Consider the following 63,747-nt stretch of genomic DNA (forward strand, 5'->3'; position numbering starts at 1 on the left):
GTCAAAGGCAATACAGAAGTATTCATTTATCGTCTTTACCCTCTGTACCACATGGCCCCAAGGCATCCATCCACGTGTGTGAGTCCTCTGGGCTTCATGCGTTTATAACAGAAGTATCACCAGCTGCTGCCAGGGCGTTGACATTACCACGCTTTCTCTCCGTGGTAATTCTCTCTCTCTCTCTCTCTCTCTCTCTCTCTCTCTCTCTCTCTCTCTCGTTCACAAAACACTCGTCAGAATATTATTTTGAGTGTGTATGTATCGTCACGGTCAACTATTAGTTTTAAATATCTGTGTAACTATATGCATAAGTCATTACCTTCCTCATCGTCAAAAAGCTGACACACACACAAACATTCCCATTTCGTTGAATATACTTCTAAATCCACAAAATCGATTTTACACGGCCAATAATTAATTGATTAGGGAATCGAATAACCTAATAACTACGACCAAAACTTCCTGATTCTTAAGGTAATTTGGGGGGAATCCAGACCATTTGAACAGTTAATAGTGTCTTAATATTACAGCAGTAGTTAAAAGCCGACGAGTGAACCAGCTACACGTCTTACTGGGCTGAGGTGGCGTGACGTACTGGTGGTGTACTTCCTCACTACTGTCATGATCAGCAGTTATCATGACCAAGATTATCGCTCTTATTACTTATTACCTTTCTACTTTTGTTTGTCCTTTCATATATATATATATATATATATATATATATATATATATATATATATATATATATATATATATATATATATATATATATATATATATATATATATATATATATATATATATATATATATATATATATATATATATTTTTTTTTTTTTTTAAGTTGTAGCCCACCCGGGTACAGGTCACTGACCCACATCGGGGACTGTGGGGCGAAAATGTAATAATAATAATGATAATAATAATAATAATAATAATAATAATAATAATAATAATAATAATAATAATAATAATAATTAGTTCAAAGGAAATAAAATTTATAATAAAAAATAAAAAAATACAAATAAATAATTATAACAATAATAATAATAATAATAATAAAGAACCATACAGAAATACAAAAATTAAAAAAAGATCAATAGTGAGAAACGCTATATGTATGTTGTGTTGTCAAAGTAAGAGTAACAATTGAGACCCTGCAATTGAGTGTAAATGTGGCAAAAAGTCACATCAGCAACCTGGGACTTGGTCACAATTTTCGTGATGCCATATGGCAGCAGGGTCTACCATTAGACAACACATTATGCTTCCAATATCTTCCCAGGCGGTAGTACCTCCCTGTTTGTTAGCTGCTTACTACCTACTACTTAAGTCCATTACACTGCAAATTTAATAACGACATAAACTCTTCTCAAAGTTACTCGAACTTTTATCAACTTTATTAAAAACTTGATTGAAACACTGACGGTCACAACTGCGTGGATATTGATCTCTGACAATACGTAATTTTAAATAATTGTTTGCATTGGTACTGAGGTTGATGGATAGATATTGGTTCAGTATGCATATAGATAATGCAGGTCTATATTTCAGCGACCTGTGGTGTAATGGTCAGCATGTTCGCTTCGCAAGCGAATGGACCCGGGCTCGATCCCCGGGCAGGGTGAAACTATGGGCAAGTTTCTTTTCGCCATTTACCTCTGTCTACCCATTAGTAATTGGGAACATGGATGTAATAGATTTGCGGATCGTGTTCCGGGTAATGGTTAGCCAGTGCAGTTGGCGAGATGTCAGGTCTTCTTTACACTGGGTCATGCAACTCGTTAACTTAGGGTGTAGTTGTTGTGTTGGTGACAGCTTCTACACCTTAAACAAATTCACGCCTAGGTGGTGATCTGGTGGTGGTATTTGGTGTTGGTGTAGTGGTGGTAGTGGTGGTTGATACTGCCCTGTGAGAGCTGTTGTTGTGGGTGATGATAGTGGCGCTGGTGGTGGTTAATGTAGCGCTGTAGGAGTTACTAATGATGATGGTGGTAATAGTTGCATGTGAGGGGGGGTGAAAGGGTGGCTGTTATGGGTGGTACAGTAGTGGTGACACCTTCCACCAGTTGGCAGATGACCCAACACAGCAGGTGGCGGTACACCTGGAGGGCCACGGTGGTGTTAGTGTCATAGCGGCTTCTTTTTTCAACTCTTGCTTGCCTGTTGGTGCCTGCAGGTTACCGGTCTTCCTGAGAATGCTTTCAGTAATAAGAAAATTAATGTGTGTGTGTGTGTGTGTGTGTGTGTGTGTGTGTGTGTGTCAACGGCATTATATCCTCATGACACAATATTTGATCAGGTTTGTTTGGTTTTAATATGTTTCAAATCTCTAGGATCCTGGACAACCCAACGTCTGTCAATCATATCCGTTTCAGTAACATTTTTATTGATATAATTATAAATCATTTGCTACCTCACCCTGGAGATATCTTAATATAAGAACACTTTAAGAGAAACTGCGTATTTATCTAAAATTATCAAATTTTATACGTATAAAAATATCATCGTTTGAAGTGGAAGGAAGACAGGTGAGGTGAACAAAAACTGAATGATCTGGCTGGTCATCACACACACACACACACACACACACACAAACACAAACACACACACACACACACACACACGATGGAAAGAAAGTCACCATATATCTCTCCCCAGCGGCTAATGGCCCGAGCAGGGGTAGACGAGGCTAAGAGGCATGAAGTGCGCCACACCTCATCACATAGATAGAGCAAACACAGGTAAGCATCTCGTGAGAATGAAGCTTGTTATTTGCATTCACGTAACATCGTGAATTGTGTACACCTGCGCGTACACAAAACATCAGTGACCACACATACACAAGTCAACATCATGTATGACGAAGCAGGCGACGGGAAAAGCCTCGGACTTTCACAATTTTCTCGATTACACCTTCCCGCAGGTGACAGCTAGGAGGAGAAACAGCCACGGTGAAAATGAAAGTTAGCGTCACTAATAGAGGTGAACGACTCGGACTTAATAGGGGAAAGCTGCCAGGCGTGATGGTGAGTAGGGAGAGAGAGAGAGGCTAGGGGGAGAAGAGGGGAGAGAGGCAAGGGGGAGAAGAGGGGAGAGAGGCAAGGGGGAGAAGAGGGGAGAAGATGGGAGATGAAGAGAGCAGGAAAATGGACTTGAATCCAAGATAAACATAGGGGAAGGGATTATAATGAAATGAAGGGCGTAGAGAATGTGGAGAACAGAACAGAACACAAAGACGTAAGATGGAAAGTGTGAATATATTGGTAGGCAATAGTTGATAGGCACGCCGCTGATGCAGTTACTTAATAAGCTAGAAAAAAATAAATATTTCAGATATATTTCATGAAGGAGGTTCTCTAAAAAGGAGTTTGACACATAAGCACTAACATAGTAAGGTTCAGCGATATGAGATCTAAGTAAGATGATGAAGGTTGAAAGGTCACTCAGATACACAACTTGACCTTCTACTCATCCAACTCGTTTTAAACAAGAGTGAAATATGAGAGTGAGGAGACCTTCACTGCCCCTCACTTCTCCCCATAGACAAGCACTCGGAAGAAACATCTTGGTAAAGCCAATAATAAAAAAGAAAACATTTAATCTCTCCTTCCTTGACATTTAGAAATCCTGATAATAAAAATAAGGAAATTTTAAATAACTTATGATTATCGTCTAGAAATAAATGACTTTCAAAATACCCTTCCACTTTTCCCCTGCTTATCATATCGATCATTTATATATATCATCATTGCCTACACTTTCTTATATAATATATTATCTATTATATATCATCATTTAACATCATTATATATAATTTCCATGTGTCTCTCCACCTGCCATTAATTCCTGTATATGTTGCGATTTTTCTTTCTACCGTATAATCTATTTCGTGCACTAATTATTCATCACGACCTACATTAGCCTTCAAGCTCAGTATATGATACTGACCTTATATTCATTAAAAACCCAGAGGTAATACGTGACCTGAAATATACTTTACCATTTTCCTGGATTTAACGAGAATCCATAAACTCTTCAAGACAAAATGACATGTTTTCGCTCCCTTATATTCAACTCATATATTTTTTATTGTGTAATCTTTGAAAGGGTCAGGAACTAAATGTATACCTTTTCATTTTTTTTTTGTAGTGGGGAGAGGCTAATTCTCTCCAATCAAGGAATTGTTATAGTTTTAAGGAATTGGGACATTTTGCATGACACAAATTGCTTCTTGGCGGGGGAAAATGTCACAGTAAGATAAACAATCTTTTTCCTCATTCTCTCGTGGGGGGCAGAGAGTAACAGATACTTCTTCAACAAAAACAACAACAAAACAACTAACAGTCATAACACCAAGAACAATAACAACAGGAGAAATAACAGACGTAATGGAAAAAATAACAGCAACTAAAATAAGAGCAAAACAAAGATGATATCAACACAAATTGCAGCAGCTAAACATAACAATACAACGACAGCAGTGAAAACAACATGGGAAAAAATAGCAGTAAGTCATCAAGTAAACAAATAACAATGATAACAGTAACAAACACACTCAACAAACAAGTAAACACAAATGTCAGAGAAAAATGGTCATCGCCAACTAAAAACAGTCATGTCAAGAAACTGTGTCTGTTAGTCTGTCAGGATAAGCCTTCATAGAGATGACTGAAGCACTTATGAAATCCGGGATGCTAGGAATATGTAGACAACTTTAAACGATGATCCTCCCAATACTGGCCAGATATTTTGTAAATAATATTAATTATGTGTTAAAGGAACATCCTTCCTTCCTTAGGCTTTAGTAAGCCCCTTTATAATATTTATACTGTATATACTTTTCACACTTGCCAGATGATTCTGGTGTCATTGTACAGGGGTACCTAGTGACAGCACTAGGATCCCGCTTCCTCTATCAAGGAATAAACAATTGAAATTGAAATTGAATTGACAACTTTAAAGTAAAAGCAAATTGTTAACGTAGATAACTTTCATTGTAAAGACCAAAAGTTACTCCCCGTGGCGATACGTTCAGGCACGCTGTTCGAGTAGACTTTCCCCTCCACCTACAGTGTGTGTGTGTGTGTGTGTGTGTGTGTGTGTGTGTGTGTGTCCCTACTCTATAAATATCATACACGCACAACCACTAATGCTACTACCACTACTACTACCACCATCAGCACCGCAATCAATATCTTTACTACTACTACCACCACCACTACTACTACTACTACAATAGCAACCAACATCCAACATTACTTCTACTACCATAACCACCAACAACTCTATACTACTATCACCATAACCACCACTACTAGTATTTTCCGCCTGTACTATTATTACTTATGTCACCGCTAACACCATCCTCACAAATAGCATCATTATCACTAACATTTCTATCACCACTACCACTATCATCATCGCCATCACCACTAGTACCCCCCCCCCCTACTACTACTACTACTAACACTATTTAAACCATATTTTTTTTAGCACCACCACTACCACCATCACCATCACTACCACCACCACCACCATTTGTCAGCTCTCGTACACCGCCTACAGCAGGTAGAGGAGAAAGCACTTTCCACTAACGACATTTGAGCATTGTTTAGTTCTTGTTATGTGTTTAGATGTTTGAAAATTAGAAATAACTTCTTGAATGAAACATTTTTTTTACCATAAATGAAATAACCTTCCATTGAATTACGAAAAAAAATGTCCTCATACGGACGATGGGACATAGCGCTGTAATATGGCCTGTGGTCGTCACTTTCTCTGTCTGTTGTTGATGTACACTTTCTCCTGCACCTGACGACCACAAGATGGCTGCCTCACCCTGCCCCTCCAGCCCATCCTTACAAGTCCTCCATAAAAAATAGGTCCACCACCAGCACCTGGCCGTTTCCCTCCACAACGTAATGATATATTATACACTATTTGGAAAGTGCATTAGTCCTCTGCACACACACACACACACACACACATATATATATAAATATATATATATATATATATATATATATATATATATATATATATATATATATATATATATATATATATATATATATAAGAATTAAGACGGTCTAGACACTCTCACTATCACAGGCTGTGTACGGAAGATCAACACGACGCCTGTAACCTGGCAGTGGCCGCCACCCTCCAGCCGTGACTTGTATTTTCACCTCCCAGCATCCCCAGCCTACCCAGGGCACAGGTCAACACAGCCCGCGTCCGCCTACCTTCACCATACATCACTCATCAATTTGTGGTCACAATTTGTATTTTGTCTTCTTCTTGGAGTCAGTCAGTGCATCTTGTTACGACAGTCTGTTACAATTTCTCTGCTGTATATAAAGCCATTTTTGTATGCGCTGTGTAAGTGAATCCTTCAGTCTCCAGTTAAGAATAAAGTCTAAAGTGCTAACCTGAGTCTGACTAAACTATTGGAAAAATTTTACTTTTCATGCTGGTAGTATCACTTTCATGCCCCGAGGATTTCCTTACTGTGTCTCCCACAGGGTTGTTCAGTGTGGTTGACACACTCGTTGTCAGCCATGTGGAAATATATTGTAAGAGGGAGAAAGCCTCCTCACCCTTAAGGATAAACAGTTGCCGGACATTAGGCCTACGTTTATAAGCCTTACCCAGATACAAAAAAATAAACTGGGGAAGTGTTGTGGAGGCTCACGGATCTCAGGACAGACGTGACCTATTTCCACCAAGGACGCTGTGGCCAAACCCAGTAGGACCCCCAGGGCGCCTACGGTCGTTAAGGGCAGGTGAGTAGTGGGGATAGGGTAGGGGGAGGGGATACACCTGCCAGTGGGGGGTCACAGGGAACAACAGGATAATCCGGACACAGGCAGATGAGGAGGAGGAGAGGGTAGTGGTTAGCTATGCCTGGGGCGGTGTCTGTCCTACTTACCGTGAATACACCTCGTTCAGGGTGGAGGTCCAGAGCCTAGTGATGGTGTAGGACGGTCAGGTTTTGGGGCTTTGTGGCTCAGCATCCGTGTGTGTCCTGTCCTAGCGGGGGGGGGAGGGGAGAGGGGGGTATAATTTAGATAGGTCGTCCTCCTTCTCTCCCTTCGCTCCTATCACCGAGCCCTAACATTAACTGGGGCCTTCCTCACATAATGATAAGATTAATTTCATATTTTTGGGATGTTGTTTACAATGATGCGAAGTATCAGGAATATTTTCCATTCATTCTTTCTTTCTAATCAACTTATTCTGATATACAGTAAGAGAGCTCGTTATCACAACATGCACAAAGAGAGAGAGAGAGAGAGAATTTAAAAGTAGCAACATACATACATACATACATACATACATACATACATACATACATTACATACATACATACATACATACAGGTTAGGTAGGGAGGGAGAACAAATATTTTATCATGAACAATCCTCAGGTAGAGTTTGTGTCCATGGGCAGGTATGACTCGTGACCCTCGTACCGTCAAGCCGGATATAACACCTCCCTCCCTCTCCCCCTCTAGCGTCGCGTCCCCACCCTCTGCCGCTGCCTCTAGGTACACGGGCAGGGGAAGGGAAGGGAAAGCGGTCGAGAGGGAGAATAAGGAATTTGTAGAACTGATATGAAGTGGAGAAAAGAAAGAAATCACGGGATAGTCTAATAAAGAAAAGAATTTGAGTGATAAGATAAAAGATATGGACAACATAAATAAGATCTAATAATAAAGAAAAGAGAAAAGAAGGGAATAGATTAGGTTAACTGATCCCAAGAAGCTAATATGATACATGAAGACGAAGCCAATAAGAATGAAAGCAGACCAGCATGACGAGGAAAATGTCACCACTCCCCGAGCTAATCAGTAAAAGACTCATAAAAACCTTTCACAAACCCTAAATATAACCATAAACATAAAGACGAATTTTCTCAGCACTTAAACCATTCGATTAGAAAATACTCAACAGTCTTACAGTTCCGCTTCACTGACATATCTGTATTACTGCAATCTGTTTAATTTCACAGCCTGATTTCATTGAGTGTAAAAATGTAAAACGAGAAGCTTTCACCTCTTGAGAATGACATGAAAAGAGAGAAAATTTTTATGCAAGGGAAACATGTCCAGGTGTTTTCAGTCATGGAGAAACAGCTGATGGAAAGACCTTTGCCTGCGAGGCGGCGTAAAGGAGGCAGGTGTTTTCCTTCAGCCTTCAGCTACTAGTTCAAGACAAGCTTTCTAGGTGGTCGTGTTAATATGTAGGCGTCTGGGGACAGGTGCAGTACTGTATGTGTGCCATGAACTTATATGAGAAGCAAAAACAGGGAGAAGAATAATGAGAGAAACCAAAGTAGTGAGATAGAGAGAGAGACAGAGAAAGATAGATAGATTGGTTGATATTCAAAGAGATAGAGAGAATATATCTAGTGTGTAGGAGAGATATGTACACAATAACAAAAAAAAAACACACAACACTACCGACTCTAGAGATTAATTTCCACCAGAAGAGACAATCGTCACTCATCGAACATAATGCAGGAACTCTTGATGTATGAAGCTGAACTGATACCTCGAATTGATGGCAAATGTTCACAAATTCCTCGTGTTAAAAATAATGCTCGGTAATATCAATTAACATTTACAACACTAGAGGTTTAGAGGCACGATTTATTTTATTATTTTCTTTAATTAACACACAACACACACACAGTATATATGCCTTGTTAAAATACACCGGTAAGAGCGTCAGTCTCGGGTGAAGAGGAAGACTGGCCACCAGTTGCTCCACTCGGTAGTCCTGGACCAGATATCTTGTCTGACCTCTCTATGTTTTCGTGGTCTCATTCTTCACTTTTTATGGTATCTTAAAATATTCATTTATTCTATATATTTCAAGAGTATGTTTTTATTTGTAAAATATTCCTGACCTTAATTTAAACAAATATGCATTTTTTAGTATTATCGACACTAATTAATGATTTATTGATCACTAATGTATTCTGATTCACCACGTAAACATTCTGTTATGACACATCTTAATTTCGTTGAGTTTCATGAAAGCCAAGGAACAGTGTTACTGCTTTCCCATCAAGCAGTGTCTTAGGGTCACCACTGTCTACTGTGTTAGATCCTGGGCCAAAAGTAACCCATAAATGAGGATTCCAACACGAGCATAATACTGAAAACTCACAAGTAAACACAACGGTAGAATATTATGCGTTAAATGTGCTCTAACAGTTTATGTCACGTTAGGTTTGTTTAGAATATTTTACATCGGAATTAATTAAGCTTTCAATAGGTTTGGTTGGTTAGGTTAGGTTCTATTTTCCTCATTTTATGTTCTCTACACGGCCTAAGCTCCTTGTCGTGCGTGAGTGGGGCGAGGTTTAGTTATAAATACTCAACACACCAGACTATCACCTTAGTGGCCAGTTGTTATTCATTAACGCGTCGGGTTACGCAATCATTAGCGTGTGGTTAATGACAGCTGCAGGTCATCAGTATTCAGGGCCACCACTGAACTGGCTAGTCATTAATAATTAGCGTCTAGGATGGAGCACGTAACTGCCCGGTTGATAAACCCGATTCCTTAACTTAGTCCAGATTTTCTGAGACTCACTCGTGATTTTCCCCCCAAACTAAGGGAATAATACTGATCGTTAAGTGACGTTGCTTAAATGAACCAATTATATGCTCCGGATCAGAAGCATGTAACAATATATATCACGTAACCCACCAGAGATAAGCTTTATAAGTAAGTGGACCACGAAACAGGTATTATGAATCCAAAGGAGGGATCCGGTGTTCCTTATTCCAAACCTGCACCCTCTACCTTCATCAACCTTCTTTAATTACATATACCTGTACATATACATTACACGACTTCGTAAACTTGTCTTCCTTAATAATTCTCAACCCTTGAATTATTTACACTCCTAAACGTACTTATAAACAGACAAAATGATCATGATATCCTCGTCACGCTGCCAACTCTCCCCTGAGGAAGATTGTGGACGTCATACACCCTTATATTGGGGTCACAGGGGACAGGTATACCGTGGGGGCGGAGGCGACCTTTACCTGCCTCGCATAAAACCATGTGAGAAGGGCATGAAGGTGGAGGGGGGGGTGAGAGGGTGAGAGGGGGAGAAGAGGAGAGTGAGGAGGAGGAGGAGGAGGATGGGGAGGGTTAAAAAGGAAAGGATGAAGAATGAGGAGGTGCTAGATATGGAGAAGAGAATAAAGTGAAGAACAGAGGTGGTTAAAAGGAATGGATGGCAAGGAAGAAGTATTGTAGAGATTGACAAAGTAGAAGAGGAGAGGAGAGGAGAACGGGATGATGACTGGAGCGGAGACAGGCGGAACTAAGCATTGCTGTAACCATCATAACAAGCGTTGCTCCGTCACACACAACCACTACTAACACACAACCTACCAACTGAATAGGCAAAACATACTCAGTGACCCGCACTTACAGTTACTTAGGAATGTCTCGTATAATTTTAATGGTGATTCATTCGTCCATGCAACCTGGTTTACATAAAGAAAAATAGATACATATAAGAGCAACGTCACAAGTGGAGTTCCCCAAGGCTCAGTACTTGGACCATTATTGTTTATTATATACATAAACGACATAGATATCGGCATAGACAGCAACATAAGTAAATTTGCTGATGATACTAAAATAGGACGTGTTATCAAATCTGACGAGGGCTCGGCAAAACTACAGGAAGATCTAAACAAATTTTTCGAATGGTCTGAAAAATGGCAGATGACATTCAACATCGACAAATGTAAAGTACTCAGTATAGGAAATGTAAACAGGGAAACCAGATACCAGATGAACAACGATGCCAAAGAGAAATCCGACTGCGAGAGAGATTTAGGAGTAATGATAAGTAGGAACCTTAAGCCAAGTAAACAATGTGTTTTTGCTCGTAACAAGGCTAATAAAGTACTTGGGTTCATACAAAGGAGTGTTAGTTACAAGACTAGCGAGGTCATCCTAAAACTGTATCTTGCTCTTGTGAGACCACACCTGGATTATGCAGTTCAGTTCTGGTCACCGTATTACAGAATGGATATAGAATCCTTGGAAAGAATTCAGAGGAGAATGACAAGACTAATCCCGGGCATTAGGAACCTTGAGTATAGAGACAGGTTAAAGCATCTTAATCTGCACTCCCTTGAGAGACGTAGAGCGAGGGGCGACCTGATAGAGGTGTATAAGTGGAAGGCAGGGCTAAACAAAGGGGACATTACAAAGGTACTCAAATTATCCAACCAGGAGCGAACTCGTAACAATGGTTTTAAATTGGACAAATTTAGATTTAGGCGTGAAATAGGTAAACACTGGTTTGGAAACAGAGTAGTGGATGAATGGAACAAGTTACCAAATATCATCATTAACTCGAATACGCTGAATTGCTTCAAACATAGGTTGGATGCTCATATGAGCAATAGGGGTTGGGTGTAAACGGGACTGCCCAGTATGGGCCAATAGGCCCGCTGCAGTTTCCTCCATTCTTATGTTCTTATGTAATAGCATAAATTAAATGGAGTTAGTGATTAATTATGTCCAAAAACAGATGATGCTATGAGGTATCTGTCTCTATATGATGCCTATACTCCTATATGGTATCTAATATATAACGTATTATGTCTCTCTGTTAACTTGCTTGTCCATTTGCTATGCACGACTACAGTTTTGATAATAGCAAAGCTGAAATTTGACTTGAAGATACGCATGCACCCTAGATTAAAGGGCGGTTCATGATAACTTCTCCTGGGTGGATCGTGGGATGTTATTGGAGTTCTTTGGTTGAACTCATTCTGGTTAACTAAACTTCGTGACAAAAGGGCAACTCTGACAACCTCAGCTGGTCTCCTGTTTTATACGTGGTGATGTCTGGACCTGACGAAGTGCATGGTGATGAGATGTGATGAATAAAGCCAACAGTTGACGTGTGTGGAATAATATAACTAAGAGGTGTGTGTCGTGGTTAGTTATCTGAGGCAGACAGACAGACAATAGGTAGGTAGGTAGGTTGATAACTAGCGCGCGCGCGCGAGAGAGAGAGAGAGAGAGAGAGAGAGTTAAAAATAAGAGCTAGCGAGCGAGAGAGACAGAAAAATCGAGAAATGTGTAGATACATTGCTAGAGAGAGTGGGAGAGAAATAGACAGACAACTAGAGAGAGAGAGAGAGAGAGAGAGAGAGAGAGAGAGAGAGAGAGAGAGAGAGAGAGAGATACAAAAAGGAAAGAGAGAGAGAGAGAGAGAGAGATAGATAATCACTAAAGAGAGGGATGTCGGGAACGGTATTTGAAGACGATTATTATCATGTAATATAATTGTAATCGTGTGTTGTAATGGTAATTGTGTTTAATAGCCCAATTACACTGTTACACATCCGGAATAGTTCTCAACCGGGTCTGTTGCTGTTATCATAGATTTGGGTGATATGCTGGTACATGGTGTGGTAGGGGGTGCTCCAGCTGGTACATGGTGTGGTAGGGGGTGCTCCAGCTGGTACATGGTGTGGTAGGGGGTGCTCCAGCTGGTACATGGTGTGGGGTGTGCTGGTGCCCATCTGGTACATGGTGTGGTAGGGGTGCCCAGCTGGTACACATGGTGTAGTAGGGGGGTGCCCAGGCGGTGCGGCGGTGTGGTAGCGGTGCTCCAGCTGGTACATGGTGTGGTAGTTGGTGCCCAGCGTACATGGTGTGTGGTGGTGGTGCTCCAGCTGGTACATGGTGTGGTAGGTGGTACCCAGCTGGTACATGGTGTGGTAGGTGGTGCCCAGCTGGTACATGGTGTGGCTGGTGGTGCTCCAGCTGGTACATGGTGTGGTAGGTGGTGCTCCAGCTGGTACATGGTGTGGTAGGTGGTGCTCCAGCTGGTACATGGTGTGGTAGGTGGTGCTCCAGCTGGTACATGGTGTCGTCTAGGCTGGGTTACGCCGTCAAACACAATGTGCGGAAGTTTGGGGGTCACATGAGACGGCACTGCCTACCACCGTGTGTGTGTGTGTGTGTGTGTGTGTGTATGAGCTTGTATGTTTGTGTGCGTTTGTATTTGTCCGTGAGGGAGAGGTGTTTGTGTATGTATGTAAGGTATGGCTCTGTATCACATGCTGATTTTTTTTAACCTTTTTTTGTTATTTACTGTCAGATAATGTTTCACAAAATATTGGTGGTTTATGTCATAAGCCTCCATCCTTGTTCATATCGTCCAGATCAGCATTGAAAGTAAAATTGTCATTAAATAATCACGTTTTACTCTCCTATAAACCTGGTTAGGTAAGTCAGGGGTAGTCAACAACCGCCTATCATATTACAGGGTGATTAATATGGATGACAATCATTGGCTGGGAGCACTGTACTCTTATGTAAACAAGGACCTCTCATATTCATACCGAGTGCAACGCTGCCAGCAAATGAATGGATCTTTGGTACTCAGTCACCCAGAGATATGATAAACGGTACTGAGCAACACTTGGTTTATCTGTGAGGACTGTAAATAGTTATTCCCCTATATACATTTTTTTTATCATTATGTGAACTATATAAGGGTTTTATTTCTCTAGTTAACAGATCTTATGTTTCTCATCCACGTATTGTCTTGTGATATCTTGTGTGGGTGTAAATGAGGTTCTGTTATATTTGTGTCAACTGCCAGGGTAATCAAGTACCGGTTGCTATAGTGTTAGTTGATACAAAGAAAAATCAAATAAAAAGTCAGGAAATAAAAGATTTATTAACATAATAACAATCTCCCGCCCTGTCTTCTTGCCTCAGTCTCATCAGGCCACGTCTTCCACTTATCCTACAATCTTCTCCCACTCACCTAATTCCTCCATACTTGTTATTCAAATGTGTTGCATAATGCTCATCAATATTTACATTCTGAATTTCATTTTTCTATTCGATATATCTAAATGGCCCTTGTGTGTGCGTGTTGTTAGAGGAGATAATTTCTGTTATCTTACAACACAGGCTTGTGATCACTTCCCGCAATATGGCTTTTTTTCAGAACCGCAGTTGTCTTGGTGGAAAACTTTCGTCAGTAATATAAAAAATTACAGTTTACTTCTTAGAGCAAAATTTGAAAGCCTCTGGTTTGTTTGCACAAACTAAAACGTACAGTCATCACCAGGGTGTGAACCGTGGCTACACGTAATGGGTGCTACACAAACTGTAACACTAGACAATTGTACAAGAAGTTTACGTTAGTTGTTAAAAGTACTATATACATATTCCTTTTATACCAGAAAATATCATAGCTCCCAACGTCCACTGTAACCAAGTGTGGTCTTAGGTACATTTCTAGTACTGAAGTTTGTTGACAGTTTTGTGATACTGTCGTCGCCTAGAAATCGCTGTCCGTAATTTGTTATTAAATCTACAGGTGTGTTGAAATTTTAAATTCACCTCTAAGTCTGGATGTGAGTGGCCCTGTGAGGAGGAGGAGGAGGAGGAGGAGGGGGAGGAGGAGGTCGTAACACTGTCAGCATGGTAGATGACGTAACGTCCCTCAACGGCGGCGCCCGGCACGGATCGTCTGGGTCCTGGTGAGCCCCGCTTCCCCTCCCTCACGGCCCTCAGTGGTGGAGGCGGTGAGCGCTGCCCTCTCGTTTAAGCCTGCTGTTTGGACTCCCAGGCTATAACCACAGTTACAGTGACACGGTCTTCGATAACGATGGTCTCTCGTTATATATCTATCACTAGAGATCTATGTTTCTTTGATCATAGATTTTAAGATATATATTGATGGCAAGTGAGTAATAAATTATCTTCCCCGAGTTCCCGTCTATAGACCTTAACCCTTACATAACCGTCATCACCACTAGTGTCTGTGACTGTATCAGGTTCAAGTGCTTGCTTTAATAGTCATCACTTCCGGCCTGAGTTGCTGTATCTACCAGGAAGGGAGCGCCACGTTGCATGCACTAGTCGATCGCTACACCGAACACAGTAGTTGTTATTAGAGAGAAATTGACGTATATCCAATGGTACTTTTCCTTCCGTTCATCATTATATCCATCAGACAGGGAAAATGTCGAATGTGGGATTGAAAATAACAGTATAATACAGTAAAGTGTATAACAGTATTTTCTCTCCTGGCCTGTTATCCCCGTTGATATTAGTGCAATAAACAGAACAACTTCTTCATCCGTGTTATGAGACCTGTACCTTACTGTAACCTGAAGCTAATATACGTTAGATAAGTTAATATCTTAGCATTAGGATCTGATTTAAAGAATAGTAGTAAAGACGACAATAATTAAGATAAACAAATGGCCTCTCGCTTTGAGTGATTTGGGATCTCATACAGTACAGTGTATCAGAGGTTCCCCAAGATGGCTGTACTGTAGCGTGTGATGATCTAAGGAACGGGAGATAAAAACGAGGATACGGAAGAGGAAAGAAGGAGAGGGAAGTGGAAGGAAAATGAAGAGAGGAACGGATTGAGAGGAGGGAGGGTGCTGAAAGCTATAGGTGCCACAAGTTATAGGTGCAACAAGCTTAGGTGCCATGAGCTTAGGTACCACAATCTATAGGTACCACAAGCTATAAGTGCCACAAGCTATAGGTGCCACACGCTATAAGTACCACAAGCTATAGGTGTCACAAGTTATAGGTGCCACAATCTATAGGTGCCACACGCTGTGGGTGCCACAAGCTATAGATGCCATACGTTACTGGTGTCACACGCTATAGGTGCCACACGATATACTCGTAGGTACCACAGGATATAGGCACCGCAAGCTACAGGTGCCTGGATTTATAGGCACTATTAGCTATAGTAGCAACAAGCTGTTGGTGTCACAAGCTATTGGTGCCTCACGCTATAGGTGCCACACGATATAGGTGTCACAAGCTATAGGAGAAACCTGGGAAAGAATGGTGGATTGAGAGAAGAGAAGAGGGGCAGTCTAGAGAAGGAACGCAAGATATTAGAGTAAAAGGAATAAAGTATATCCAAAAAGTAAAGAAAAAAATAGTTAACAGTTTTTCAGAAATTTATATGAAAATCTAAAGGGAAAAACCTGTTTAATAAATATAATTTCAATAACAAACAAAGCAAACACAATACAAACACTCAAATATAATATCTAAATCAACAATTACAAAGCTTTCGTTAATAGAAAATCACTGAATTTAGCCAAGTGTTGCGGATCAAAAAGAAAACGCTGCTTCAAACATAATGTAACAAAATCGACCCCTGCTTCACTCAGTCTCTGCAACTCTCTTCTAATGTACTGAGCAGTCAAATTCCTTAGTGTATTTTGTGTTCTCGCTCCAGAAACTGTCAACAGAGAGAAACACTCATGCATCAAGTAAATTAAAGGTATTGTTATTTAGGTAAAGCAATGTGTAATTATTATCGTCAGCAGAACTGAACCGAAATCTATGCTTTCGTTAATAGAAAATCACTGAATTTAGCCAAGTGTTGCGGATCAAAAAGAAAACGCTGCTTCAAACATAATGTAACAAAATCGACCCCTGCTTCACTCAGTCTCTGCAACTCTCTTCTAATGTACTGAGCAGTCAAATTCCTTAGTGTATTTTGTGTTCTCGCTCCAGAAACTGTCAACAGAGAGAAACACTCATGCATCAAGTAAATTAAAGGTATTGTTATTTAGGTAAAGCAATGTGTAATTATTATCGTAAGCAGTGACTGTGAACTGTGGACAAACCGAAACACCTCTCCGCATTCTTTTCGGGTTATTATTGTATCATTTATCATTTGTCATATCCATTTTATCGGGTCCTTTTTGACGGGTACAGACTTGTCCTACATATTGTTCCATCATGGAGGTCCAAGGTATTTGACGTTTTAAATACAGATGACTATAAATTATATCCTATATAATGATCTTAAGTTCGAGTAATCAATATGACTATAGACGTGAGGAGTCATACATCTAGTGAGTCAAGGCACACAGCACACTTTCTAACACGACTATCAAAGCGAAAGCATCATACAGTGAATCAGAGGATGAAGTTTGCTTACAGAAAAAGTAAACATCCTTCTCTGTTGTTCACTTACCGAGCTTATTTTTTAGATGTTGTGGGATGTTCCTCATATCTTGCTGATTTTCTCTCTCTCTTCTGTTTTCTTCTGTTTGGAGGTGTTAAACTTGATATGAGATAATTTGTGTCACGACTTGGTGCTGTTGGAGAGGGTACGGTACGAGGCACCTTTGTCACTGTGAGTTTATTCCGTTGGGCACTACAGGTATTCGATGTCACTACTTAACTAAGGGTAAGTTTAGCCCAGTTCCTTGTTTGTACAATCGCCAAGTAAAACCCTGCCGCCTCTTCTCCTGAACTACGAACCCCGAGATTCAGACTCATGAACCCGAAGCAGTAGACAATGATGCATTATTCTGCCCACAAATGCTTTATGTAAGAGAGAAACAGCTCCTGCACATATCGCCTTGATTATAATACGGATCGTCGTATAAGATGAACCCGTGACTCCCTGAATGACTTCTCTGACATAACTTTCCCTGGTGTGCGGGCGTGGCCGGGTTGTCTGGACGGAGGCTGAAAAACTTGTTCTTCACGCTGATTTAATCTGGCACGGCTCCAGGCTGTTAACCCACACGTCCGTGGCGCCTGTTTTTGTTGTTGTCATCACAGACACTCCCGCATGGCTGCTCTTCATCTCTTACGTCACCTGTACACTGTCTGCCTAAGTAGCTTTTATCTTCAGTCTCTGCCGTCTAGCCTTTGTACATGTTCACTTTCTGACTGAATACTTATCATCTATAGTCTCTACTTAAACAGGAGTTTCTTACCAAAACATTTTAATTTAATTGATACATTTTACCCAATAGCTATATCAACACTTTTTTCCTCAATAGTTTTTCAATCATGTAATCATTATCCGTAACTAGTTTAGAGAGTTTTCTTCACCCTTCAATAATCACATTGTAAGATGCTAATGTTAGGAATCGTCCGGGATTACCATCTGTTGCCTCACTCACCTGAACAAAGATGAAAATCGTGACCGCCATGACTCAGTGATGACTCGTGAGATGGACCCCACTCTTAATGGGACCAGATGCGAATGGTGCCCGATGATAATAATAATATTAATAATAATAATAATAATAATAATAATAATAATAATAATAATAATAATAATAATAATAATAATAATAATAATAATAATAATAATAATAATAATAATAATAATAATAATAATAATAATAATAATAATAATAATAATAATAATAATAATAATAATAATAATAATAATAATAATAATAATAATAATAATAATAATAATAAAGAATAATAATAATAATAATAATAATAATAATAATAATAATAATAATAATAATAATAATAATAATAATAATAATAATAATAATAATAATAATAATAATAATAATAATAATAATAATTAATAATAATAATTAATAATAATAATAATAATAATAATAATAATAATAATAATAATAATAATAATAATAATAATAATAATAATAATAATAAATAATAATAAATAATAATAATAATAATAATAATAATAATAATAATAATAATAATAATAATAATAATAATAATAATAATAAACAGGTCTCAAACATTTACGAACAGCAAAATAACTGAACACATTCTCCGACACAAGGTGAGGAGTGTTAATAGAAGAATATGCTCAGACAACTAAGATTACATGTCTGTGTTGATGAAGCTCCGTAAGTGAGGAATTAAGTACGTACATATGTGTGTGTGTGTGTGTGTGTGTGTGTGTGTGTGTGTGTGTGTGTGTGTGTGTGTGTGTGTGTGTTTGTGTGTGCGTGTGTGTGTTATCACAGACCAGGGCGAGGTATGTTCTGTTCTGCTCTGTTGTTATATTTGCCCTTAGCAGAATTGAAGCATAAAATTGGTTGTAAAAGTTAATTGAAGTTCATGTTCTTGTATTTGACTGTCTGTCTGTCTGTCTGACTGTCAGTCCTCTTTCACCCTCTCACCCCTCCTTCACCCATCCTGGGAGGTGGGGAAAGGTGCCATCCATCAGGCAACAACGGAAAGTACCAAGAACCACCGTCTGGGGAGGGCGAAGACTCCCCCCTCCCATCACACTACCCTCCCTAACCCATCAACCCCTCCCATCACTCCCCCTCCTTCCATCACCCTCAACACTCAATTCCAGAAGACATCTGACATCATACTTGTTCTCCCTATCTCCTGAATGTTGACACGTGGACAGTTTGGAAAGAATCTCTGAAAACCCTCATACAGAAGGCCATATTCCCTTCATTCTTGGAACTGAATCCAAGTCTTAACGTATTAATATTACTCATACATACTCATATATAGCACATAAATTTTCGTGGCACCTTCAATTATGACAAAAACATGGATAAAAAATTTGCGACACACTTGAAGGCCTTCCCTACCTTCTCTCTCCTTCCACACCATCAATTCCGCTGTCACCACCACCTCCACCGCCTCTATCACCACCGCTATCACCACCCCCACCACCACCCTCACCACCAACACCACCACCACCATAAACCCCAGTCATCTCTGCTCCAAGCACTGACCCTTTCCATACAAATCTTCATAGCCGGCCCCTCCCACATCCACACCTCACAGCTGCCTCCTTTCCAGATTACACAAACACCTTTTAGAACATCAACACATCACCCAACCTTCCCCTACACGATACACAGACACTCTTTACCTTCCCACTCTCACACTACCAGAGACGTGGTCTTCACACCCCACACTTGACAGACTTTAAGATCCCATTTCCACGGAGGCCATACACCTGGGCCCCAAATCTGATACACCTGGGCGCCACATCTAACACACCTTAGCCCCCCACATCTAACACACTTGGGTCTCACACCTGACATACCTGGGCCCCACACCTAACATACCTGGACCCCCATATCTGACACACCTGGGCCCCACATTTAATATACTTGGGCTCCAAATGCTACTGCTCTACATCTCACACTCCAGTAAGTAGCGACGAGAGTGTCCAGATGTTATGGTGTTGACTCCATGTAGGCGGAATCACTGGAAGCTGCTCGAGTAACGTAAGGTAACTCATGACACGTTTCGTTAACTCACATAAGTATGACCACTCCTGTACGGTCACCGAATATGCACTTATATATGTATTTTTGAATTATGTGACTGGATAGAAAAATACCTGAGAGAAAAAACTATGATAGAACGACAGAGAAGTGAAGTAAAGGAATCCTTAATAAGTATTATATAAGAGGTGTGCTAGTCTACCGCACCTCAAGTAGTGCACATACCGCTACTAGTGACTGAGCAAAATCAGACTCGGGAATCTTATTTTCCACATATATCCCAAAGCCACGCGCCTCAGATACTGCCAAGATTCACACCGATGTTATTGTACCTTAAAAATTTCCCTCGTAAATAACTCAGTAAGAGCGTGTCTAAATGGCAGCTCAATTGACGGCGAAATTAGTCGAGTTTTCCCATCCCTGTCACGGATAAAAAAAGACATACGAGTTAATATGAATCAGTGAGTACGGTGAGAATTATATCACTCTTACCACTACCATTCAAGACAGTGTACTGAGGTCTTCTTAACCGTGGGGGAATGAGGGAAGGTAGAAAGGGATGATAATAGGAAACTGGAGGAGACAATAGAGTGAGGAGGTAATAAGAGAGGAAGACAGAAATAGTGGCACACATGTACACAATGTAAACAATGTTCTCATGGTACCTGCTGGAGTCATGGTTAAATTGATAAGTAAGGAGGGTAATATTATATCCAAGTTCAGTATTGTCGTGACCTGTGTGCTGGGGAATGTGTATGTCAAGCATATAATATTGACTGGAAGATTAGATGTTATATGTAATGTTAAGTAATTATTATACTGAGAAGTGTAAACCCAGGAACGTCCTATATGCTATATTAATTTACCAAAGAAAAACAATATTTCCAAGTATAAGGTTTTGCAGTAATTAGCAGTGAAATAACCTAAAAACTGTGAACTATGTGTAATAACATTGCCTTAGAACATTTTTCTACCTATAATACAATAGAATAGAATAAATATTGACTTCAAATCTGTGAAACAAAAAGAAATGCAAAAAAGATAAAGATAATAATATTGAAAGACACTCCAATAAGGTCACTTCCTCAACCTGTACAAAGATAATAAAATAAACAGATACACTGACCGAATTAAATCTGAATACGAAATATTTTATGGATTATAAACGAATTTAACACCAAATCAGTTTAAACACATGAGAAAAAAGCTCATAATAGTCGTCACAATCAAGAAACAGCTGTGACCCATCTACCCTCATCCGTGATGGAGCAAAACACCGACACTACTTCTTCATGAGTGGTAATTACTGCCGGAACCTGATAATGATGACACAGTGAGGACAGGTGTGACAGTGGGTGTCTTGTGAAAGCTGAGGAGGTGAAGGAGGAAGGGGAAAAAGAAAGGAAGGTGGTTGGGTGAGGAAGAGAGAGAGAGGTATTAAGATAAATTGATGGAGAGAGAAAGAGTGAGATTGTGATCCATACATAAATATATATACAATTGATAGAGGAACAGGGACACTGAATAATACAAGACATAAAAATAGATACAAGATAGAAAATAGAGAAAAGAGGAAACGAGGAAAAACATACACTTAGACTGAGACGAAACACATGCAAGCAAGCAGACGTAAAACACATAACTGCTGCCAGTCACATAATACGTGAGCCGCAAAGAGACCAACTTATTGTCTTCAACTCCATATGTCACACCGGCTGATATCACAGTGAATTTCCAGCCTCCAGAAAATAGGTTAATGAAGCTGTAATTACAAGAGAAAGTTCTGGCGACACATACACTGTAATTATCATAGTCTTGTTCTTAAGATGACGCCAGAGAGAAATCTTGTTATCCAGTAGTGCGTTAACAGCGTTCACATACACACACATACAGTCATATACAGTACAGTACATACAAACAGATGCAAATCCACACACACACACACACACACACTTTTACCCTTCCACACAATCTCACGTGTACAAGGTCCGTGGAAGAAACCCGGATAAAGAATAATTGGTTCTAAGGTCCTCCACTGCGTGCTTCCTTAAGTCCGTATTGTAAGCTAGAACAGTGTTTGTTATCGTTTAAATAATTCATCAAACATTGTACCATAACCCAGCAGGCAAGAAGTCGATAAGTAAACACTGGGAAATGACACTGACAACGTAATTACTCTATTTTAACATCAGATATTGGGTCACAACACGGTGAATCACAGCAGTGTAAATTATACCCTCAGATAGATAACCACCATAATTCCTTAATCCCGGAAGGAGGCATTTTCATAGGAGGAAACAAGTTCATATTGAGCTTTCTAGTCAATAAACACCTATCCTGTTATTGTGGTAATATTCGGCTGCTTTGTAATGACGTATCAAGCAATGACACACACACACACACAGACACACACACACACACACACACACACACACACACATATCACTACCAAATCCTGTAAAGATGAAAAAATATCCAGGTCACACTGGGTACAAAAGGCGGTGACGTACAGTGCAGACACGTTAGTTGAGTTTTTTTTTTAGATATTCTTCAAGTTTCATGCAAAAACTTGACTGGCACATGCAGAAGGTCACGGATAACCAGTTCTTAGGTCACTTGCCAGACTAAAACCAAAAGTGACCAGTCCGGTTTTTTTTTAAGGTTGTCTACGTCATTGTGTTTCCTCCTTTTTTTTCATTTTTCTTTTGTTTATGTATTTAATTGTTGTTTTTATGGTATCCTTTTTCATTTTATTAGGTTTTCTTGTTTCTTCTTTTATATTCTTGTTTTCTTTGTTTTCTGGGTTTCCTTTCGTTTCTTTTCTTTGTTTTCCTCCATATCTCATTTCCATATTTCTTTCTGGTTTTCTTATTTTATACACATTTTTTTTTCAATTTTTTCTTCTATAATATAATTTAATTTTCTTTCCCCTATTTATTTTCTCTTGATAATTCTCGTTCGTTCTTTTTCTTTTCATTTTATAAATTTCACTTTCATTTTTGTCTCCTCCTCATTTACGATATTTTTTAATCCTATACACTGCTAACGACCTCATGGAGTAGTGAAAGGTTTGTTGGTTCGGCCAAATAATTACTGAAAGGAGAATAGATGTTACTTATTTATTCCATTGTTTAATCATCTGTAATAGCTTGTTGTTTGGTTTCTTGTTCTTCTCTTGGTTACTTAAACACCTATTGTCCTTGTCTTGGTGGATATCGCTATAGATTATTATTCCAATCCTTTTTCTCTAATAAAGAAATTCTGTTTTCATTTCTGTCGTAAGTTCAAATTCAGTTCATATGATCTTTTACTATTCAGCTATAACAGTGCAGACATGGATGAGTACAGGTATATAGATATAAGTACAGGTATAGAGTAAAGGTATAATTATATGGACACGTGGTTTTTAATGGTAACAGTAAATAATAATTATTTCAGATTAATATGTTTAATTGGTGTTTTTATTTTTTACCCTTTTCAGTATAAACTTTTCATTCATTCATTAACCTTCATTTATTATATTTTTTGTGTCTTTCTTCTTTACTCTTCATTCTCCTATCCTTTGTCTTTACTATTTTTAACTCTTATCTCTTCCATCTCTCTTCCACTCCAGATACCAATTCTCAAAGCTTTATATTTATTTAATGTCGCCAAAATAGAGATTCGAGGATTTATCTCATCAGCTCAATTAAGCTATAAATCCAGGAGTTAGCTGTGTCAAAACTTACGGACAGTACGCTTTTATAACCAGAGTTTAATGGAGAAAATATTTCAAGGCATCAAACTGTGAGCGTGGACACTGTCGCCCAGCCTGAATGATTCCCAGTTACCTGACCTCCACTACCACACCTCCACCACACACACACACACACACACACACACACACACACACACACACACACACACACACACACTATTAAGTAAACAGTAGGAGGAATGGAATGGTGGAGGGAGGGATAGAAGACGAGGCATGCTGACCCATATCATGTTAACTCCTTTCTCCTCCTCCTTTCCTTATCCCCTGTTCCACCTCCCCCTTCCTCATCGTTCATACACTCCTCCTCCCCTCCTCCTTCCCAGCCCCTCCACGCATATTACCCTCCTCTGGAACTTCTCTTCTGTGTCTATCTTCACTTCTCCTTTCCTCATCCCCCTTATCCTCTACGGTTACTCCCTTCCTATTTATCATCCTCCATTATCGGTTCTTCCTTCCTATTCCTCCCTTTCACTATACCACTCTTCTTCCTCCTTTCCTCCTTACGCCTCTTTCCCTATTATTTCCTTCCCTCCTCTTCTATCCCCATTCCTTCCTACTTAGTCCACCCTCTTCTTTCTCTCTAACTCATGTCTATCTTCAATTACCGTCGACCGAAATCCCTAGACACCCCTCCCTTCCCCCCATCACTTCCTCTATCACGCTCCTCCACCCCCGCCTCTCTACCCCCTTCCTCTCACCTACCCCCCCCCACCCCCCCCTCTATCTTTCTCCCTTCCACCCCGTGTCCTCAGTCCGCTCGGTGTCCACGTCAGGGGGGAAGACCACACTGTAAACCAACCACCTTGAGGCCGGTGTTACCTGCCCTGTCTGTCTCTCACCCCCTTCCCCCTCCATCATCCTGTGTCTCCCTCCTTCCTCCCACTCTTCCTTCCCTCCCTCCTCCCTCCTTCCCCTTCCCTCTCCCCCTCCCTCCTTCCTTGTTTGTTTTCCTCCTCTTGCTTCACTTACCTATCATTCTTCTCTCGTTTGTCTTACTTATCTTGTAGTAATTTTTCCTTTTCTGAATATCTTATCTACGTTTTGGATTTTTTCTCGTCTCTTTCTTATTCGTGTTTCAGGTTTATTCTCCTAGCTCTTATTTATTTATATTTTTTTTTACTTTGCTTCGGAATCAGTTTTATGTTTACTTATTATTTAACAACTTATCGGTTTACTAGGCCGTTCGGGTTGTTGGTCTGTTCTTTGTTACTGTGTTTGAAGTTTACTGTCAAGTGTTGGTACAGGAGGAAACTGAAGTACCTGGAGAAATTCGGCCAATGTTTGATAGATGTACAGTATATTTCTTTTCTATTTCACCCTTGTTTTTCACCTTATTTTCCTCTAATACAATTTTATATATTACCTTAACTTCCATCATAAAAAATTAAATATTCCCAAATATATACTTTAAGTGAATGAATGTCAATGATAGCTAAAATCCAGTTTGTCTTTTGGAATCAATGTGCAAAACTAGACAACTGACTAATTTCCTCAGTTACATTCTATTTAGGATAATACAATAACGAATCCCTTCCATAAATAGTGTCACAGAAAGTATAAGGGCGGGATGTGTACTTGTCTACTTAGGAGCCGCCTTAGTACACAATGACTAGGGGTGTCTCTGGGTTAGTTAGCTGGTGTTAAGGATAGAGTGAGAAGGAGTGGTGTAAATCCCCTTGGCTGCGTTCTGGTGCTATTTTTTGAAGGGGGCTTTCTGTCATAAAGTGTTACTGTAGAATCCCCCTTACTCTCTCTCCCTCTCTCTCTCTCGGCCCTATTGTGGCACCAAGGTATCCCCCTGGCACCATATCACGCTCCAATAACCTCACTCTTCTCCATCAAGCACTCGACAACTTTCCCTCCCGTAATTATCCCATTCTCAGCACCTCCCTTTTGATCACCGGATGTTTTCTTCCTCTCTCTCTCTCTCTCTCTCTCTCTCTCTCTCTCTCTCTCTCTCTCTCCTATATTGTCTGCCATCATTCCTCCATATGCTCTCCTCTTTTTCCATTATATGCAAAAGTGGCACTAAATTAATTCGAAATTTACCTTCACCAAGTACGATCCCTTTTGTATTAGTTAGAAAGATCGAGTAGAGTACATTGATTTTCTTACCTAATTAATTCAGTATATATGCCGAGCTATTGTTTAGATTTTTTTTTATGCTTTAGTTTATATTGAAGCATCAGATAAAATCCTTTTCTAAATATATATTAAAAGAATTTACTTTCACAAACGTAATTCCAAGAAAATTTTCCCAAATCTTCAATAATCTAAAAAAAAAAAAATATCGCGCTATTATTACATGACTATGAATCGCCTCGACTGATCCTTCACTTTCTGATGAACTAATAGGAAACAGAATGAATAATTAACAACTTTACATCTTAAGTAATGGGTGATCTCATATCCCGCGTATTAATACTCCATTCAGATAAATACTGTACATGCACATAAGTATATAATATATGAAGCTCTGTTACCAGGTTTAAGGTCAAGAGGAAAAACAAAAGAATATGATAAATAATTTCAGGCTGTGTTTTACCCTAAAATATACCTATACATAACTGTGTGTGTGTGTGTGTGTGTGTTCTGGTTTCGTACGTATTTCAGTCATTATTGTATCAGTTTAGTTCAGTTGCAAAATTGTATCAACGTCCAGACACAAACTTTACTATAAAACAATATGCAAACATTAATACATTCCTTTTTACCTTAGATTTCACTTTTGTACTTTGCGGTGTAGCTCTCTAGTTACCCTTAATTACTGCTCGTTGTTCTCTCTGTCTCTCTCTTCACCCTTCTTAATTGACTCATAAAACAGTATCATCTTCACTCTACTTTCTCATATACGATCCTTTGTCGATCACCGTCATCCAAATCTACCCAAGCCATCCACTCTGTAAACTGGAGGATAGTGGGGGATAGTAGTTAGATACTATTCTAGTTAATATAAGTCAATACATATCAATGCAGGTCACTAAAGGTCAATACAGGTCAATACTGGTCAAGACAGGTCACTACAGGTGCACGTACAAGATGCATACACAGGTAATAGAACTTTCCACAATGAAAACAGTAAATTAACATCACACTTGATTATTGTATATTACCACATCACACCATCTGACTCACGTAGAAAGTAAACTCAGACATGTGGCATTTTCTCAACCAACATCACCTGTCGTCCCTCTTAGTTAGATTATTTAGTCTTTTACCTGGAACTACCTTAGCGTTTGGCCATTATGTACTGAAGTGGAGATGATATAGCAATATATGTATGTCAGTCATTAGGTTATTTCTTACAAGTTATTTGTTGTAGAAAATATATGAGCTATTGAATGGCTGTAGATAACCATAGGAGATGAATTATGGGAAATATATTTGTATCCGATTATTTACATATGGATTTACATATGGTATAAGGTTACACACTAGAGAAATATCTCCATGACCGTCCTGGACCATTGGCTCACTTAACCAGGTCATGAAGATCTTTCTGTTTCTAATACATGTTTTGACTACCAGGTGTATGGACCCCTGGCTGCTGGTCCTGGTCTAACTTTCTCTTCCTTTGGTAAACTGTCTCTTTTTATCCCTGTCTCTTTTATCCCTGCCCCTTTGTGTTATTTCTGGTATCAGGTTTTAGTAGAAAGACGAGGAATTATTGCCGTGCATAGAGCGCTCACACACACACACTCACACACACACACACACACAAACCATGGATTATATACCGTATCCAAGTGTAGACACAACTAGTTATCATGATCTCCTAATATTTAGACACCTATTGTTTAACATAGAATAGAATTGACAGTTATATAGAATTTATTAAAACTTTGCTTGAATAGGTTTTATAATTTCATCCTCACGCTGTCATCACTGGTTACAATAGTGGGATTATAAAATGACAGTCTAATGAACTTATGCTGGTATTTTTACATTAAGATAAAAGTACCCGACATAATTGTATTACTTAAAATTTTCACTCCGAGATCTGTCCTTCAACATACGTAGGCATGAATGTATACAAGTATATATGTGTCTAACAGTTTATCTGCCTATATGTCCGTCTGTTTATCTATTTATATCCATTACACGGTGACCCACTCTTTGGTACTGTGGAATATGGAGTTTCCTTTCAATATTCCTTATCCTTACGTAACTCCTCACATTCCTTTCACCCATATGTTCCCGCACAACGCCCGTCAAACTCGTGTTTACTCCTCTTTCATTTTTTCTTTATTTACCTATACTCCTCTTAGGATGATGTTCTCCTCCGCCTCCAACATACATTCATGCCTTGTGAGATCTCTATCCCTTATTTTATCTTTTAAGTACTGTTCCTTTCCTCTAGTTCGTATGTTCTTCGTATACTTTCTCGTCTGCACCTTTCTTCCCTCCCCTCGGTCTCACTTGATGTTACATCTCACCCAGATTGTGAGTGACCATCTCCCATATATATATATATATATATATATATATATATATATATATATATATATATATATATATATATATATATATATATATATATATATATATATATATATATATATATATATATATATATATATATATATATATATATATATATATTTCACATGACTGGACCAACACGCCAGCAGGTGGGTCTCCCCAACACCCGGAAAAACAAGCATTTTGTGTTGTTTGTTGCCTGGTCTGGTCTCACATGTGACTGATTTTCTTACTAAAATTTCTGAAATGTAATGCTAATGAGGAGTGCACGAAAGCGCTTGCGTTCTTTTATAAATTAAGTTCATGTTCAACTTTCCAATGAGAAACTTAATAGGTTTACATTAATTAAAAAAATAATAATAATAAATTTGTAATCGCAGTAGAATTTCCTCTGGAAATTAAATCCTCACGTCCAGGAGTAAACCACTACCAGTACTCACATGCAAAAGAAGCATTTAATCACACTCGACACACAAGCACTACAAGCTCCGAATAGAGGGCAGAGTCGTAACTCCCAGTCAGATCTACATAATTAATGTTTATATTTTAATATGCACCTGTGGTGAGAGACATATGGAGAGGTCCTGCGGTAATACTCACCACACACTTGTGCCAAGAGGCCATAGAGGCGCTCACTGACAGATTCCTCCACTGTAACACATTTGGGCCAATTTTTCCCTCCGTGTGGTGGCCGGACGTTGGACTAGATCTTAGGAAATGACCGCGGCAATACTTGTAAGTACAGGACTCAAGCGCTACTGTGTATATCTTACTCTCTGGGGAAACTTTATGCTTTTATCAGGACCAATACGACCATTACCTCGTGTATGTCATGATGATTATTTGTATATATAACATAAATATGAATATATATGTTGCCAGGAGGATAATTAGATCGGCAGCAGCTGGTTAAGGGAAAAACACTGGCGTCTACCACCGTTCATCATTACGGACTGTTCTGCTAATTTCTTTTATTTATTCTATTTTCCTACAGGTCTCAGCTCTTAAAGGTTCAACAGTGTTTCTATATTATTGTCAATTAACTTTCCAAAAACACACAGTTGAAAAATTATTACAAAAACGCGTGTATTTACGGAAGGTTTTAATCCTTGTAATTTCCGACTTAGCAACTGCTGAGAAACCATAACAGAGATATGACGTCACAGCTTAGGCTCCTCCCACCGCCGGCGACTGACTATATAGCGAGACATGCCATTGAAAAAACTTACATTCAAGTGCAATATCAGCCACTGACAAGCGGTAGCATTACAAAACAAACAAGCCAAGGTGAGGACTAGTACTCTGGCCGAGCAAGGTGTAGTGTCATATACCTGTACATTGTGTTTATCGACGTAGATGTTCGGAGATTTCAAGACGACATACGCAAGTGATCCACGAGGTGAACACTGGACTTTACTCGCCGTATACCTGTGCCAAGGACTTACTCAAAGTGTTGTGTGTAATATATAGAAGTCGTCGATTTGGGGGTCGCAGTGAGGAGGAACAGTTAGCGTGGTGTTAAGAGGAGGACAGTGCGTTGCTTGCCTCTAAAATGCCGTGAAGAATCATTTTTTGCAACACCCCCTTTTTTTTTCTCAAATATCCCCTCAGGCGGTCCTCCCGATCAACAGGAACGTTTACGTATATAATAAATGGAGCTGCTACCTTCTTATGACGTCTGTGCATAATATCCATCCTCTTGAATCCCTCGTAAAATCTTTGTCTTTTGCTGGGATACAACATTAACTTCCCCTCAATCAGTAATGATAGCTGATCTATTTGACAATATTAATCACTGTCATAGCAATGCCTTCTCTCAGTCAACCAGAATTGTCATTACGCTCCCCTCTAGTGTCAACAGTTCACAGCCTTTATGGAGAATGCACCTTGTCAGTTAAAGTAGTTTTCATTTTTTTTCATCTAATATTCCTCATAAATCTTTTCAAATATCTCCTAATAAGTGTATGTTATTTTAAAACAGTTTGACTCTCCATTATATGTATGATGCCTCCGTTGTCTGCATGATATTTCACTTATATCGCATATTTTAGAGTTGTAGAATATCCCCATTAACTATGGAATATCCCAAATCCGTCATACTATAAAGCTCCATAACGCGGTTCGATTACAGTTTGCCCTTCTTAAGTGGCAACAATAACAACGGGTTCGTTTTAGTGGGTGCCGCTGGCAGTCTGGCGTCCGGGATGTTATGATTCAGCGCGACAAGCGGGAGTCACGCCAGAGCAGCACCTGGCCCTAAATCGACCCGTTAACGCTGTGCCATGTGTCTTCTGCTTACAGTGCCGGTTTGGGCCATCCGTCCGTCTTGTGTACTGTACAATTAAGCGTCAATCTAGGCTGTATACACTACCATGCGTACACATACGGTTTCATGTGTCCGTTTACGGTTTCATTTTCACGTTCATGGTACTGTATATAAGTTTGTTGCGTCATGTAGCAGCCTATGATGCCATATGGTTGCCCGCGGCGTCTTGCGTCTGTTTATGGTATCTTGTGACTGTTCACTGTATCATATAATTGGTTTTCTTACCGTGTGGGTCCGCTTACAAGGGTTTGTTACTGTGTAAAATGTCATTTGTCTCCTGTCCCTAGTTATAGCGCCGTGTGACCAAGTGCTGTACAAGGTCACTTACTAGATTACCAGAGTCCCAAGCAATGTCTCCGAGTCGTGGGTTGTGTATCCAGGTATCCAAGGACGGGTAGAGGTTGTCACTATCATCCCTCATGACAATTAATTGTAGCTGCTATTATAACGTAGATTGTCAATGAGTAGATAAAGGTACGAGGTAGACTTAAGCCGGGTAGATGAGAGAGAGCCTTTTTGGTGTCAGTCAGGTGGTGTGGAAGTCTGCCCAGGCGTCGCTCTCTCCTACGTGTAATGCATAACGTCTATCAGAGGAGTTGACCTGCATGTTGTCTCTAGTAATATACGTTTTCTTTTCGTATAGAGAAAGTAATGTTGACAAATAACATATATTGTACACGTAAGACAAAAAGTATTAAAATCACAAAACACCAATCACCCCCTCCATCACACACACACACACACACACACACACACACACACATAGGTATAGGTATTTCCTTTCAATTTCTAGTGGCGATTTTAAAACTAATGGTGGGAATCAATCACAATGGTTATGGCAGGAGGAACTTGCTCTAATAGTTAATGGGAAGAATAAGTAAAATTTCGATGGGGTGGTGTTGGCACGGGAGGGCTCACACACCTGGTGTTTTGGCGAGAAGATAATATCTGTACTCACGACCAACCAATGGCTGGCGACACAGGTAGAACTAACACCGTAATCATCTTTGGTATTATTGTGAAACTATAACATGATCTATCTCTGTGTTATGGGAGTGCTCATAATCAGTCAGTTGGCGGTGACACGAGTGAAACTAACATCGCCGGTGTCACTGGTATTATGAGAATACTAACTACCTCTCACTGTAATGATTACTTTAGCTTGTGTCCGTGGAGATTAATATGACTCGGGAGGTACCATAGGAACCTACGGTATTTATGCCATACGTTTGACCTATATATCTATCTATCAGTTTTCCCTTTTAAGAAGTTTCTTGGTAAGTCAGGTGAAATTTTCCTTCCCATACTTCTTCCATAGCGTCTTCCTGTGCCTGATAGGGGTGGTATATAAGGCATGCAGGCAGTAACATTCGAGGCAGTTTAGTGTAGGACGTCACCGTGGGAGGACCGGCTCGCTCTGTTCCCATTATCTTTCGACATTATTCCCTCAATGTTAGTGAAGTTGGTGGGAAATTTAAGTGTTATTTACAATTCGTTTGTGTGAATAATTATGATCAATTTTAAATGATACACATTTATAAATAACAGTGTCTGAAAACACATGGCTATATTTTCTATTGAGTTTAATATTACTTAACAATTTGTACATATTTTTTACTTTGCGATTCACTTATATAAACCACGACTGAGTGAAGCTTTCAATAACCTTAAGCGTGATGGATCACTTACATGGTAATTATATTCCCTGACAAAGTGCTTTGGTGAGCAGTAGGTCGTGAGGGTGGACAGTGATTAACATCCTGGAAATGGTGCCCAGACAGTCACTGTAGTGACTCAGTGTGGTGATATTAACTGATCGGTCACCACTGGCTGGTAGCAGCGAGCGAGCAGTGTGGTGGTGTTTGCCGGTGGGTCACCCTCACTGGTAATAGTGAATCAGCGTTGTGATGGTGGCAGGTTATCCACCCTCCTAAGAACCAGTAAAACCTGTTTCTTCAATTTTCTAACTTTAGGCATCTTAGAAGGACGAGTTTATTGAAGCTTACTTTTGTGGATTAGAATTGAATATTCATTTAGATTATCCTTTTGAATTATTGTAGATCTTTTTGTAAAGCTTAGTTTTATATGATTTTTGTTTATTGATTACACATTATGTCGAGTGAACAGTCACATATATGATATGTAATGTCTTGACCAATACTTATTGTACGTCTCCCACAGATGATGAGCAAGATCTTTTTCCTGGCCCTGGTGGGCGTGGCGTGCGCGGCCTCAGTGGAGGATCGGGAGGGTGTTCCAGTAGCCCAGGCCCGGGACACTGGGTCTTCTTCGTATGCGGCGCCCGCCCCAGCCCCAACCTACGACGAAGGCTCCCAGGGTAACCTCTATTACTACTACTACCCTGTCTCAGAGTACGGACCTACTGAGGCTGAAGATGTCGACTTCGACATCTTTACCGCCATCATCCTACCACTGTTGATCCTGGGTGGGCTCCTGCTGTTGCTCTCCTCCCTCACCTTCACCCTCACAGGTAATACCGGCAGAGAAGCCACTGACTCTGATATTATGGGTCAACTCCACGATGAGATCGAACGCGTCTTCTACGTCTACCTCAACGCCTTCGAGAACGAGCAGTGCCTGCAGAGGACCATCTGCGAAATGGGCGCCTACTCCAAGGACATCAAGGGCAAGGACTTTGTCCTCAGGTATGATACATAAAGCTTTTGTTGGTGCCTGACTCTACCCTGACTTTTGCTCATGACCTGTGACTCACAATTCCTCGCTTAGCCATGACTTCAGCTTAATTAACTTTTTCTTAAAAATCAACATTAATTCACGTGAGTCGTCACTAACTCTTATTCACGCACCTATGATGAGCTTTTATACTCTACACTAACTATTACTCACCATTCTACCAAGACCCACAGCCATGACTCAGCGCTGAATCTTAATTGTACACATCTTAGTCACGACTCTACTGCGACTGTACAATAACTCTTATTTATGACTTAAAGCTGAATTAACTTATCACTTAAGGTTATCTCATGTCTCCCACCAAATATTTAAACAGGAATGATGTATCGTAATGACTCAACACTGCCTCTTAATCATGATAGGATTTTACTCATGATTATATTTTCGTGAATGTTTTCAAAGCAGTTGTTTCTCATTAGTACCTACTGACTCACACTCTTGACTCCACGAATGACTGTTATGACTCAACTCCCTCTGTCTCAAGAATGACCCACACTTATGAATTAACACTGACTCAATTGTGACTCTCCGTTACCGCATCCCCTTGATCCTGACTCATCGCTGGTTCATTCTTGACTCTCCATTGCCCTCACTGACATTCATTAGTGACAACACAAAATTTCACACATACCTTTACACTGAACCTCGTACACTCGTGACTCACAAATCCTCATGAGTCAAGCAAACGCATGGCATATTATTTCTCATGACTTAACGCGGCCTGTTATGACTCTAATGACTCTCACTCATGAATCTATATCATGCCCTCCCCCAGACTCGCTCATAGTCATGACTCATATGACATTCACTCATGATATTACTTTAATTCTTTCTCATGACATTTTACACCGACTCATTCATTAATATTAAATTTATTCACTCTCATGACTTGACATTAATTCTCACTCATGACATTACATTGACTCCCACCATGGCTCCCTGACTCACTCACTCATGACAACACATGGATCACTACCCCACGTCTCCAACATAAAGAAATGTTATCTAGTTCACATGACACAAATCTCGTGTTCCCTGAAACCACCTTCGCTTTCTCACGTTTTCATTCGTCACATATCATACATTAAAAGGAACCCTATGTAGAGACACGGAAACATATTTCATGATATTTTTTTTTATTGTACGTCTGTTTGCTAATATTGATATCCAAGTTACTGCCACTATTTCCAGGTTTCATAAGTTTATAACGTTGATGTGTATTTTTTCATTCATTCAGAGGTATTACGTACAAGTACATAACGGCATTACATGGCTGGCGGGTGATGGTCATACTCACTTTGTTGACCTGTTAACAGACTGCCGTAGGTTATATTATGAGAGTCGTTCACGTCTTCCTGTATTTACGGGAGGGGTGTTGTATCATTCTGATTTTATTTATTTACTGGGGATCGATAATTGTTACTTCCTTACCGCCCACACCGCCTCACTTCCTTGCCATGTCAACCTTGTCATGACATTCCCTACAACCCACACTGACTCAAAGATTTTTCACGTCCTTCCAAACTCTCTACTCTGAGTCATAATATTATCACGACCTTCTTAATTGTCTATTTTGATTACAATTTTGTTATGTCATTCTCAATTGTCCTTCCTTAAGTCTATGCTGACTCCCAACTTTTTACTGTCCTTACTAACTGTCTATGTTTACTCACAACTTTTTCCTTACTGACTCTAAATTATTCATATTCTTACCTTTCCACCCATCGTCCTCACTTCTATCCTTCCTTTATCCTGATCCTAATGTACACTGTGACTGACAACCCCGATGTGCAATGCAATATACCTGCCCAGACAGTGGCCCACTCCACAGCTGTGCCCGTTACCCACATTGTGACTCAGGTCAGGTGCACCACAGCAGCCGGCTGTTGTGTCAGGGGGCCATCCCACTCTCTGACCATCAGCTGGAGACTCTGACCTGCTTCTCTTGGAAGGAGGTCTTATCCTGCATGATTCATGTCTCTTATATCAATGATTGTTGTTCTTCTACACTAATATCGCACTCTCGTTTCTCTGATAACTACAATATGTCTGCGTTATTCTTATCTCAAATCAATCATTTCTTGTGATTTATTCACACAAAAAATAGAAAGTTATCGTGGATCTCATTACTGAATTATCATAATGATATATCACCGAGTTTCATATTAAGAACGTATCACGAATAACTAGAACGTCTCTGTTATACCAGTTCTTGTTCCCGCACTAGTGACACAGTGTCTGGCTATGAGTGTTCCCATCTATGTATTAACTCCCACCTGAGCTAGTGTTAATTGTAACATATTTCCTTATGTTTACGTTCATTGTTTTTTAATGGTAATAATTAACACGAACAGGGATGAAATTCTCACTGGGACAGATGACTTAAGCTGTTATTTCATATTTTTTCCTTTATTATGACGACTAATTACAGTATCTGTTATAGTATACACACACACACACACACACACACACACACACACACACACACACACGAGTATCATATATCACATGAGAAACACCCAACTTTCACAAGCCAAAGTCAATGATTATTCCCACACTTTCTTGAAGTTTCCCTCCAATATTTAGGTCTCTCCAGTCTCGTTCGTTCCTGACACAGATGATGACTTTCATTGGTGGAAGTAATGGGAGCGTGTCACACGCACCTCACACCCGCCACCAAAACCTCCTGGCCTCCGGGTTCTGTAGACATCGCTTCAACTACAAAGTTTCATTTAACAACAAAAAACGGTCTGAATATTATTAAACGGATTACTATATTATTACTGATTGGAAACAAATAATCACATTTTTGCACGATTAGTTTTATTTTTTTACGATAAATGAAAGTCTGAGATATATCACTGTGAAAGTTCATATCTCCTTCCGTGACTGATGACTCGGTAATCACTGCCACATCTCACCAGGCCAGGCTGAGTCATGAGCTGTGGTATTGATTTTTTTTTCAGCCGTATATAAATCACTTTCCTTTGCACCATTCTACACTAACAATTACCGTACTCAATCAGTGTGAAATCAATTGTGATTCATGAGTCGTTAGGCAATCGACTCAAACATGCGAGAATATTAGATTTTTTTTAATGATAAATGATTTAGCTGCTTCATCAATAATGGTTAATAATTGTTTGTGTTGGTGTTATAACATCATAATTATCAAAGGGGAATGTTGACTAATTTGACCGTCGACGAGCTATAATTAACTGATACACATTTTACCTATAACAATACCTATAATTAACATATATACACATTCTAGTTCAGGTGACTCTCACATGATATTTATTATCGTCGTAAATAATTAATGTGTATAGATTAATATGATATGACATTAATATTTTCTTTGGCATAAATCAACCAGTTAAAACTCTAATATTCATCATCACTTGGGTTAATTGTCAGTCAATATACAAAAGCCATTACCATTCGGCATTAACTGTTGTATGTTAGAACCGAAGACGAATAAAACTCAAGGAAGTTCAAGCTTTGAAAATGCTACTTTTTAAAAGTTACCGTTCATCAACCACATGCGTGACTGATCAATTTTTATAACATGGTAAAGCAATTTTGTCAAGCTTAAATTAAGAAGACAAACGACTTAAGTATTCCCTCATGGATGACAAGATTTTGCATAGGATAGATAACAAAATCCTATATTTACTTGAGTATTTCTAGAAAAAATCAAATCTATTCACAAGATACTGGTGACAGGATATTGCTGGGCTGCGAAAATTGGTGATTCTTCAAATTCCATCCCACATGGAGCGTGACGTGACTCTCAAACCCCAGGCAGTGAATCATATGTAGTGATATACAACCTCTCTCACTATCATTAAATACTTCTTTCAAATTTTTAAACCTGTCCTTGGCATTACTTTCATATATCAAATGTTACTTCAGGATATTTTAGTGACCGAATGTATAGTGAATCATCGTTAGTGAATTAACTGTAACATTAGATCTGGATAAAGTCACTCTCTAAAATCTCAGACTTTAACTGGTGGTCAAGGGGCCGTTCACACTCGCCGACGGGAAACATTATGCTGACTTAAGTGTGTTTAGTCCATCATATTAATTCTGCTCTCGATGATAATAATAATTTTGAGCTCGTGCTGTTCATAACCTTATGATGCAAATTGAACGATGTCTTCCTTATGGTGACCAACGTGCAGGAGTTAAACGTCACCTCTTTGTCCAATGAAACACTATTAACGATATAATTTTGGCCAAGGGCTAATAACTAATTATACTTCTTTGACCAAGGGCAAGGAAATGATTGCTCCATGTGTCCAATTATCGATAACTAATCATCATCAGTCGACTTATACAAATCATTACCTATCTTACAATGACCGATATGGGATAAAGTGCTAAATTTTGTTTAATTGATGATACAATTTTCTGTACATATTGACTTCGGTAAAAATTTTATGAGTGATGGTTCAGGTGGCGATCTTAAGTATGTGTTGACTCAGCTGTGTACAGTCTTCATGCACACAGCCTCAGCGACCTCCTTCACTCGACCATGAGATGATCCAGTTTATCTCTGTGTACAAACGAGAGCAGTTCCTGTGACCTTAATCACCGTCTTATCGCCTAACCACGCTTCTCTCTCTCTCTCTCTCTCTCTCTCTCAGCTTCCATTTCCTCGTCGCCTCACAGCAAAACCACGTCATTAAATCCCGTTATCGTTTATTTCAAGCCAGTGCATTGTTAAAGTCTCCACAAAAATATTTATCTTATTTTTTGGACCCAATTATTATATAGTGAAATAAGTCGGAACTGTGAGTGACAGGACCTCAAGTAGAGTAATTAATTTTTGTGTTTACTTCGTCATATTAGCAGCTGTCGAGAGGAACTGAGTCTGTACCTTGTGTCATAGTTTTGGTCTAGTCTGTTGTTTCATATTAACGGGACCCATTTACCTTACAACAGGAAAAGCAAATTGTTCCTGACATTACCTTTGTTTTACCGACTGGATAACTGAGACACTGCTGACGACGCCGTGACCTAGATGATTCATTGAGACATCATGAAGAATAAATTGCTAGAGACGAAAACACTCAAACTCTATATGATTTGTCAGTATTATAAATCACTTCATAAAATTTATATATGCTCAACACTGGCCTCTCTGGGTGCCTCTACGCCGCTTTAGATTATGTCTTCAGTACAGTACATCCTTCTGACTAGTCGATACGGCCAGTCAAGTTTCATAATAAGTCGTAATGATGAATGAAGGCTGAATCTTTATATTTCCAGACTAACAAATCAGTATTTTGCGTTTGTTTCCTTTTTCCAAGTTGCTGTTTGTTTTGTTTTTTAAGTGACACGAGGCTGAGGCGGTAAAACATTCATCTCAATACTTAACTCACCCTGAGCACGATGAATAAGCCCATTGAGTAAGATAATCTTAGCAATAACTTAATCGGTGATTACGACAACTTAACAAACTTAGAATAAAAACTTAATCCCTAGAGTACGAGGTCTTAATCCTTTGAATTCGATGACTTAATCTCTTGAATAAAATGAGCGGGTTAAGTCATTGTACTCAAGTGGTTAAAAGAAAGTTAACCAAATGACATATAAAAACAATCGTAGTAGAGAGCAGGTGTGCGTATCATGGCCTGCCAGGTGTGCGTATCATGGCCTGCCAGGTGTGTGTGTACAGTATCATACACTGACATCTTTATTCGTCTGTTCAGGTAAAGTCCACATTACCGATCCGTTATGTCATTATGTTGTTGGTGTCAGGGAAGCGTGGTAAAGCTACTGTGGTGAGGGAGTCTGGTGTGGTGAGGCTGGCGAGGTGAGGGAGTCTGCGGGTTGATGGGGTGACTGCTGACTTAACACTGACTCAAGATAGATTACTTTAAGCGACAAGTTTGTTATGGTTATTGTAATTTAATAATAACACTTTACAGTTATTTTTTACGTTAGACTCTTTTTTGTTAAATGTTTTCACTTAATATTTATAAACGGTTTATGAATACACAGTTTCTAAGGTCTAAATTTATATTCCCACATGTTTGAACGTTAACTTAGGCCTTGTAACTAATGATGAGAGAACGTATCCACCGAGGGTAGAATCAGTGTAATTTCATCGTCATTTTTCCTATCATCCACCTTTAGTAATATATGTTCCCAGGATAGCAGTTACGAAGGATATTACAGTAGATATAATATTATTTAAGTATCTAAATTTTATCCTGTGAATATACCACCGTACGACGCCCGGCAACCCCCTACCAATCACTGCTTCACCAACAAGACCCAACTTAAACAATAAAGACGTAAGCCAAGTTTACCACCGTCAGGCTGCCAACAGTTACCCGACCCCATCCAGGCCTCGCTTTGAGGTGGAGGGGGGAGGTGGAGACACGAGGAGACAGACAAACAAACAAACGTGTTCTCGTGCTCCTCTTCCTCCCTCTCTCACCAGCTGGAGGGGTGGGCGTGTACCTTCCCCACAATCCCGTAGTGTGGCTGAGGGTGTAGGTAGGTACCCCTCCTGCCTCCCCCCCACCAACATCCCAGTCTTACCGAGGCGACCGTCAGGTACCGCTGTGGCCTGAGTGTTTACGTTTCCAGTTGGACCTCATTATGTTGTTGACGTTACCCGCTGCCCCCTAGTACTCACCAAGGTCCTCAAGCTACTTTATGTTCCCAATATTTTCCTGTTTTAGTGGCCATAAGTTAGTCTCCTTCTCGGTAAATATTACCTTCAATCTACAGGTTTAAGATTAATCTAGAAGTGTATTAATGTCATTTAGTTATATACAAGCTTTTGATGACGCACAATATATGGGAGGACCAACAATAATATCGGCGACTCTTTTACGTTCAAAGTTGGCGTCGAGGGCTGAGAGAACACAAGTCATCTGGGTAAATAAGTGAGTTACCTCTAGCACATTCTTGCTACGATAACTCTAAAAGTTAATTAATTTCTATGTCATCACCGTCGGTAAGTTATGCAAGTGAATAGAATTTACATTTTTATCTCTGTATCAGCTGACAGAATTTCACTTAACTTATTGAGTCTGCTGAGAAGAAGAGTTATTGAGCTCTATGACCCGGAAACCCCCGTCATGCTGGAGATAGTCGTTGACTTGCCTCGCGTGATCAGTTAAAATGTGAGGTGCCTTCCTTCAGGGAGGACTTGACTGGCGGAGAAATGTCGTCTGTGGTTGTCTTTATTACAGGTTTCCTGTTTGTCCACAGAGGGAGCCCCTTGTTTAAGAGAGGGAAACCTCCTGTTGAGCTTAAAGTATTGTAGTTATTGCTGTTGTCACGAGTAAGAAAATATCAATATTATTACCAGGCTTCTCGTAAATTTGTCTTTAAAAATAAGTCATTTACCTCATGACACCCCAAAACGATGACAATTTCAAGGTCTGAAACATAGAGAGTTTACACTACGGCGTCCACGAGAAACTTCTGTGTCAGTTATAACTGTAAATAATTCCAAGGGTGTGAGACAAGTTCTTCTCCAGTGAAGAGCTACAATCATTTCCGTTTCGGTTATTAAGCAACAGATGATCAGTAGGTGAGGAAAATGGACATTATTCGGCCGATTAACACTATTCCTCAACCGTTTATCTCTGGAGACTCCGACAAAATGTTCTTGTGCATTCCTCCGCTTGGCCGATCGTTCAACCGTTGAGAGATTTATGACTGAGGAAATATTAATTTTCTTAAGTTGAGTTTTGTTTTTCCTCGGCGTGTTGTTAAAGTTAATGACTAGTGGGTGAGTGAGATGGCGGGCAACTGTTCCCTCTGTCAACCTAAATGTGTGGTGGAGCCAAGTTCAAGCCAGTTTCTGGAATAACCACAGGACTCCAGCCAGGCTCGTTTGTCATATCTTTACGCTCCAGTAACGATGCACGAGCTGTCACCAAAGGAGACGTATGGGAAATTTGGCTCTCTCCCCTCCATGTTTCTAACCGCGCCTGCTGACAGAACTAGGGCACACCACTGACCACTGCCATTATTTTGTCATGCCGTTATTGCTACAGCTTTCTTGGCTACGGAGAGAGCCGGGAAGTGTGAATGTCACCCCTTTTCTCTCCGTTTATTCAAAATCTACCATATTTCGGTTACCCGAGTGCTTGCTACATACGATCAGCTCATTAGTAGAACGCTGCGTTGCCCTAAGAATAGATGACTGTGAAGATATTCCTTCCGTTTGGTCGTAATTTACCTGGCGGGACTCGGCTCGACGGCACAGTTCCCCGGTTGATGACGTGACACACATTCTTAGCGGGAACCAACACGAGTGTCAGCTGATGGCGGTCGTGTTTACATGTGTTCTGCTTGAATAACCGTAGAGTCGACTCGAGCACACGCCAAAAGGCACCTGCGGGCATAAACGGTACACCAGCACCTGTAAAGTGCATTTGTAGTGTTGATGGATCAACGACCTTACAGTTGTAAATTGACTTAGATGACGCCTTACTGAACACAGATATGTGCACATGTGCACAATATTATTTTTTTAAGATTGACTAATCTACATTGTCCTTGGTAATATGTTAAGATAAGAAAACATTACATCAGAAAATCATTGATGGCATTAGCCTTCTTGGCCATGATGAACGGTGAAGTCACTCCAAGAATAAAATTATCAACCGATAATAGAAATTTAAACATAATTATTAATCATAAGTATAATCGGCTATAAATAATACTCAGGTGATTGGTATTACTTTGGCACCCACAGCAGGCGACGACCTCACTCACCTTGACCTTCGTTACCACACACTCACGTAACATCCTCAACCTCACATAACTGAAGAGCACTTTTCTTTCACGGAAGAAGTGCCGCTATATGCAATAACCGGTTTGTCAAGACAGGAAAGACTGGAACAAAAAGACACTTGCCTCCCGCGGACGCACCAAGCACACCTAACGTTATCTGGTATGACCAGTTTGTCTGGACAGGAAATCAACATTAGCAAAAAAACTTACCTTTCAACTTTACATTTAACTTTTACTCTCCGTGAACTTAAGAACTTTATGATCACGCTGAGTTAGTTGTTATCTTCTCTCTTTTTTTCTCTACTTCGTCGCACGACTCAGCCACCGTGACCGAGCCCCCTATAACAACTACCTCACAGAAGATGATAGCTGCAGTTACCGAGTAATGGTTTTGACATAGATTCCTGGTGTGTGTGTGTGTTTTTTTTCCTCCTACATCCAAGTCATTACTTCCGTCATGGCCTCTGGCTGGCATAACGATGAATAAGACTCAGTCCATTATCCAGGCAACTGGTGTATAGTCCAACAGTGATGGAGTTCCGCTATGACTCTCATTATAAATGACTGATGTTTTCTTTTATTGTTAAGTCTTCGCTAACTTATAATTATTTTGTTATTAACTAAAACGTTTAAGGAAACTTAATATGAGTATTTATGAAGGTCACTGTGACCCACGCCACCTCCCGTAACCTCTGACTTGTTACATCCTGTATCTTGACTGACCACTCACTGATTGACGTTCTTACACGTATCTGTCTTCTTGTTTTCTAGCTTGGTCGAGCCTCTGATTCCTGAAGGCATGAAGAACAACATGGCTATCTTCAAGAAGGCTGCTCAGTCTGGCTATGAGACTGGCAAGTGCAAGAAATTCAGGTGCATCGCCCCAAAGCTACTCTAAACAGCGTCGCCAGAGAAAACTGATGGATTCGGCAGATCTACAAAGAAAACGGACCTACATTAATCGACGTTCATAGAGAAAATGAGAAATACAGGTCACCACATTCACGTCTTTTAGACGCATTGAATGTGGGAGTCTGTGTGTGAATATGTTGTAAGTTCCTTATATGGAACATCAGCTGTTAAGATTCAACTAAACAACTTTGAGACTGTCACTATCTACTGCTAGCCAGCACTTGGTGTACAGCATCATGTCTTAAAGTAATTAACATCTTTTAATTTATTCTTTTGTATAATGTTATGAATGATATTTATTTATTGTTGTTGTATGTCCGAGTGGCCAATCCTATGAGTTATCACTACTGATTGTTCATTTCTCAGGGCTCTCCGTATCTTACTAAATTTAATTAATCAAAATTGAACGCACTTAATATCAAAAGCATAACCTTCCCTTGTTCTGTATGTAGTTTGCACCCATTCATCACCTTTGTCTTGTTTCTCGCGAACACAGTAATAGGCCCAACTCCCCGGATTAAAAGCACAGCCCAGCTTCTACTCTCGAGTGCCATGATTCTCTTCGTCGACAGTAAATAATTTGTCAACAACTGTCTCTGTCTGCATATTCAACAAATTATCCTTTTGACGCACCGCTGTCTTAAGATGTGACATAATTTATATTTTCCAGGTGAGGACAAAAATATTTCTGAAGGTTGACAAAACAAAGTCTTGCAATATGACAGGACGAGAAAATTTTCGTAAAAAGAAACAAAAAATATTGACTCAGCTGAAAAATACATAATTTAGTCATGTTAACTGTCGCTGCCTTGTCTCCATATCACAGCTCACATATGTACATAGTTACATATCCTAAGTCTTTCATCCCAGCTTGTTTTTCCATTTTTTTATTTCTATTTTCGGTTTTTTTTTTTGTATAATCAAAACATTTCACGTTGATTTGTTATTTTTATATTACTGCACCCATGGTGAATTAAGTGTTCTATGTTTTGTATGCGGGAAATTGATTTTTTTTTTGATGAATGAGTTTTAAGAATAATGACTTGTGAAATTACAAAAGATTTACCCCCGTGTCTACCAGAGCTTTGTAAATACAGTGGCCTTCCAATGTTCCTTGTTGTTTTATTTAATATATCCTGGTGGTCTAGCGGAACCGGTCTTCATACTAGATACTGTATAACCTATTACGGAATATTCTTATACAATTTCAATGATTAGCGCATTACATTCAGATTTGTTCAGAATTAGGTAATACTTTATAAACAATGATGATTATTTATGATATATTGTCAGAGCATAAACTGATTATAATTTGGACAAATAGATCCATTTAACCAACAAACACTAAGAACTGTTACTTTTAGTGATCACCATTATAATAAATTCGTTATATTTGTACTTTTAGTCCTTAAACCCACTGAACACTTACATGTATAAACAACATCTATGAAATAAAATGAACCAAATATTATTATTGTATTTTATATATCATAGGTAAAAATATCTTATTTTACTGACAAGAATAAGAGGATTTTTATTATTATTATTATTATCAGGTAAGTCAGTTCGAGTTGCTACTACATCTTCCTTCTATATGAGTCAAGTCCACGGGATTGTGTTCCTTCTACATGTAAACACAAATCTGGTGGTCAAAACCTCAGATCAATCCATACTCTTGACTGCCATGATCCTCTTCGTTAGTAATAAAGCCTCTATTGTATGTAGGAAATCATAAAGTACTGTAACGCGTCCATACTCAGTGTTACTTCAAGTTCCTCTCCATCACGATTGTCCAGTTACAACTCTGATTTCGTAAAACTGACTGCTAACTGTTTTACATAATGACTGTTCATTGACTGCATCTACCCGTCTATACAATTCCCACTGATTCCTGAAGACAATAGATGTACTGTATATTAGCTCTTGTACACTCGGCAGTGACTAGGTGTTCGCTCAAAACAGGTAATATTCTGATAAGGCTTTAAAAGGTAACTGATGTTTTTGTCAGTAGAGGATACATTTTATTTTTTATTACTAAAACAACGGAAATTGTGTGATACAGAGTAAAAAAATTCTGTTTCATTTAAAACTACTTTTTCGTAACAAAATAACCAAACTACACCTAACTAAGGTTACGTCAGCATCTATTTCAGTCTTCGTCGTCATCTTCAATACCATTATCATACTCATCATTAACCGCCGCCTACAGTTCACCGAAGGAGAGACTTACGGAGTTTGCGTTAGTTTTATCTACAATCTGTTGTGTCTTATGGAGTTTATTGTTTCTCTCTTCAATTAATTTTCTGTCTGCTCTGGTGTCTCTCTGGTCTGGTGTCTCTCTGCTCTGGTGTCTCTCTGCTCTGGTGTCTGTCTGGTGTGTGTGCTCTGTCTCTCTGGGTGTCTCTCTGCTCTGCTCTGTGTCTCTCTCTGTCTGGTGGTGCTCTGTCTGTCTGGTCTGTGTCTCTCTGGTCTGTGCTCTCTCTGGTCCAGTGGTGTCTCTCTCTCTGGTGCTCTGGTGTCTCTCTGTCTCTGGTCTGTCTCTCTCTCTGGTCTGGTGTCTCTCTGCTCTGGTGTCTCTCTGGTCTGTGTGTCTCTGCTCTGGTGTCTCTGCTCTGGTGTCTCTCTGGTGTCTCTGGTCTGGTGTCTCTCTCTGGTGTCTGGTGTCTCTCTCTGGTCTGGTGTCTCTCTGCTCTGGTGTCTCCTCTCTGGTGGTCTCTCTGCTCTGTCTGGTGGTCTCTCTGTCTCTCTGGTGTCTCTCTGCTCTGGTGTCTCTCTGGTGTCTCTCTGTCTCTGTCTCTGTCTCTCTGCTCTGGTGTCTCTCTGTCTGGTGTCTCTCTGCTCTGGTGTCTCTCTGCTCTGGTGTCTCTCTCTCTGGTGTCTCTCTGGTGTCTCTGGTGTCTGTCTCTCTGTCTCTCTCTCTGGTGTCTGTCTCTCTGCTCTGGGTGTCTCTCTCTGGTCTGGTGTCTCTCTGCTCTGGTGTGTCTCTCTCTGCTCTGGTGTCTCTCTGCTCTGGTGTCTCTGCTCTGTCTCTGTCTGGTGTCTCTCTGGTCTCTCTCTGTGTGTCTCTCTGGTGTGTCTCTGCTCTGCTCTGTGTCTCTCTGGTCTGGTGTCTCTCTCTGGTCTCTCTGGTGTCTCTCTGCTCTGGTGTCTCTGGTCTGGCTCTGGTGCTCTCTCTGTCTGTCTCTGGTCTGTGTCTCTCTCTCTGCTCTGGTGTCTCTCTCTGGTCTGAGGTCTCTGTCTGGTATCTCTGCTCTGGTGTCTCTCTGGGTCTTGTGTCTCTCTCTGGTCTGGTGTCTCTGCTCTGGTGTCTCTCTGGTCTGGTGTCTCTGGTCTGTGTCTGGTGTCTCTGCTCTGGTGTCTGGTGTCTCTCTCTGGTCTCTGGTGTCTCTCTCTCTCTGGTGTCTCTCTTCTGTGCCTCTGGGTCTGTGTCTCTCTGTCTCTGTGTGTCTCTGCTCTGGTGTCTCTCTGCTCTGGTGTCTCTCTGGTCTGGTGTCTCTCTCTGTGTCTCTCTGGTCTGGTGTGTCTGGTGTCTCTGCTCTGGTGTCTCTCTGGTGTGCTCTGGTCTGGTGTCTCTCTCTGGTCTCTTCTCTGTGTCTCTCTGGGTGTCTCTCTGCTCTGGTGTCTCTCTGCTCTGGTGTCTCTCTCTGTGCTCTGGTGTCTCTCTCTCTGTCTGGTGTCTCTGGTCTGGTGTCTCTGGTCTGGTGTCTCTGCTCTGGGTGTCTCTCTGGTCTGGTGTCTCTCTCTGGTCTGGTGTCTCTCTGGTCTGGTCTCTCTCTGTCTCTCTGGTCTGGTGTCTCTGTCTGTCTCTCTGTCTGGTGTCTCTCTGGTCTGTGTGTCTCTGCTGGTCTGGTGTCTCTCTGCTCTGGTGTCTCTGGTGTCTTGGTGTCTCTCTCTGCTCTGGTGTCTCTCTCTGGTGTCTCTCTCTGTTCTGGTGTCTCTCTCTGGTGTCTCTCTGCTCTGGTGTCTCTCTGGTCTGGTGTCCTCTGTCTCTCTGGTCTCTCTGGTCTGGTGTCTGGTCTCTGGTGTCTCTCTGTCTGTGTCTCTCTCTCTGTGTCTGGTGTCTCTCTCTGGTGCTCTGGTGTCTCTGGTCTGGTGTCTCTCTGGTCTGGTGTCTCTCTCTGGTGTCTCTGGTGTCTCTCTGTCTTGCTGCTCTGGTGTCTCTTCTGCTCTGGTGTCTCTCTGGTCTGGTGTCTCTGCTCTGGTGTCTCTCTGCTCTGGTGTCTCTCTGGTCTGGTGTCTCTGCTCTGGTGTCTCTGCTCTGGTGTCTCTCTGTGTCTGGGTGTCTCTCTGGTCTGTGTCTCTGGTGTCTCTCTGGTCTGGTGTCTCTCTGCTCTGGTGTCTCTCTGGTCTGGTGTCTCTCTGTGTCTCTCTCTCTGCTCTGGTGTCTCTCTGGTCTGGTGTCTGTCTGCTCTGGTGTCTCTCTGCTCTGGTGTCTCTCTGCTCTGGTGTCTCTCTGGTCTGGTGTCTCTCTGCTCTGGTGTCTCTCTGGTCTGGTGTCTCTCTGGTCTGGTGTCTCTCTGGTCTGGTGTCTCTCTGCTCTGGTGTCTCTCTGGTCTGGTGTCTGTCTAGCCTAATGTTTGTTTAGCATGATGTTTGTTTTGCTTAGTGTCTATCTGGAATAGTATCTGTTTGTTTAGTCTTGTGTCTGTCTAGCTTAGTGTCTGTCTGTCTGTCTAGTCAGGTGTCGGGATCCTAACCACACGGCCGCTCTTCTTTCACGCGCTGTGGCCACCTGTTGCCAGCTGTCACTGTTGAGTATCTTCTTCACAGTCATTTCTTTATCTTCCTTAATTGCATCATTATGATATACGGCACGTTTCTGTCTCCTTCTCATTAACTCTCGGAACACATCTCTCGGGGTCACGATCATTGGAGTTCTGAGGCTTTCATACATTTTCTGGGCGAGTCTTCGTTTCTTCCACATAGATCTTACGAGTAACTGGTAAATGACATTGTATTATTAATATCATCTTCACATATTTTGGTTTCTCACTCCCAATACGATTTTGTTTTCTTAATACTGTTCGCTCTTATAGCATGCTCGTGATTGTACTTCTCACATATTAGATTTTTCCAGGTAAATAGGTAAACTTTTTTTTTTTGTTTCTGGGGTATCACTCTAGGTAGAGATAGTTTATCAACCTTGGTTACGGTGGTCTCTCTGTGTTGAATAAAGTCGTCTCTTGCCAACCAAATAAAATTTTAAAAGTGGTGTCCAATAGTGAAGGGGTTAATGCTTCACCTCTCCTTAAGAACATCAATGTCGGCCTCTGGGTCTTTTCTCTAAAGTCATAAGTGGATTATTCAGCACCATCGTCCTCGGCTGGTATTATATTATCTATCACCACTTATGAGAATGTGTTCATTATAAACTTCTCAGAACACTTGATGATTCGGTCTTGGTTTTATAGGTTATTTCCACACCTTCACCTCTTTTGGGACCAATTCATGGTCTTGAAGCCTTTGTGTTTGTATACGAGACATTATCTTTGTATCTACGGCCTCAAACAGCGCCTCAAGCATCAATGTCACGTCTTGTTTAAAGGCGTAGTATAGCATCTAGAATTCAGGTGTCACTTAACATTTTAAAGTTTGCTTGACAGTGACTATCATTCACTCATACAATGCAATTACCCATTAAGGAACACTAATAATAACAGTTGTAATAATAATAATAACCATAGCATTAGAAAATAATCCAGAGGAAATTCCAATGTTACAGTTAACTCGTATCAGGGAAACCGCGACACACACACACACACAATCATATTAATCGACATAATAAAACGAAAAACCTTTATAAAAGTCATGATGTTTTAAGTTTCGTAAAATTTCATCGCTTAAAAAAGTTATCGTTTTCCCTCATTCATTATTTTATACTTGTCATATATAACGATCATGATACAAATTACACACACAATGGAAATATTAATTTGATACGCAGAAGAGGAGAGACGCCATTTGTAGTCAATGAGGAATAACCATTACTATTGATATACCCATAATAATGAGTTGTATGAATTTAATGTATGGTGAACTTCCGTGTGTGAATTTGCCCTGCCATCACGCGAGACCCAAGAGGAAATAGTAGCGTGAGTTCTATAGCTTTGCCTTATTGATTTTTATGAATCCAATATTATCGTAAATCTTGTAGTGATGAATGATTTTTTTTTCTCACTGAATCTACTTCTAATCTTCGTCTACTTTATCTCTGATGTTGCCTGAGTATTTACGTTTTCTCTTAAATTGATTCAGAATTACAGGAATAAAAATAGTCATCATTCACAAGATCGTATAATATTTATTGTTAAGAATTTGTATTTTATCTTCGGAGTCACCAGTTTTCCACAGACAGTTAACTCATCGCTTACAGTCTATTCCTCTGGCTCAGTGTCTCAATATCGTTAGAATATTTCAATTTTTTTGCAGGTAGTTTACTTTTCTTGTTATCTTTCCCGAGTTATATTATCTGTCCTCTGAAAAATATATTAGTTCATTATTACTACATCAGTTGTGCTCTATCCTTTACCTGGGGAATCATGAAGCTCTCCTCCCCGTGTATTGCTCACTGTTTACCAAATTATAACTGAAGTTCAGGTTATGTTAGGTATGAAGCTGTTCATTAATATATCTACACGATCATCTACAGTCGGTCAGAAGTTTCCAAAAATAAGAAATCAAAGAAGTTATCGCTAATCAGTAATTATTTATTTTTACTGATTTAGTGTAACACATATTTTATATATATATATATATATATATATATATATATATATATATATATATATATATATATATATATATATATATATATATATATATATATATATATATATATACTGTATATATATATATTATGTATGCAGTTCATGTGGGTGTTTGACGGTCCTAACAGGAAAATGAGTGTTGGCTTACCCGTATCTAATTTAATATTTGATTCTTCATATATATAAAAGAATTTCTTACTTCTTTTACAAAAAAAAAACACAAAATTTGTTCTTACAGGTAACACCGCACATCAACCAACCCCCTCTCCCACTCACCTCTGGATGCAGCTGTCAGCGAGAGTAGCGGTGTGTCGTGGGGTGAGATAGCAGAGCGGTAAACAGGCAGCACTTAGTTCGTATTCACTGATTTTAATAGTCCCATGTTGGCGGAGCAGTTACTGGCCAAGACCAATTTACTCTCTCTCTCTCTCTCTCTCTCTCTCTCTCTCTCTCTCTCTCTCTCGTTTTAATCTTTTAGTAGTTTCTCGCTATCCTGATTTATTTTTTTTATATCACCCGCCTACAGTATGTTCTCGCTTTTTTCTTGAGAAATTTATAAGAGAAAATGTAAAATGGTGTTCGTCTGGTTCCTGTGGTAGAATAGTGTCAGTAAATGACTGTCAATCCTTATGATTTAGTAATGAAATGTGTCTGTGGTGCTCTCAAACATATGCTGTATTCCTTATGAAACCTGGAAATATATGAGTGAATTCCATAGACTTTGTGTTAAGGCTCGCAAGATTGTGACGAATATTCGCACGATTCTTAAATATTCGTAGTATGATGCACTTTTTTCCCCATAGCCAAAGATAGAAGAACTTATTTGGCCAGAGCAGAGACTCCGTGCGTTTTTGACATCATGCTGGTAGCTTTAGTTAGGGTTAAGTGAGTCAGGTTTATGCGGCTGTCGCGGCTGATACCATTCCGAGAATAAAAAAACCATGTGCAATTTTCTGAGAATCCGTTACTAGAAGTATAATTTCTACGTTTTGGTCTCATGAATTTTGTATTGATATCATCAGTCTGCAATGAATTATTATTTAGCACGGCTTACTGGGAGAAAAAACAGAGACGACGTACTGTATGTAGCAGCTGTTGTTAACTAGATCTATTTAACGCGAGTTGGGTACTGCCTGGCAAAGACACAGTAAATAGTATCAGAATAGAAATTATACTCATAAATATTTGTAATAGCACAAATTTACATATAAAGAACAGGTGAATTTGATTTCCACGTGGGAATAATATGATAATGGTGGTGCTGTAATCCAGGTTTTGGTGAAGAGTAACATGGCGAAAAGTTTGATTAATGAAGTGAAGAGTTGAGAGAACTTATTTATATATATTTTTTTAGGTTTTCATTTGTAATTTTGGTTTCACTTTAATCACTGATTTTATGTCGTGTCTCAGGTAAATATTTCAGGTACGTTTTTACATACCTAGTCATTATAGAATACTCTAACGTAATTCAGTAGCTCATTATCGTTTACTGTTGTTACTGTTGTGATTAGTTTCGACAGCTCTTACAATTACTGTTGTCTTAATGTTGCTGTTACTGTTATCGACCTTAATATCATTGCTTTAGTTTTGTTGCTGTTACTATTCTATTACTACTCTCATTGATGCTGAATGCTGTCAAATTTACCTTTTCTATTACTGTTTCTCCTTCTGGTTCCGTAATTACAACAACTTCCGCTGTTACCATCAGTGACGATGTCGTTATAACGGTAGCCTTTTTATGTTAGTTTTGTTGCGGCGTCTGTTTCATATATTATGATGGTCCTATTAACAGTAAGTTTTTTTTTTTTAACACTTGTTACCGTTAACTCTCCTCATTACTTCGACTCATAGTGTTTTATATTTTTTCTTTCATACTACTGTTAACTTTTGCTGTTACTGCCACAACCTCCACTGATGTCACATTAACTCCTTTTACAATTTATGATGCATCTATTATTTCTCTGGTTAGTTTTGCTAGTACTGACTATTGTTAATTCCGATGTCACTACTATTGGGTGTACCGTTAAAACCTGCCAACATAACTCAATCAAGGTGCCACTCTATAGCCCTGTCACTATAGGGAAGGTTATCTATCTCTTTTTGCTGGTGATAAATATACCTGTGCTTTACACCTGTACCTGAACTTTACTTATTCTAAATAATTCCACTGAATCTGGTAATTATCCTGTATCCCAATAAGTGTCTTCATCTTTGCTTTGGTAGTTCTTTGCTCTTCTGATCTCGATGATGTCTTGTGTTTTAGAGTGCTGTTGGGATTAGTGGTGTGGCTGTTGTTACTAATGTTGCTGTTCCTGATGAAGTAGCTATTGTTCGTGTTAGAGTTGTAATGTTATTGTATTATTTTGCCTATGCCACTGCTGTCAGACTACTGGTGAAGATTTGGGTTAGAGAGAGAGAACAAGGGAGAGAAAAGTAGAAGGTAAGGGAAAAGAACGTGAAGTGAGTTGCCTCAGTCTGTGTTGAATAAAAAGAAAACGGTGCCAAGAGTTTCCCAGTTTCTGTTACTCCAGTGAATCTTCCTAATGAACATAGAAAATGGCAGGAGATGTTTGTGCTCTTAGCCGTGGTAATGACTGACTTCCGTAGCATGAGGAACGAGCGCTGGTAGTATCATTGATGTTTATTCTAATTTTTATCTCCACCAAAACAATACTATGCTTTATTAACCCTATAGATTTTGGGGAATTTATTTTTTCCATGTTTGCAGGGGACTAATCATATTCTCTTCCATTCTTTTGTGCTGTTCCACGTGTCATCCTTATTCTTCAATTTCTCCTTTCATCTTATCTAGTTACTATTCCATCTTCCATTCATATCCACTTCTCCTTCTTTCAAAACCTTTCCCCCACATTTTTCATTTACTTTTTTGCATTATTTCAACATCACTATAATCTTTTCTTTCCTTCTAATCTTTCTATACTTCTATATTTTGCCATCACTCTTTGCTTGCAACTAAAATTCATGGGTTCAACCTTTCAAACAATCATTAGCCTATTTTCTCTGTCTCTCTTATTTTCTTGTACCCCACAAACACCAGCTGCACTTGTTAAGGACGACAATGATGAACTGTTCCCATTCTTCTTCACCCTTCCACACACCCTTCCATCAAGCATCTCTCTGTTTTCTTCTTACTCTTTCAGACACTTGACATTACTCCTTTCACTTCTCCCTAACTAACATCCCCTTCCCCTTCGGCTTAGTTTCGTACAAGACAAGAATAATCAGATTCTGTTCATTCATATTTTTATTTATATGTTTCTTATTACTGTGATTTGCGCCATGTTTACTCTAACATCCTGATCTTCTACGGTTTTGCTATATCTTAGTAACTGAATACATGGTGAGATTACTATCCTCGCCCCTCTGGACCAGGAGAGGAAAGCGTCAAGCAACGAGCAGTTAATATATCCCATGCTTATAATATGTGCAGTGTGGGTGTGTGTGTGTGTGTGTGTGTGTGTGTGTGTGTGATGGCTTGAATTTGAATTTTTAATTTTGTCAACAACAGCAGATAGTTTACTGTATCCACATTTTTGCACTCATTAAGTAAGTCAATTCCCAGGTATAGAACGAAACACACAAATGTGCTTGAATGTCCCTCACGCAGGTGTGAATAACAAAGTGTGCGGCCAGGTGTATTGCCTCACACTGCTGTACTCACGCAGGTTTGAATAAGTTGACCTGTATGTACAGTCGCGGTCAAAAGAAATCATGCACCCCTCTTACTATCATATCGGCGAGCTCCAGGCGTTTCTACACGACGGGTCATAAGAGGGTGGGAGGGGGGATGTATTGATGGGGGGAGAGCTAGGGGTGGCGGAGCCGGGTAAGGTAGGAGGGCGCAAGTTAATGGCCACATACTGTATATAGTGAGAGTGAATGTGGTCTTAGAATCATACTTAATACCTGAAGGTGTTTAGGTTGGTGGATGTAGCTTGACGTTGACGGCCTTAATGACAGTTGATAGGCCTAAAGCCCAAACAACCAACCAGGAGGGCGGGTGTCCGGAGAAATGACATGTGGACTTGACGTTCCCTAAGTTATCTTAGCCTTTACATGAGATTCTGGGGAGGAGTGGGAGTGATCTTTTGGCAGGTAATGTGTCATAGGGTTGATAAGGCGACTGGCTTCAGTGAGGGAAAGACTCTGATATGATAACATAAGAGAGGAGGGGGCGTGGCTTGCTCACCACCAGTAACACTAAATTACAGTTCTTGAAAAAAAATATTATTAATTGAAAAAAAAGTGATTTGTTACTTGATCACTTCCACCTCTCGCCATTACCGTTCATGGAAAAAAAATATTAATTGATAAAAAAATTCTGAATGAATTGTTGGATTGAATGTGACTTGTCCACCCTGTAATATATTTATTGAGGTTGCGATTATCAATGGGAGGTGATGAAGTGACAATGGCAATAGTACTTGGCCACTGTTCCACACCCAGCCCAGGAACATGGTTTGGCGAGTCGCGGCTGGCTACAATATTTATCTTATATTAATGTTTTTATAATTATCTAATTATCGTTGTGTAAAACCTAAAGCACAACCTGATAATAGTTACATCCATCCTTCCCTTCATTCTTTCATGATTTACTCTACTTTCTTCAACCCCTTCCTTCTCTGATGAGCATCCTGAACTGCATACTTACCCTCCCACACCTCCCCCACAAGTAAACCATTCCTCCTCTCCACCCCGCGTAACTTACCGTGCAGAAAAGACCCGACCAGACGCCGGGGTTTGCTGGTGGTGTGCATGATTACTTTTGACCGTGACTGTACAGAGCTAAACAAATAATGTATTAGAAATACTTTTTTAACATTCATTGCCATAATATCCTGACCCCTGGGTCTGTCAGACACACCGTTTGTAACCTCTACTTTTTATCTTTAATCATTTTGCACTACTGCTCACAGGTTGAGTATTGGGTGTACAACAAACTAGACGCTAAAGGTGGCAAGACTCAAAAGCGTATCCCCGCCATCTTGACTACACACAACACTACACTACACTACACCACACCACACACACACCACACCACACACACACCACACTTATAGGTGATCAGTACGGATGAGCCTCGACCTGAGCCCTGACAGAACATTACAGTTATATTATTCGTCAGGCCGCGGTGAGGAAGTATATGAGAGTGGTTTTGGAAGTTATATTTATGTTCTATATAACATATTTATGGTTCATTCACCTTTATAATGGCTAGTGTGTGTGTGTGTGTGTGTGTGTGTGTCAAATCCCACCTAAAAACATATAGTTCGTACAGTACATACAGGAAATTCTAAAAAAAAATATTTTACACCTTAACCTTTTTTTCCTATCCTATTCCACTTCCCGTTTTCTCTAACTTTCGGCCAACGTCATTTCCTGCCGTGTGCGTAAAGGTCACGGAGTCAGTGAACCTGAAACTGTGTGTTGTGATGATGGTCGTCCATCTCTTACAACATCACGTCTTCGTAAGCGTCATTTGCGTCCATTCCACCTTTTTGGGCTGCAATCCATGAATTCTTATTAATATGTACACCAAGCTGATTTCTTTATACAGTGTCTTATTGGTAGCAACTAATAATCTATATATGGTCAACAAAATCATTGTTTACAGTGAATTGATCAATCAATTAATCAATCATAGTACCGTCCTCATAAATGAATCTTGGTGACCACAGTCCTCCACTCTTAACTTTTTCGGGCTGTTTTTACCAATTCAACAAAGTTTTGCATCTGTCCGAGGACCCAGTTTTTAATATCAATTGAATACATACAAACATATATAATTTGAGGTCTGACTCTGCTGGCCGAAAACTTCTCATAAGGACTCTGTAATATTACTTTGCTCAGAAAGTATTTTATTCGGGTAATTTGATTCTGAATTTTACGAAAATCTGAGATATATTGCCACATAACACACGTGTCTAATTGCATATGATGAATGAACGTGTTTTACATAATTTAGGGGATGGGTATAATGGTGATAGGTTACAGCTGGCGGGTGTAGCCGGGGGAGGGGGTCACCAGGAGAGTATAGAGACGTTTCATAAAGGATTATTTCCTCTATATAACCAACTTTCTCCTGACGATGGTTGACTTTCCACTACTGTATTTACACCGACAAACCTCCCTGAGTGCTGAAGCGAGGATTTTTTTTAATGTATTATGGATTAATACAACTCAAACCCTCATAAAAAAGAAATATATTAAAACAATAGTATGGCTTCGGTACACACGAACATCCTCAGCTGTTATTAGTAGCAGAGCGAGTGAGAAGCAGAAGAAGATGTCGAAACAGTATTAATATAAGTTTCAATCTTTCATTGATGGATCGTTATCAAGTTGAAATTCACGTTAATATAAACACTTTCAATTACTAAAACACAGGTTTCTCCTCCTCCTTTCTATGGCAGTAATGATATTGTCTTTGCTTATTATTAGTCTTCTTTTCAACAACTACAGACATACTGTGCGTCAATCACTCGTATTTGGTTCGGTGGCAGTGAAACGTGGTGTTTATCTTCCTTGATTCAGTGCACTAAAAGGCGAAAGATTTATGCGTTTAAAAAAAGCGCCTTTGTGTTACTTTTTTTACCAATAAATATGAAATTTAGTACATGATTACCTTACTATGATCTCCAGCCACCGAATTGAAATTTTAAGAAAAAATCTCGTCATATTTTTTTTTGTATCTGGCCAAGTTTATTGTACACATAGAGTATATCGCCGGCTGGAAATTTATAACAAAATAAAAATGAGATACTGTGTTTTGTTCACGTAATTAGTAAAGAAGGAAATAACGATGGAAATACTATTGGGTAATGTTAAGAGCAAAAGGCGTTGTGGGAGGAAAAGACTGAGAGGAGTGATAATGACGGTCTGAAAATATTTGGAGTAGAGGACCGTGATCACCAGCCCTCAGTAGCTCAACCAGATCTCAAAAAATGAAAGAATCGTTCGTATTAATTTCATCTTCCTCATCCCCAACTACTCCTGCCTCGCCCCACTTTATCACGCCATGATATATTGTAATCTATTGTACTTTTTAATTCCTTCATGTAATTATATACTGATGTAAAATGTCCGCAAAAAGAGATAGAGTTAAATGTAATGTTAAAGATGGAGATGAAGGTAGAGATAGAGATAGAGTAGAGCAATAGATCGAGGTATTGTTAGAGTTTCAACATTTGTCTCTCCTCTTCTCGTCTTTGCTGAGGAACATCTGTGTACGGGGGGAGGGGTGAGGGGACCTGTTGTTGGGAAGGCGACAGACATGGATTGTCAACTTGTTTAATGCAATAACAAAAAACAAGGAACGTCCAGGGTTCTCGGTACACACCCACATCACATGAATCACACACACACACACACACACACACACACACACACACACACACACACATAACTCCAATGAATTTTTACTTTTGTATATCTGTTGCTGGAGATTTTGTTTACATGACAGGCAGAAGTATCTTTCAATATCGTTGTTCACAGTTACAGATAACGTGGTTGGTTAAGATTACCCGTTTTTTTTATTAATTTGGAAATGTTTCAAAGAAGTACGTTTTTCTTGTATAAAATGTCGGTATTTTTCATATTCTGAAATTTTGACCAAGTGGGGTCAGCCATAAGATGGTAAGGAGTCAGTTCATATCCAAGGAGGTATTAATGATTTCATTGTTTTTCTCTTCAGTTTGATCAATTTAAATCAAATTCCCAGTTTTCTGAAAGATATTTACTACTTATAGGATGTCAAATACGCCAACATGAACCAAATAAGATCTAACTGGTAACACTGACAATCACCTGACACAAATACTTCTGTGAATCTCTGAAATATACTTAATTATCCATATTATAGCCAAAGCAAGATAGATCAAACGTCCCACGAAAAAGATGTGAATTAAACAGCGAAACAAAACATAAAATCCTCTTGGAAACAAACTCAACCAAAACACAAGTCTTTAGCTAACAACACCACGAGAATAAAACGCTGCTGGGAGAACTGGGTGGTAAAACAGTCAGCACGTGGACGTGTTGACAATAAACAAGACATCTTCACGAACAATGGAGTATGTCAACAGTAAAAGTAACAAAGATTGATCCTCCACTAAGAAGGTGCTACGTCACCTCACAACCTGGGATCACATAATGAAAAGTGTATTCATTACCGCTACCCTAATCTACACACAGCCCGCATGTTGATTGTGTCAATACTCGGGTGACTCCCATACAACGTAGTTTTTCTTTTAGTCTGTTTATTATCACAAGGAATTTGAAATAGTAATCAGTTAATATATAAAAGGTATACAGTTCATGACAATGTTTAAAATAATATATTTAGACTAGTGAGCAGTTACGTTTCTTGTACAAAACAGGTACAGTCCCCTTCACTTGTGTGTTTACAGGCGCTCGTCATATAAACATTCCACATATCATTATCTTTGGGATATTTGTTTTAATATTGTTTGAATTTGAATCTATAGTATGTTTACTATTACGAGTTTCCTTCTGTCGAATGTAAACAAACACCGGGCTGTCACACTGCACAAAACGACGAGCCCCTATTGAAGGGGACTGTACATCTTTCCACGGGAGTAAGCACAGGAATCTGTGTGTTTGTCCGCGTATCTATACTATAATACAGTATCCGTGTACTAGCTTTAATGTACATGTATCTAAGAAACGACAGTATAGGTACAGAGTAAAGGCTTCGGTGCACGTCGGGTCCTTCTATATAACGGGAGGGGCGTAAATATGGTGCTTTAATACAGATGAGATATGAATTGTGTATATACCTTATCTATACGTGTCCTTATAAACAGTTAGAATACAAACGATAAATAATCATGTTTTATAAAAAGACATCTAGACTTCGCGAAAAGTTTCATTATTATTATTCTTGCCATTATTTTTAACGAACTGAAAAATAAAGCTTCGTTGTTAAATATCCTTTCAAGTATTGTATACCCAAATTCATAGCCTAAGATATAATATTTATATATGAATGTGAATACTCATTTACAGTTCTTATTACAACACACTAAGGCAGGGAGAAAGTTTTCATCTCCACAGAACATCTATCCATTGTGGTCCAGTTAAGACCCCCTGCTGTGACCCACACGCTGAGGTGACATCACAGTACTTCCTCCCGGAGCAAGAAATGACATCTGAATTCAGATCACTTTTTACCTCGAAATAATTAGAAGAGGTATTCCTGAACATGCTGATTCCGAAACTATCGTCAACAATTCGATTAGTGGTTGTAATGACACTTGAAAAAATTTAATGGCATTTTTCAATGCTAATGTGTTCGGGGGTAAGCGATAACTTCATACCTTGGCTCACCACCTATTATAGTTAAGTGCCGGTTAGGAATTTCGAGGAAGCTAGTCTGTGTGGCTTATAAGTGGCGTGGACTGTGCCTCAAAATATGAGATACTGCATACATGATACAGTACTGACAAAAAATTACGCTTCCCATCTTATTTGGGCCACTTTCCAGTTCTGCTATAATTTCCTTGATGGAACAAGTGACTCACATAATGAACCAATTTCTCACTGAGGCGGGCAGTTGAGTCCATAATTCATGAGCACATCAACACAATAACCCGCCTTCTGAGGAGACTACCAGTGTTCTACTTGCGTCAGTGGGTCACGAGTCAGTGTCCATCACATACTTACCTTGGTCACGCTTTTGTTTACATCCGGTTGCCGGAGTATGATAATGACCGTTTGTATTGAGGGTTGGAACCGGCTTATGGGTGAGGGTGGGTTGTTGCTGCTGTGGTAACTGGTGGTGCTTGGCGCGATGGCTGTGTGGCCGTAAGTGTTATTCGTGGTTGCACAGCCTGCTGTAAATTGTGGTTAGGAACCGTACTGTTAGCATCAAGAGGTTTAGTTGTGCGTATATCTGTTATTGATAGAATGATTGTTTGGTTTTCAGAAGTATGTTACCATATAATTTTTCAATTTGATAATACCGAAAGACTTTATACACAGTAGTCGAGTTTACTGTGATATAAAAGCTTGTTTGTGTCTGCAAGTATATAATAATTCGTTGTAAAATTGTAGGATTTATTTCCCATCCCAGAGAGCATCAACGCCATTCATATTCCTGATAATGCAACACTTATTGAATTAATATCCAGTCATCTTTACTAGCTAATAGTAAAACAAATGAACAGTATGAGAAGCAGAGGGCACTGACGTTATGACTATGTACTGACAGCTCCTCAACACCTCCAGGTGGTCCCTATTTATCCCGTCCACCAAACGTTACCAAAATAAGACACTTATATTTGAAGCAGAATTGCCAGTAATTGCTATTATATACTACTTCTACTTCTGCTAATAATAATAATAATAATAATAATAATAATAATAATAATAATAATAATAATAATAATAATAATAATAATAATAATAATAATAATAATAATAATAATAATAATAATAATAATAATAATAATAATAATAATAATAATAATAATAATAATAATAATAATAACGCCGGAGAAAAAAATATGTTCAGTAACAGTTAGAGAAAATTTTAAAGTGTGTGAAAACTTCTCTCGCAATGGCTCAGGATTTCTCTCTCAGACGTGACAATATTTTTTCCGTCGATCAGAATAACTAATTGTGTTAGAAAAGTAAACCCCTTGAGTATTAATCCCAAAATCTTGAGTACCATGAGTTATCCCACTGAGTACGATGACTTAATCCCTTGAATACACGATAGTCACGATATCTTACGCAATGGATTCGATAACCAACTACCTTGAGTGTAGGTTTATTTTGCCTTTTCTAGTTATTACATACAATGTCTTGTTTCACTCCATGATATTTAACAGCTATACCATCATGAAATTTTGAAAAGTAAAGCATCCGTAGCGTTGCAGTAAGTATGTATATACTTATATAAGGCAAAACAATATAAACTGGTTCCTAAATTTGCATTGTTAACATGATTCAGGAATTAATCTGACTATAAATGTTATGTGATCATCAGTTTAAGACAAATATATGACTTAAGAGCTTCATGACGACGGCAGTGCATTAGACACCCTCAGACCCAAGACCCGGACCTCCCTCTTGGCAAGGCTTCAGGCAGAACTCATTTAGTTCCTTGTAACTCTACACATGTGATCACCATCAGCTTAGTCTTCTCCAACCAGGGATTTTGTTTACGTTACCTTCTGGGAATCGAATTACAGACCCATGATACTGTAGTAGGTGTTCCCGGATCTAGAAAACTGACAACGGTTTTGCAAAGTAATATCCGGTAAAACTCTTATACTCTCCCTGACTCTCTCAGTACTGTATACGCACTTATCATTGCAGGAGCTCAATTGTAGCATGAGATCACACTCTTTGACTAAATAAAACCACAACATCCTGTCATCTGCTGACCTTTGTCCTAGAACTTATATTACTGTCAGCCACAATAACAATGGTGTTGATATTATGTTTTAGAGTGTATGACAAATATTCACAACACATTCTTTTTTTTGTTCCTGTTTACTTCAATAATCTCCTGTCAAGGTATCGTCAAACTGATATGTTTTTGTACTTTTCATAATATAATTTGAATAATGATGTTTGGATTGAATTTGATGGTACATTAATAGAATTTAAGGTATTTAATAAATTGTATATTGATTTCAAGCCAGTAGCTCACACGTGAACCCAATTTTACATTCTAACAGGAGAATGAGTCAACAGCAAGCAGTCTCAAGTCCGTGTCACCGATCTTGTAGTATTCCACAATTTGCCAAAGAAGCCCTGGAGGCTGGCGATTGACTGACCCAGATCAGACAGGAAGCTACATCAACTACCTTCATGATTTCATTGACCTTAGTAATACTAATGATATATTTCCGGATTAAAATAACTCTATCAAAGCAGCATAAATGCCCATGGCAGTTGACGCACCTAAAACAAAAAATCCAACTTCCAATGTTTACGTTTCAGCTCATTCATCATCCCTTAATATTGAAGACATACTGCTCAAAGCATAACATAATTCTTGTACTCAAGGCACAAATTACAGGTATAAACAACTTCAGCAGTGCCAAAGCATATTACTGACTTGTTCATCGTTATGTAATACTGTAATACTTGATATATTTTACTGTAATTCCAGTATATACAGTATATGACATTAAAGTGTATGACTCCACTTTTATGACAATCACAAAGTATATGAGAGCAATACCCTGTCTCCTACTGACCATTTTATTGGCACAAGTTTGCTACAAAGTCACATATAAGAATGATATCTACGTTATTGACAGAAATAAAATGTGCAGATTCAAGTAAACACCGTCGATTCCAGTCCTGCTTTGGAAAGATCTGGATAATGATTGAAGGTAACCCGTCGTAAACGATAGCTTAAAGACTGCGTAATTTCAAAGCGCTACAGAATTCAGAATCCTCCAATAAGTTGCTCCTCCATGTGTCGTGCACTCACAAAACTACACCGAACAACTTCCGAGTAAATCTGCATGTTGACTAGACGGCCATAATGATGAAGTTTTAACCTGTTTTTAATAGATCAACACATGATACAACAAAACGAAAACTACAAGGTAATTATAGTACAAGAAGGAAACTAGGATTTAGAATATTAAAGCAAAACATTGAGAAATTATAGCATTTGTACACAATTTCCGTTGATAAATGCAAATGATGTAAATGAAGAATTGTGATTAAGATTTAAAACCGTAAGAAATATAATATTTCCCGTCCATGGTTATCAGATTCAACGATAATGACAGCTCAATTTTTAGTTCCAAGTAGGAATTAATCTCGGAATTATCGAGAAAATATTACGTTACATTTTCAAACCTTTTGCATATTGTTCCTGAATAACAGAAGGACAATACAAGTTTATCTCTCGTGTCAGGATTATACGCCATAGGCAGTTTGTACCCTGGAGTAGACAATTAGCTTCGGCCAGTGAATACCCAGGGTATAAGATGGTACAGGCGAGACACTACTCCAGGGTTTATTCTGGCCTATACCTTAACCTATATTGCATGGAATATTTGAGCTGCCTAAACAAGACTATATTCGGGTATAATCTTATTTCTGCGTAAAGAGAGTCTTAAGCACGTCCCCACAAACACTGCTTTTACGTCGCCACAAATGTTGATTTATACGATGACTGAACTAGCTGCAGGGCCTCGAGCTGTGTTTCTTACGAGTTTAAAATGGTTGTTCCCGTTACCTTGATGACCATACACTAAAGAAAGTCTCTGTGGTATATAGAGAGAATGGAAAAACTCTGCTTTTGGAAGGTTAACAAATGTGGTGGTTCAGTAACTATCACGGTCACGCATGAAAGAGACCTGAACTTAGAAGGAAGGAAGAGGTTGGTTGGTGTGCGTGTGTGTGAGTGGTTGGTGCTGAGGGAGGTGGTGGATATGACCAACGATTATGTCCGTCACGTTGCTCCCGCTCGGCTCTCCCCTCACGGTACTTCGCCAAAATTCGATAAAATGTTTGAATCCGTCGGTTATGTTTACCAGTGTTTTTATTTTGTTTTTTTGCCAGTTACCCATTTTTTTTTATTTTACTGGATTATTTCTTCCATTTCTCATCACTCTTGTTTCCTATTCTAATTATTCAATGGCAATGTTGAAAGTTGTGATAATGTCCACAATACACCTTTTCACATATCCGTTGAGACATTGATACATAACTATTTGACAAATTTCATATCCGAATGACAAAACACATATCGAATGACAATCTAAAATAACTGTTGGTGGTATGTCATTCTCCAATTGTTACATTCTCAAACTATATGTAGACTGTCGGTATATTGTTCACGTCTGTCAACTTCATAACTTATGTCAATCACTTCCGTTAGCATGAACGAACAGTTATTTTAGATTGTCATTCGATATGTGTTCTGTCATTCGGTTATGA

The 63,747-nt window shown here is 39.4% G+C and overlaps 2 protein-coding genes across 3 annotated transcripts; one reads left to right on the plus strand and one right to left on the minus strand.

The window, feature by feature from the left end:
- Window positions 1–29,510: 29,510 nt before the first annotated feature.
- Window positions 29,511–44,136, plus strand: LOC121853862. 2 transcript variants are annotated; one of them, XM_042348239.1, is made up of 3 exons: window positions 29,511–29,586; window positions 32,807–33,291; window positions 42,884–44,136. In XM_042348239.1, exons 2-3 carry the CDS (start codon window positions 32,807–32,809, stop codon window positions 43,008–43,010), a joined length of 612 nt encoding a protein of 203 aa, XP_042204173.1. In that variant the 5' UTR covers window positions 29,511–29,586; the 3' UTR covers window positions 43,011–44,136. The 2 variants fall into 2 exon arrangements, with proteins under 2 accessions (XP_042204173.1, XP_042204174.1); XM_042348240.1 differs by lacking the exon at window positions 29,511–29,586 and adding an exon at window positions 31,987–32,077.
- A 1,037-nt stretch (window positions 44,137–45,173) lies between these two features.
- Window positions 45,174–48,583, minus strand: LOC121853824 (trichohyalin-like). The gene is made up of 5 exons (XM_042348199.1): window positions 48,449–48,583; window positions 47,727–47,963; window positions 47,099–47,277; window positions 45,880–46,012; window positions 45,174–45,227 (listed from the first exon to the last, which is right to left on the minus strand). Exons 1-5 carry the CDS (start codon window positions 48,581–48,583, stop codon window positions 45,174–45,176), a joined length of 738 nt encoding a protein of 245 aa, XP_042204133.1.
- Between the last annotated feature and the right edge of the window lie 15,164 nt (window positions 48,584–63,747).

Source organism: Homarus americanus, unplaced genomic scaffold (assembly GCF_018991925.1).
Source record: "Homarus americanus isolate GMGI-L3 unplaced genomic scaffold, GMGI_Hamer_2.0 scaffold18703, whole genome shotgun sequence".
In the NCBI taxonomy this organism is placed as follows: Eukaryota; Metazoa; Arthropoda; class Malacostraca; order Decapoda; family Nephropidae; genus Homarus; species Homarus americanus.

Coding starts and splice junctions, on each gene's coding strand:
- LOC121853824 (XM_042348199.1), bottom strand. CDS start 48,583: ATGCTATACTACGCCTTTAAACAAGACGTGACATTGATGCTTGAGGCG. Junction 47,964..48,448: donor TGGTCCCAAAAGAGGTGAAG/GTGTGGAAATAA, acceptor GTCATTTACCAG/TTACTCGTAAGATCTATGTG. Junction 47,278..47,726: donor CGCGTGAAAGAAGAGCGGCC/GTGTGGTTAGGA, acceptor ACACCAGAGCAG/AGACACCAGAGCAGAGACAC.
- LOC121853862 (XM_042348239.1), top strand. CDS start 32,807: ATGATGAGCAAGATCTTTTTCCTGGCCCTGGTGGGCGTGGCGTGCGCG. Junction 33,292..42,883: donor GGCAAGGACTTTGTCCTCAG/GTATGATACATA, acceptor CTTGTTTTCTAG/CTTGGTCGAGCCTCTGATTC.